The 71,876-nt window shown below is 48.0% G+C and overlaps 3 protein-coding genes, 1 long non-coding RNA gene and 1 pseudogene across 4 annotated transcripts; 4 read left to right on the top strand and 1 right to left on the bottom strand.

Moving 5' to 3' along the window:
- Positions 1-1,494: 1,494 nt before the first annotated feature.
- Positions 1,495-3,557, top strand: LOC117851241 (zealexin A1 synthase-like; annotated as a pseudogene).
- A 38,921-nt stretch (positions 3,558-42,478) lies between these two features.
- On the top strand, positions 42,479-43,850 carry LOC117851734 (3'-5' exonuclease). Its single transcript, XM_072292952.1, has one exon. The coding sequence runs from the start codon at positions 42,606-42,608 to the stop codon at positions 43,323-43,325; it is 720 nt and encodes a 239-aa protein (XP_072149053.1). The 5' UTR covers positions 42,479-42,605; the 3' UTR covers positions 43,326-43,850.
- A 268-nt stretch (positions 43,851-44,118) lies between these two features.
- Positions 44,119-45,917, top strand: LOC117851733 (zealexin A1 synthase). The gene is made up of 2 exons (XM_034733610.2): positions 44,119-45,115; positions 45,211-45,917. Exons 1-2 carry the CDS (start codon positions 44,195-44,197, stop codon positions 45,832-45,834), a joined length of 1,545 nt encoding a protein of 514 aa, XP_034589501.1. The 5' UTR covers positions 44,119-44,194; the 3' UTR covers positions 45,835-45,917.
- A 12,912-nt stretch (positions 45,918-58,829) lies between these two features.
- LOC117853317 (uncharacterized) lies at positions 58,830-60,375 on the top strand. Its single transcript, XR_004640078.2, has 3 exons — positions 58,830-59,511; positions 59,598-59,781; positions 59,856-60,375. It is a non-coding gene; the product is annotated as an uncharacterized lncRNA (long non-coding RNA).
- Positions 60,376-66,138: 5,763 nt separating this feature from the next.
- Positions 66,139-67,921, bottom strand: LOC117853925 (desmethyl-deoxy-podophyllotoxin synthase). Its single transcript, XM_034736206.1, has 2 exons — positions 67,004-67,921; positions 66,139-66,889 (listed from the first exon to the last, which is right to left on the bottom strand). The coding sequence occupies exons 1-2, from the start codon at positions 67,919-67,921 to the stop codon at positions 66,266-66,268; spliced, it is 1,542 nt and encodes a 513-aa protein (XP_034592097.1). The 3' UTR covers positions 66,139-66,265.
- Between the last annotated feature and the right edge of the window lie 3,955 nt (positions 67,922-71,876).

Here is a 71,876-nt window from a genome sequence, read left to right as displayed (position 1 = left end):
GAACACTAGATAATTCAGAACCGGAACAAAAATAATTGAACACCTAGATGGATCAATATAATATTAATCATCACTAATTAACATTTATTAACATATTAAAAATTAACTGAACCAGATTAGGTACCTGGACTCCTGAAGACTCGACGATCGATCCCAATTCACAAATTAATCGGCCGGCGGCGATGGCAAATTAATCGGCCGGCGGTGATGGCGTGACGCTGGAGCCCTGGCCAGCGGCAGCCTGGCCTGACGCCAGGCAGGAGTCCCTGCACGGCTGCTCCCTAGTCCCTAGCCTGGAGGATCACGCGGTGACGTCTGCTGGCTGCTGCCTACGCCTGGTCGGCGGACGCGATCGCCTGCGGCCCTGCGCCTGGCGGCAGGCCTAACGTGGACGGACGAGAAAACAAAAAAGCGATCGCGTGGATGGGAGACAAGACGCGGAGGCATGCGAGACGGCGGAGTTAGGGCCTTGCGGAGACGGACCGAGCTAAATTGACCTGTTTTGCTTCCGGGTGCCTGATGGGCTGCAGGCCAGCTAAATTGACCTGTTTTGCTTCCGGGTGCCTGATGGGCTGCAGGCCTGCGTGGCTGCGTAGAAAATATTTTGGGCCCCTGGAAATTGGGGGCCCTGTACCGGCGTACCGGCTGCACGCCCATGCGCTCGGGCCTGAGTGACAATAGTCACTAAATGTTAGATGAGGTTGTCTATTTTTTGAGAACCTAAAAACTTGCTCTAACTCCACCAATAGCTGTCAATTCTAACCCTCTATTTCGACAAGTGGGACCCGTTCATTAGTTACTCGGCATTTCATTTTTTTTCCTTCCATCCCTTTCTCTCAATTTTGCTTCCTCTTTCTCTCATGTTTGGTCTAGCGACACACTGAGATAGAGCGTCGGCCCGTGCCGTGAGAGGCGTCGCACCAGGAGTAGGTGGCGAATGGAGGCAAAATCAGCTGGCGCTCTAGGCAGGCTTGGACGGAGGAACTCTAGGCGGAGTAGAGTGGATGAATCCTGGTGACATACCTCGTAGTGGTGGCAAACCTTGATCTTACTTTGGAGCTTGAGGCAGCGGCCCATGGATGAGGCACGTGCGACACCGATGGCTGGAGGAGGGTGGAGTGGGCGACGATCTTAGCTCACTAGAGCATAGCGAAGGATCTCAGACTCCGCTGGTGGATCCAGTCATTGGCGTGGGGGCGATGGTTGGTAGTGGTGGCGGAGGTGGGCAGAGCCAAGCTGGAGAAGAGGTCGAAGGGTAGCAGGAGCAACGTCGAGTGGGTGGGACCCACGGATAAAGGATTTTCTAGAGACCGTATGAATGGAGAGTGGAGGGGGATTTTGTGGACTCTCAAAAATGGGGAGCCTAGTAAACTACATGATGAAGTGCATTTTTTTAAAAAAAACTTGACCTTTTAGGGTAGGAGGTTGTTTAAAGTGTTTGCTGGAGTAGCTCAAAGCGTAGAGGGCCAGAGGGTAGCTATCACATGGATGTGATATTATGTTGCAAATCTCATTAGATTCCTACGTGAGCATGTGTTACACAATTCATAGGATTGCCGATTGTCCAAACTTTGTGGTGGCCACTCAGTTCGGGAAGAAAAGATATTTTGCCATGCTAGTTGCTATCGGAAAGAACAAATTTTTTTCATGCCGTACAAGAGGCTAAGTTAAAAGCTTAAAAGCAGACCCAAACTCCTATGGGAATCACCAATGCCATGGAAATCATGTATTACCTCTACGTCGGATTAGCTCTCGTGTCGCTGCTTATCGTGCTCACGAAGCGCCAGCGCTGCGCCGCCCCAGCTCGCAGACATGGGCTTCGGCTGCCACCGGCACCGTGGCAACTGCCCCTCATCGGCAGCCTGCACCACATCGCGGGCCAGCTCCCGCACCGCGCCTTGCGGGACCTGGCGCGGCGCCACGGGCCGGTCATGCTGCTCAGGATCGGCGAGGTGCCCATGGTGGTGGTCTCGTCCCGTGAGGGGGCCCGCGAGGTGATGAAGGCGCACGACCTGGCGTTCGCGTCGCGGCCGCTCAGCGCCGCCCTGCGCGTGCTCGTCGACGGCGGCCGGGACATCATCTTCGCGCCCTACGGGGAGCACTGGCGCCAGCTCCGGAAGATCTGCGCCGTCGAGCTCCTCAGCGCGCGCCGCGTCCTCTCCTTCCGCGCCGTCCGGGAGGACGAGGTCGCCGCCGCGCTGCGCTCGTGCGCCGCCGACGCGGCCGCGGCGGCGGACGCGCGCTCCGCCGTGGTGGATATGCACGCGCGGCTGTCCGCACTCGTGGCGGACGCCACGGTGCGCGCCGTGGTGGGCGACCGGTTCGAGCGCCGCGACGTGTTCCTGCGGGCGCTCGACCGCGCCGTCGAGCTCGCCCCGGGGTTTAACCCGGCTGACCTGTGGCCGTCCTCCCGCCTCGTCGGGCGGCTCAGCGGCGTCATCCGCCCCGCCGAGGAGTGCCACGACGCGGTGTTCGGGATCATCGACGGCATCGTCGAGGAGCACCAGGAAAGAATGGTCGTAGGCGGCGGCGTTGGCAAGGACGAGGACGTTGTCGACGTGCTGCTCAGGTTACAGAAGGATGCCGGCCTCCAGTTTCCGCTCGATTTGGACATCATCAAAGCCGTCATCTTTGTAACTAACTACTCTTTACACTTTACTCGCCCGTTTGAATCGATCATGTTTTTCTAGAACCAACAAGTAATCCCTTGCGCACAGGACATGGTCAGTGCCGGCAGCGAGACGTCGGCGACGACGCTGGAGTGGGCCATGGCGGAGTTCGTCCGGAACCCCAAGGCCATGGCGCGGGCGACTGCCGAGGTGCGCGGCGCCTTTGCGGCGCACGGCGCCGTGCCCGAGCACGCGCTCGGCGAGCTCCGGTACCTGCACCTCGTCATCCGGGAGACGCTCCGGCTGCACCCGCCGGCGCCGCTGCTGCTCCCGCGCGAGTGCCGGGAGCCGTGCCGCGTGCTCGGCTATGACGTGCCCCGTGGTACCACGGTGATCGTGAACGTCTGGGCGCTGGGCCACGACGAGCGGTACTGGCCCGACGACCCCGAGGAGTTCCGGCCGGAGCGGTTCGAGGCTGAGGCCGGAGGGGTAGTTCAAGGGCGCCGACTTCGAGCTCCTGCCGTTCGGCGCCGGACGGAGGATGTGCCCCGGGATGGCGTTCGGGCTCGCCAACGTCGAGCTCGCGCTCGCCAGCCTGCTGTTCCACTTCGATTGGGAGGCGCCCGGCGAGGCCGACCCGGCCGAGCTCGACATGGCCGAGGCGTTCGGCATCACCGCGCGAAGGAAGGCCGACCTCCTCCTCCGCCCCATCCTCCGCGTGCCCGTGCCCGGTGTCTAGTCGCCGTCCCCGCCGCACCTACAGATTGTTCGTCACTGAGAAGCTGCTCCGGCTGAGGGCCCGTCTCCAGGAGCGGTTTCTGTTTCTATGTGTTCTCTTGCCGTGGCCCCTGTAACATATCAGGGTGCGTTTGGTGGATCATATAAACCCTGGATCCATATAAACTCAAAAGAGAAGAACATTGGTTGGCTGTTGAGCGGATGCAAAAATATGCTCTCATCCTATCTTGGTGGATACGCCCAAATTAGTCGCATCTGCCAATGCAGGCTCGATGGATGCGTTGAATCTACTTTTTTACTCCGTTTCAAATTGTAGGTCATTTTAGTTTTTCTATATCTAGATGTATAATAATATCTATGCACCTAGAAAAATCAAAACTACCTATAATTTGGAACAGAGGAAGTATTCTTTAGTCTCACATGCAGGGTCACTTACATGGCCTCTCATATAATCAATCAAACATCTTCACAAGGTTCACTGTATGCGCCCATGCAACCAACCAAATACCCTCTTTTTCGTGATCATTGCATACAACTATTTATAAACTAGACACTTTGATGATTGAAAACATGGCTACAATAAGCTGATCTCATTGGAACATCGTATCTAAACAAAGCAGCAGGTACATTGCATTTATTGGCTCTGAATAAGGTTATTAGAGATAACTATGAAATGAACACAGTCGTGGGTAAGGAGAATTTGGTGGCCACACGCACACAGCCAGAAAGATCAGTGCAGTCTGCAGATCGCGCGTGCTCATGAACAACGTAATTTGGTTCTCATTTTGCCGGACTGAACTTTGTCTCGTTTCGCGGCAGGAAAAAGAGATAAACAGAGGGAAAGTAGTAAACGAAAAAGAATAGAAATGACGGAGCAGCAAATTAAATGTTGGGCGGCAGCACTGCAAACTATATATATTGTTCAACCTTTTCATTAATTGGAGAGTTGAAATCAATGTTTACAAAATAATGTCACGATTTAACATTTTCAGCGAAGATTTTTCCTGAACAATCAAATCATGATCTAACATTTATTAGTCTCATGTTTGTTCATTTGAGGCGTGGGACCGTGGGAGTGTGGATTGACATCCAAATCAAGGTTGACGAATCTAATTCAAGTCCTACTTATGTAGGTTCTCTGTCTACCTGACCAAACACCGAATCTAATTCCCAATGCATACTCGCATCCCTTATCTTTTACGTGAATAACTCATTTAACAAAATACTACAAGTTCATCTCGATAATTGTTAACATCTTATTTACTACTCCCCCGTTCCGAATGTCATTTTAGTTTTTTAAAGTAAATTCACTGATTTCACTATGTACTTAGACATACACCATACCTAGATGAATAGCAAAAACCATGAACTTAGAAAAGTCAAACGACCAATAATCTGGGACGGTGAGAGTACATGATAAACGAAATTGTAAGCACTTTAACAAACTTCATCTGTTCACTTTTCCAAACTGAAATGACATCTGACCATTTTCACATATAGGATTGACATAGCAATAAAATATATTCTACTAGGTTACTGACAGATAAAAGAGTTCTGAAAAAGGCAGCTTCAGCAAGCTATTAGGCATAGGCAAGAAGGTTGCAAGACACATCCGCATATCACGGTACAAGCCACTTAGTTATGGACTATTATCATCATGTTCCCAAGAGTGAAACTGATCGCTTCTAATAACAGACAAAAGACATCATCGTTATCTTGTAGCAGCTCCATCTTCAAGCAGAGCCTCCCATTCCGCTGAACTGAAACCCTTTACAAACACAAGAAGCGCGATTAGTTCCAAGGGGCCCCAACAAGATATGAGAGAAAAACACAGAAAATAATTATACAGGAATAGGCTTGAGCACATAAGAACATGACCAAACTGCATCAAAGTCAATTGGTTTTAGAGGGCCAGATACTTTACTGTAATGGGGTTTAGAGGTTGAACTTTGGTTAATTTCATTTTTTATAAAGAAACTTTGGTTGATTAACTCCATTTGTTTCAACAGAAATGATGTTCTAGAGATCAGCAGTCGTCGACATGCAACATTGACCATCACATTCTAGACAATTGTGTTAGGAAATAACAGTAAAAGTAATGTGTCACAAATGTTTTAAGGCAATCCTAATGCCTTTGCCTCATGCCCTCATGATCAATATAAATACTTGCTTATGAAAGTCTTAATGATTGCAGATTAAAGTATGAGAAGAAAAAAATATATTCATTTGGCCATTCTCAGTGCAAGATTTTGTGGCGTGATTTTCAAGAATGCCATGAATCTAATAATTTTTGAGGAGATCTTTTACGGTACACAATATTACCTTATACTATTGTTCGAAAAGAACTCGTATGTAAGGATCCGAAATCTTAAGCGTAGTATGCATGAGTAGTATGGATAGTATAGGAGTATAATTGGAAATATGTAAAATGGCATTGTTGAAATATATCAAATCTTTCTTAATTATCCTATCTTCATTCCTTTTACTCCTCATCTCTTCATTTCTACTTCTCTCGCACTCGCACTGGGGTGGCGGTGGCGATTGCGTGGCGGGGGGCGACGGCAGCCTCGTCCACGCAAGCGCAAGATCCATCCGAACCGCTGGAGACTCCGCGCCCCGTCTTCATCCCGCATTAGCGTCGGCGGCAGCCACGACTCCCCGCATCGGCGCCAGCGATGGCCTCAACTCCCCACCCCGTCTTCATCCCGCATCAGCGCCGGCGGCGGCCAAGACTCCCCGCCCATCTTCACCCCGCATCGGTGCCGGCGGCGGCCCCGCCCTATCTCCCTACCACATCGGCGCCACCCACGATTCCCCGCCCTGTCTCCCTCTCGCATCGGTGTGGCCCCTGCGCGAGGAATAGCCACCGGCCGATTGGGTGTGTCTGCGCGCCGGGTAAGCGGCGGCGGACCGGCCGGTGCAGCCGGATTGGGGCAGGGCTTCCTCGTGCTGGTGGGTGTAGGGGCAGCCTCTCTCTATCTTGTCGCCACATCCAGCTGCAGCTCAACCGCCGCATCCTTCTCCAAGCGCGCCGGTGGCGGCTTCCGACAACATGGCCGCCGCCTTGTCCTCCTGAGGAGAGGAGGTGCCGGGGTGAGTGTTTCCCGCCTCCCCTTTTCATCTTGTCATTCACCAGTTGGTAGCTTGGATTGGAAGGTAGTCCATGCTTGGCATCTGTGGTCCATTGTGTATTGGTTAGTTCTTGTCAGTAATGGTTCATGTGTTCTTCTATGCAACAACATTTACTTTATTTTTGTGATGTTAACCAGTGCTATAACAAGTCATATGTTGGCCTCTTGTTGATTTCATATCCAATGTCAAGCAGTAGGTTAGCCACAGCATTTTGTGTCAGAAGACAACTACCGTCTTTCACTGCAGAACTAAGGACCTGCAGGCTGCAGCACTATCTTCATGTCAACTGTATCATTTTTGGGTCAAGGAGGCCTCCCCAACTACGTGTTTGATTTGATCTGATAATGTGATTGCTTTTCATCAGGGAGAGGGAACGAGGAGACGGAGTTCCCTGATATTTCATTGTGCCAATGAGGCGAATGTGGCGACTGAGGATGACACTTTGGATGCTGATGCTACTGATGATGAAACAGGCCTTAAGACTGACACTGATGGCACTATTGATGCTGATGGTGATACCGAAGATGAACTAGAGTCTTCGTTGCCTGAGGATGCTGATTGGACGGGGGCTATTTATTTATGTAGGGATTTGTACTGACGCAAGGCTCTTCAAACTCTATTAGGATCCTTAATAATCTACTGTATGGATATACCCTAACAAATTCATAGCCTGTTCGGCTGGACTTATATACCGGCTGAAAAGCTGAAATAGCTGGTTTATTGTGAGAGAAAAATATTGTTTGGTGGCTAATAAATCGACTGATATGCTGAAGCTGTTTGGTAGCTGTTATTGAACACGTGTGAATTCTCTGTTAGGATCAGGCGTGAATACTATTTGCTTGCATCTATGGATTTACATACGACGGATGGATGGCTTCCCCATACCTCTCGGACTGGGATGGCAGGTTGGAGTTTTGAAGGTGACGGATAGAGTTTTGGAGGCTCTTGGTAACTCTATTTAGGCCTGTTTGGATACAGGCTTGTAAAGTTTAAAGTTTAGTACTTGTCACATCGAATATTTGAATACTAATTAGAAGTATTAAATATAGTCTAATTACAAAACCAATTGTATAAGTGGAGGTTAATTCGCGAGACGAATCTATTAAGCCTAATTAGTCCATGATTTGACAATGTGGTGCTACAGTAACCATTTACTAATGATGGATTAATTAGGCTTACTAGATTCGTCTCGCGAATTAGTATAGAGGTTCTACAGTTAGTTTTATAATTAGCTCATGTTTAGTCCTCCTAATTAGCATCCGACCATCCGATGTGACCCCTCCTAAAGTTTAGTACCTCGCATCCAAACACCCCCTTACATGTGACGGGACGATAACATCAATCAGTTCTATTTACATACAACTGGACAGGATGCTTCGTTCCACGCAAACTTCACTAAATGTTTAAAACCCAGTACCAATGTATAACAAGGTAAATGTTTAAAACCCAGTACCAATGTATAACAAGGTAAACAAAAGCTTCGTATGCACGACTCTGTAAACCTCATCGTCTTCCATCGAGAACCATGGAACTGATCGACAACACTCACAGTCTCACACTCACATCGAGGCCAAGGAGACCAGCGGCGGCGGCGTCATCCTGGCCGCGTCCGTCGTCGCCTGCGCGTACAGCGAGTTGTGATGCAGGATCAGCTTCAGGCCCTTGGCGGTGGCCTCGGCGGGCCTTCTCTGCTGCTGCTGCTTCCGAGCGCCGTGCTGGTGGTGGTGGCTGTTGTAAGTCCGTCGTCGATGCGCTGCGCTGAAGGGGTGGCAGGCGGGATTGGCACGACCGGGAGCATTTCAGATGAGCTCTGGACATGGACCCACCAGCTCTCGGTCGCCATGCACTCCTCGATCCATTAGAGTACAGAGGTCACCTTTGTGACCGTCTGAACAGGCCCTCCTGCTGCCACTGCGGGAACACTAAATTTGCCGAGTGCCACAGGCACTCGGCGAAGATCCAAAAACACTCGGCAAAGGCTTTGACGGCATAGGGTAAACGGCAAATATTGTATCTCGTGCACTCGGCAAACATTTTGCCGACGGTCAAAACACACTCGGCGAAAAAAACACACTCGACGACAACGGCTTTGACGGCGTCGAGGCTAACGGCAACTTTGCCGAGTGCCAGACGGCAGACACTCGGCAAACTCGAAACTTTGCCGAGTGCCAGCACACAGCAACTATCGGCTGTTTGCCGAGTGCCAGCACTTGCACTTCATGGTCAACACATACAGCATGATAGAGTGCCACTCTTCATGGTTCAAGGTCTTGCGAGTTGCACCACTTGCACTTCCGAGTTGCCCTCGAAAAATGCTAAGGCTCAATTCATCTTCGCTGGCATTGTAGCGAGGAGGTAAATTATGCACGCTAGGAAGGTTGTCAGCGTAGTATTTTGATGTGAAGTTTGACACCTCCTCCAGAATGTATGCCTCTGCAATGGATGCTTCAATTTTGCACTTATTCTTACATTTAGTTCGAAGAACCTTTTGACATCTCTCAATTGAATAGCACCAACGACCTTGCACAGGCCCCCCCATTCGTGCTTCATACGGGAGGTGTAGAATCATATGCTGCATTGGATTGAAGAAGCCTGGTGGAAAGATCTTCTCCAACTTACAGAGCAACATAGGCGCCATTGTTTCCATTTCTGCAACCACGGTATGAGATAACTCCTTCGCACAAAGCTGGCGGAAGAAATTGCTCAACTCCACTAGCACCTGCCACACATGCTCAGGGACATAGCCTCGAACCATCATCGGAAGTAGGCGCTCAAGCCATATATGGTAATCATGACTCTTGAGCCCGTTGATTCGCATAGTTGCTAAATTCACTCCCCTCTTCAAATTCGTTGCATAGCCATCAGGGAACATTAACGTTTGGAACCATTCTAGTACCTCCCTCCTTTGGGCCCTCATCAGAACGAAATCGGCCTTAGGCTTCCTCCACGACTTGCCAGCTCTTGGAGGCGCCATGTTTAGCTTTGGTCTGTTGCACAACCTCGCTTGATCCACTCTAGCCTTAACGTTATCCTTTATCTTGTCAGGAATATCCATGATTGTACCAAAAATTGCCTTGGCGATATTCTTTTCTGTGTGCATTACATCAATGTTATGTGGAACAAGAAGGTCATCAAAATAGGGGAGTTCCACAAGCACGACTTCTGCGTCCAAGCATGTTGCTCGCCATATCCCAAAAAACCACCTTCTTCATTATTGACCTCGAGAGCGTCTAACTGAGCACGAACTGCGGCCCCTGTCATCATCGGCGATGCGGGGTCTGTAACTACGACACCTTTTGTAAAGTTCTTGATGTCTCGTTTGAATGGATGGTCAGGAGGGACAAATTGTCAATGTTTGTCGAACGAAGAATACTTGCCACCTTTCGACAACCAAATGAACTTCAAAGATGCTTTACATACTGGGCATGAGAACTTCCCGTGAACACACCATCCGCAGAAAATCCCATATGCCGGCAAGTCATGCAGGGAGTACCGGTACCAAACATGCATCTTGAAGTTTGTCTTTGTAGCTCGGTCATATGTCCATACCCCTTCCTCCCAAGCACGGAGCAAATCATCAATCAGAGGCTCCATGTACACACTCATATTATTCCCCGAGTGCTCTGGAATTATCAACGACAAGAATATATTATGTCGTTGAAAGAGGACGCCAGGGGGGAGATTCAGGGGGATAACGAAAATGAGCCAACAGGTGTATGGGGCGGCCGCCATTCCATAAGGATTGAACCTATCTATTGCCAACGCAACGCGTACATTACGGGCCTCTAGAGCTTTCGCAGGATAAATCGCATCAAAACTTTTTCAGGCTTCAGCATCGGATGGGTGTACCAGCTTCTCAGGATTATATCGACGTACGTTTTTGTGCCATATCATCTGTTTCGCGGATTCTTCAGTCATGTAAAGCCGTTGGATCCTCGATATGAAAGGAAGATACCGTAGAACCTTCATGGGAATTGCGAGCTGCTTCTTCTGACCATCACCAGAGTCTACCTCCAGAAACCTAGACGATTCGCACTTCACACAGTACTTTGCTTCCGCATACTCTTTCCTAAATAAGATGCATCCCTTCGGGCAAGCATGTATATGCTCGTATGGCATCTTAAGTGCACGAAGGAGTTTCTGTGCCTCATACATGCTCTTTGGCAAGATGTGACCAACCGGGAGCAGGCTTCCAAAAACTGTCAACATAATATCAAACGCGTCTCGACTCAAACTAAACTGAGACTTCACAGCCATTAGGCGTGCAATGGCATCTAGTTGAGAAACATTGGTATGGCCGTGAAGGGGTTGCTGTGCCGCAGACAACATTTCGTAATAAGCCTTTGCGGTAGCCTCTGGCTCCTCCTCCCTATGTGCTTCATCGAAGTGTGCTTCATGATAGTCATTTAACATGTCTCCCACCCCGGCATCATCATCATATTCCTCGATGTGTTGTCTCAAGATCTCCTCTCTCCCACGATCAGATTCACCATGGTAGATCCACCTGGTGTAGTCTGACGTAAATCCGTTCTTCACAAGATGTTTGCCCATGTCTAGCTTGGTTTGCCGACGCATGTTTCCACATTTGCTACACGGACACCAAGTCGATCTAGCTCCTTTGACACTTGAAAACGCCCGTTCCAAGAAAGCATCCGTCTTGTCAATCCATTCATTGGTCAACGTATTCTGACTAGTGCGGCCCAAATACATCCACTGACGATCCTCCATCCTCTAGCATATAAGCGAGTAATACAAATTTCACATTGCATCTACACGTTCCTATATTGTCTATTAGGTGAAGATAGGTCCTAATCCCACCCGAGGATGTGTAGGAGGATTTAGTATCCATGGTCTACTCCGACCCGAGATAGAATTTCGGCAGCACCTCCCCGCTGTTCTCCAAATACACGTCCTTGATGGGAGATTGTGTATCCGGAGAACAACAGGGAGGTGCTGCCGAAACTCTATCTTGGATCGGAATAGACCATGGATACTAAACCCACCTACACATCCTCGGGCTGTCCAAAAAACGTGGACAATTCGAAACAGATACGGTTATAGATATGCAAAGATCTGCATATTTCCAACCGTATCTCTTTCGAACGGGAGACGCCTAACTAGGTTACATGATATACGAACATCATACGGAAAGAGAGGTGTAGGATGCCTCACCTTGCTATACTGCAAAGTGATGACTCGAGGACGGTAGCATAGGCTCTCCTGAAAAAAAGAACATACTACTGTCAAGTTAAAATTTCGACAGCACATCCCTTGCACGGGGAGGTTTCCAGAACCTGCATCAAATAAAACGGCTCAATGGCCGACAATCACATCTACAACAACACAACGACATCATGGCTGACTCCACAACAAGCACTGATACTTAATGCAAACCTCCAAGTGACAACTCAGTTATAAGCTACCCTGGGATTTCATTTTCATGTATGCCACACAAAGATGGTGTATTAGAATAACTCCTTCAGACAATGCAGTTTAAGCATGATAATATTTCAAATACATCATTAGTTGCTGTTAGCACAAGTTAACAGCAAATTTCAGTTTAAGCAAGATAATATTTCAAGCATGATAATATTTCAAATATTCAGGTATTGCAGATAACAAATTTCAGAGCAGCAATCAACTCACCTTAGTGCCGGGGCCGGGGACGCGACGCCGGGGGCCGGGGCGCCACCGGTGGGGCGAGCGGAGCGCGCCGGCGGCCGGGGGCCGCCCGGGGGCGACGCGGGGCCGGCGTTGGGCGGCCGGGGGCGGCGCAAGTCCGGCGGGCGGCGCGTGTGGCGCGTGTGGTTGTGTGGGTGTGTGCGTGTGCGTGAGTTAGGGCGGGGGTGTGGGCCGGATTAATCTCCAGGCTTTGCCGAGTGCTAGATCGCGCGCACTCGGCAAAGGCCTTTTTTAATTTTTTTCGGAGTTTCCAGGCTTTGGCGAGTGCTAGATCGGGGGCACTCGGCAAAGGCCTTTTTATTTTTTTTCGGATTTTCGAACGGGACCGTCGCTGGGAAGTGGACCCGCGGACATGTTTGCCGAGTGTCACACTCGGCAAACCAAAGCTTTGTCGAGTGCCTCATTGCGACACTCGGCAAATAAGTGGTTATATTCCATGTGCAAACCACTGTTTTAGTAATTAAAAGTCTATAAACTTTGCAAAAACCTAGTCAAATTCACTAAGCATTGCATATTTCATTTTTTTAACTAATATTATTCCTTTATTTCATGGATTTATAGCTCATATTGAATTTATATCTATTAAATTCATATACTGGCAATTAATAAATAAAAATTATCAAACGGATCCAAAAAATTCCCAAAATTTGACATGAACCAATCTATGTTGTCTATGGCCTATAAAAAAAATTTGAACTCAATTACAAATTCAAGTATCGATTCGACTCAAAATCTTACCGGATCCTTCCAACTTCTATGAATCCTCTCCGGAGATGCTTCGAATTCTAAGCATCATATGTCAAAAATTGTGCGAAACCTTCTCAATTTTTTACCATAGCCTCCGCATATGAAATCATAGCATCGTGGCAAATCTTGTGATTTTCATACTTTGTTTGTATTTTTGAGAATTAAAAAATCATTCGGCCACACGTTCGTAATCGTGTTTCCTTAACAAAATGTTCGAAATTTCTTTTCATTTCCCCGATGAGACCTCAATTTGGACTCACTAACATGAATATGATTTTTCCACTCATATTATTCCATTATTCCAATCACCTGCAGTTCAAATTTGACTTAAATCAACAAATCACTCTAAATGAAATTAATTCATTAAATATAGCAAACAGGTCAATAAATAGTCCACCTTCTAACATGCAGTGCCAAATGTCATACTTGGGGAGTACAAAAAGTTTGGAGGGCGGAGGAGGGAAAAAATATTTTAGTTTTGCCGAGTGTCGCAAAAAACACTCGGCAAATCTTCATGTTTGCCGAGTGTCCCAAAAAACACTCGGCAAACATTAAGTATTTGCCGAGTGTCGCGTGTAACACTCGGTAACTCTTCGTCTTTGCCGAGTGTCGATGGGGGACACTCAGCAAACCACTAACGTCCGCCACACGCCCCTAACGGACGCCGCACGTGCTGGTCACGTGCTTAAAGGTTGCCGAGTGCCTGCTGTTTGCCGAGTGTCTTATGCGAGTTTGCCGAGTATTTTCTTTTTAACACTCGGCAAATAGTATTCTCGCCGAGTGTAAATTTTTTTCGCCGAGTGTAAATAATGCACTCGGCGAACATTTAGTGTTTCCCGTAGTGTGCTTCATGGAATCTAGCTCTTTGATGGGCAGAATAAAAGCTGTTCAGACTCAACTAATTCAGCGATTACAGGTGCACAAGTAAACAGGGGACACATTGCAGACAAGATGCAGGTTGAGCAGACTCAAATGGGAGAAACAGTGCACTCAGCACAAGCAAAATGGATCGAATCAATTATTGCAATGGAACAAAAAAACTAGCATTCAAAAGTCTAGAGGCATGAAGTACCAGTTAAAAGCTGAACACAAGCCTTCAGTCGACACCATTGTAGCACATGACGAATATTGCGACGGATTGTATTGAGTCAACGCAGGTACTATTTAGCGCTATATGGCACAGAAGTGCACAACATAACAGTATACGCAATAATCATGTCTGAATGCAGGTACTGGTCAGGGTTATATAGCACAAGTGCACAACATAATAGTATACACAAGAATCATGCATTCAGACACAAACAACAATTTGAGTATATTCTAATCATAGGGTTAACAAGCTTATAACAACATTTTAGGACCATGTAGTAATGATGTTTTCAAACATTTGGTGAGTGACAACATAATAGAATGACAGTTCAAACATATTATATTTGCTCCTAACTTACCAATCCTTGGTATGAACAGGTGAGTTCCTTTTATGCCTTTTAACAGCATAATAGACTTTATCCAGGATTTCATCCATTGTCCAGCCCTACTTGATTCTTGCTTATGGAGCTGTTCAGCATAAATATTTGCTCATGTCAGATGCCTCAGTAGAAGGAAAAGATATTAAAATGAAAATACTATTATAATATTTACAACAACTTACTGCAGGTGAAATTGCGTGGTGAAAACCTAGTACCGACTTTAGACCCACCCAAGTTCTTCATCATGGTAGTTACTACCAATATCGAATAGATACTCGTCATTCTGTGTTTTGTCAGCTCACCAGCATACTCACATATGAAATGCCTGAAGATATAGAACTGAGGGATCTTACGCCCCAACCTGTCCTACAAATCTTGAATATTTCTAGTGAAATTTTGTCACCATGCTGACAATCTGTGATCTGCATCAGGCATGACAATCTCAATAGCTCTCGCCATCACCACATCCCTATTAGTGGTTAAGGGTTTTGGATGCTTCTGGTGCATCGCCTCTAGTAAAGCCTCAAGTAGCCAGACATATGACAAGATAGTTTCATCCGATAATATACCGCAGCAAAGACAATTGTACTTCGATGATGGTTGACTCCTATAAAAGGGACAAACGGAAGATTGTACTAGTTCACGCGATAAGTGCTGTTGAATACAATTACATCTCCAAAAACACCATAGTCTATTTGCGACTGTGCATCCGACCAAAATAGGTTCTTCAACCTGCCTTGTGCATCCACACTATATGTGAAAAAGAGCTCTGGATCTTTCTCTTGCATATGACGCATATGATTCAACACAAATTTTGGGTCGCTTTCTTCAACCTTTCCCTTCTTGTACCTTGAAAAGAAATTGTACAAGTCCTGCGAAAAAAATCTAGTCTCTCCTGGACCACCGTGGCTCATCTCCATTACATCCATGATCTGAAATGGACGCAGCCCACCTAGCCCCAGATCGATTGCCTCCGCTTTCTGAGGATCATTAAGCCCTCGATGAGACTGCAAAACAAAAACATGCTCTGGTTTTGCAAGGGCATGTGTATGGACATCCACAAAGTACTTCACATACCAGATGCCATTACTTTCACTCCACTCCACATCAAGCCTAGCCGTGCATCCACAATGGGTGAGGGCACGCAGCTGTCTTTTTTGATCCATCCTTTCAAAGTACTTAACCGATCTATATCCTTCATAGGAGCACATGAATCTTCTCCATATCACCTCTTTGGTGCCTGTCTTATACCTAACTCTGTCCTTACTGATACCGAACCCTTTATGGTATGCATAATCATTATAAAACTCATAGAAATCTTCCTTCCTCATAAAAGTATGATCTACAACACTCTTATATTCCTTAATTTCCTCCAGGCTAATGTACCCTTCTACCTCCATTACGGTAACCTGCAAGAAAAAAAATAAATATATCACAACCATTTCAAAGAATACCTTTGTATCAACATAGGATGGTACTAAATTTCTTCATCCCAACCTAACTAACAAAGCTTACCACATCTGTAATTGCCTAACTTCTATTAGCACAGTAATCACACTTGGCAAATGTTTCTTTTTGGTCCAATCTACATCACTAGTAGGACACTAATCACCCAATAATTGTAGATTGTCATGTAAACAGGGCAAGGGTGTTATGCTCCTATCCTAAATTCATGTTGCCATGTTTACGGCGAATAAAATCACTACGAAAAGAATAGAAATAATCCAAAAGCCTTCTCGAGAAGTTACAAATTCAAGACCTACAATTAAATTTCACTTCGTTATGTTTTTTTCCTAACTCGGATCAAAATATAATTTACAAACCATTCTACAAGACACAAAATATGTGCATCTAATTCACTTATGATCAACAGAAGTATCCGGTAACTGGTAAATTCTGATAATATAGGAGCTCTGCTGATTAGAGGAACTAGATCAAAAATCTTGGTATTATTTATTAATACTAATATATTATCACACCATCCATTAAAAGAAACTTCTAGAAATGGATCACCTTGGAAAACTCCTCGACGGAGACTTGAAGTTTACTCTTTATGCGCTTCTTGACTTTTGCTAAAGTCTCACCTTCACGAACAAATAGAAAAAAAGGGCCACAACGGGGATGAGGAGGCGGCGACGGCGGCCTGCAAATGGGAGGTGGCGGATGGTAACGGCGACAGCGTGGATGACGCGGCGCGGATGCGACATAGGGAGTGGCGGCCGACCACGGCCACAACGGGGATGAGGAGGCGGCGGTGGCAGCCTGTAAAAGGAGAAGGAGGCGGCAGTGGCATCCTGGAAATGGAGGAGGAGGCTGCGGCGGCAAACTGGAAACAAAGGATGATGAGGCGGTGGTGGCATCCTGGAAAGGGAGGAGGAGGCGGTGGCGGACTAGGAAGGGAGGAGGAGGAGGAGGCGGTGGCGGACTAGGAAGGGAGGAGGAGGAGAAGGTGGCAGCGCCGGTGGTCTGGAAAGGGAGGAGGAGCCGGCGGTGGCATCCTGGAGAAGCTAGAGGTGGCGGACTAGAAAGGGAGGAGGAGTCGGCGGCGGTGGCCTGGAAAAGCTGGAGGTGGCGGTGGCGGCAGCCGAGCGCTGGGAGATCAACGAGCGCCACGGTGTGCGGGCGGTGGCAGTGGCCGAGCGTTGCCAGATCGACGGGTGCCACGTGTGGGCGGTGGTGGCAGCCGAGCGGGAAAATGTCGTGCGGAAAAAAAATCACCGAATAATATATGTTGTGCTAATTATAATTTTACCCATACCAAAAAACAATCTATACTCTATACTACCATCTGGTAGTATTGTGCACCGTAAAAGAGCTCTTTTTTAGTTGATAATGAATCTAACAATTTAAATATTTCATCTAAGTGACCAGTGGGAGTTGATAAATGGATGGGGATGGAAACCCAAACCCTCTCAGTGGAGTTTCATTTTGGATTCAAAGACCTTAGTAACTCTATAAACCAAGTTTCATCATGATGAAGCCTAACTTTTGTCTTTCCTAAAAAATGTCATGCCATTTCATCATTTTTGCCTACATGGCATGCCATTTAATGAAAATGAAACACATATGGAACTTGCATTGAGAATGTTATTGCAAAGATTAGATCCCGTTAATAAAAGTTCTACCAGATGTTGACATATACATAAGCCACCAAAGCGATGAGCAAAGTCAAATAAAAATATATTCTGATGACATTAAACATTTTTGACATTTTTGACTAGGATAGGGGCGTTGATACATATAGGCTTGTTCTTTAGGCTTCAAACCAAACTGACTCCTCATCACTTCGGCAATCTTTGCAGCCTAATCTTCACTGCTCTGCCCATTCCCATGCTGTGAGTATGGAGAAGCTGGAGGCACAAAACCATCTATAGGTTGTGGTTGGCAAGCATCAAATACTCTGTGTCCATTGGACGTCAAATCTGGCTGTCTTGGCGGCATCGGTTGCGGGTTGGCAGTTCTTATAGGGATTGAACCTGACACCTACCTCGGTTGGCCATCAAATGGGCCGATCGTCGGCTATCCGAAAGATGAGTCACCTCCGTAACCAGACGTGTTAGCCGTATACCTTCTTCAGGAATACTTGCTGATATAATGATCCACAACCTACTGAATCGTCTTCTGAATCTCATTTGCCAACACCCCAGTTGGGCTGACCAAAGCATTGTTGACCATTGAGGTGATCTTAGACTGGAGCTCATTGTCATCTTGTTCAATCTCCACATTCTCCTCTCCAGGTGGTGGCATTGGCACTGGGAGAGGATGCTTCTTGTGAGCCTTGTTGCGGTTCAAACTGAACAATTGCAAACATGCTGCCACATACAGATCCCTGGCGTCTTCGACTTCTTTCCTTTGTTGCTCATCAAGCTTGTCCAGGGTGATGTCAGCAGCAATGAATTCCTTAGTAGCCTTGGGATCACCTTGATTGTCACCAGGTTCGCGGGCCATCTGGTCGAAGTTGAGGCAACGACAAGTACTAATGACATTTGTTGATTTTTGTTCCCACCAGGCGTGCCAAGAGCGTGTTGACGCAAAATCTAGGCTTCAGGCTTCTGCGTTGAACAACATGGAGGACCTAGGAGATCTGCTTAACTCCAATGCAAGCTCCAAATCAGCTCGCAAGTGGTGCAAGGTGTGCCAGTCAATTTGACCTGAAAATTGACAAGGTAAACATTAAATTCCTGAGTCAATCGGCGGAGAAGCCTTTTCGAACTCATGGGCAGGCGTTCTTGAAATAAATACCACAACAAATAAGTATTCAATGTAATCATGCAGTGTAAATAAATAAAGCATTAATGGCATGTGCCATCGGCTATATGAACTGATGGTCTAAGATGAAGCATTGTAGAACAACAACCACAAAAGGAGCTCCTGCTAACCATGCGTGCATCAGATAGACTAACAGATCTAGTCAATGTCTTGATAAGTGTAATTGAACTTAGACAAGGTAACACAAATGAGAGGGTATTGACATCAATCTACTAATATAAGAGATTAGAACACAGCAAACAAGGACCTCTTGCATACCTCTTACAAGCTGATTAAGCTAACGGATCTAATCAATGTCATGACAAGTGTATTGAACTTAGACAAGGTAACATGAATGAGAGGACATTAACTTCGGCCCATTAACTTAACAGATAGGCTTGCAACAACAAGGCCTCGTATGCGTGCCTATCAGCTCAATGACATCATTGTGCTTCTGTGAGATATGGATGATACCCAGTCGATGCATCGGCTCTCAATAGTAGTGTTCTGACGTTAAGGATCCGACGGCTAGCAATACAAGGGGCAGGAGTAAAGATCTATTGGACCTAGCATACGTAAAACAATAAAAGCATGCGAGATCCAGCCAGCCGATACGATCAGATAATTGGTTGTAACGCCCGTAAAAATCTACCAATTAAATCACTCGTTAAAAATGCATTCCAAAATTTTTCCGACCGCTGAGCTCCGTCAAATCTTTTCCCTTCCGTCGGACCCGCCGTCCCGGCCCCAGCTCGTCAACCCTCTTTTTCCGTCCCCATAAATTTCGCCGCGTGCCCGTCCAATCCATCACGCACGCCGGTCAAGTCCCGAATCTTTCGCCACCTTTTTTCCCTTTTTCTTCTTCTTTCTTCCTCCCTTTCTCTTTCTCCTTTTACTTCATTTTTTTTCCTTCTTCCTCTTCTTCTCCCTCCACCTTCCTTCTTTCTCTCTCTCTCCTCCTTTTTCCCTCTCAGGCGCTGGCCCTCTTTTCCTGGCGCCGCCCGGGCGCTGCCCCTCCTCTGCGCGCGCACAGCACCCGCACGCGCGTGGGGCCCGCGCCACGCCGCCCACGCCGTACCGCCCACGCCGCGCTCGCCCGCGCCGTGCCGCCTACCCCGCCCGTGCTCGCCTGCGCCGCGCCGCGCCCCTCTGCCCGCTAGGCCGCGCGTGCCGCGCTGAGCGCCGCCGGCCGCGCCGGGTCGCCCGCCGGCCGCCGCACTCCACCCTCCGGCGCGCCTCCCCGCGCAAGTCGCCGCCCTGTGCACCCTCGGCCACCGCACCCCCCACCACACCAACCACGCGCACATGCACTCCGGCACGCCACCAGGACGAGTTCGGCCACCGTCCCATCGCCGGCCCCGCCGCCTCGGGCGCCGACGCCCTCCCCGCCGCCTATAAAAGGGGAGGCCGAGCCTTGCCACCTCCCCCACGCCACCAACGCAATCCCCAAGCCGCCGGCCTCCTCCTTCCGCCTCCTCGGCACCGACCGCCGCCGCCACCCGAGTTCCCGCCGCCGCCACCCGAATCTCCGCCGCCGCCCCTTGGGTACAGCCCCTCCAATCGCCCAAGGTAAGGGGTCAAATGGACACCCTTACCCCCCCCTCTACCTCTCCCCGCTCGGCCTTGCCACCGGTAGGCCAAGCCGGCCGGGCTGCCACCGACCGTGCGCCCCCCCCCCCCCCTCCTCTGTTCTGGAACAGAGGGAAGAAGAAGGAGGGAGAAGGGTGGATTTCCGATCTACCCCTCTGTTTCCCTATAATTGCGATCTAGCCCCTCCACCTCTCTTCAAGGACTTTCACAACTCAGCCCTTCCACCTTTTAAAGTAATTGCAATTAGGCCCTCGGTTCTTGCAATCCAGTCCTAGGCCTTGTTTAAAAGCCCTTAATCTCCCTTTAAACCGTCATTTCATGCGCCAAATTTCCTCCAATCAATCCCAAATTTGACCACGGCCTCCTCTCATATATTCCCGCCGAGGCATATCAAAATTTCATGAAAATACCCCTCCTACCTATTTTCCGTTCATACTTCCTGTTCGGAGCTCAACGGGTAAAATCTTTTTTCCTTTTTATTTATTGTGTGCTCGTTTGTGTGTGTCGTAGATCGCGGAGTACCCGAGGAGGAGCGCGAGGAGGAGTTCGACCGCGAGCCCGAGCCCGAGGACCAGTACCGCGAGCAGGAGCTCCCGGAAGGCTTTGAGAACGGCAAGTCCAATCTCACCCTTTGATACATATTTAATACCCAGTTTTTCAGACACAACCTATTGGCCTGTTTTATAAAATGCATATTGTTTTATAGCAAGACATGGTTGGATAGCCACCCCTTGATTGTTATGATTATTCCTTGTTGTCCCGTATTTATCTCTAAATATGAGTTGCTCTGTTTAGATGATAAATACTGCTAGAATGCTTAGAAACTCATTATCCAAATTCAATCATGACTCCACCTGTTCATTCGGAAAATAAATGTGTGAGTATGTTCAACTGAGGAGTTGGGTTTTCGGGTGTAAAGAGAGGTGGTGGATGAGATGGATGGGCGTTTCTTGTGTGGAATGCCGGATTGTTAAGCTCGTACCTTAGTGGTTGAGCAGAGTTGGGAGATATCCATCTTGTCATGGCTAAGGACCGAGTTGATGTGTCATCCTGCCTAATTCCATTATCGTGCAACCACTCAACCGTTGTATGGGCAACGGCTTAGCATAAACCCCACTAGCTAAACTGCTAGGCTTCAGGTGTGCTGGTGAGCAACGGGAGCCCTTGGAAAAGGACTAAGCTCTTGGTGACTTAGGTCCCGGTTTCGGCCCCGTGGATGGGTTGCTAACCCCTTGGGTGCTTCCGTGTTGACTAGTCAGTGTTGGCTAAGGTGGGTAATGGCTTTGTTAGGATCCGTACCATCACTAAGGTGATCGTGATACGGTACCCTACTTGTGGGAAAAGTGTACAACCTCTGCAGAGTTAAAACCTATCCAGGTAGCCGTGTCCACGGCATTGGACGAGTTAGGGCTCAGTCACACAACTAGCTTTTGGGGGATGACTGGTATTTACGGTGTGTGTGTGTGTATGGGATTTTGGAAGTGTCCGGCAGTTGTGCCGTGCGCTATGGCGGACGGGGAGTCCGGTAGCGATAAAACTTGGATCCTTTGTGTAGGATCAACCCCACTTGATATATCGTTTATTACGAAACCGTTTTATGAAAATTCTTTAAAATGAAACCCTGCATGTGTCAAAAATCTAGCTTTATTGCAAATAAACCTTAACTCTATCCTTGTTGAATCATATGCATATGCTTGTTGTATTTCCCCTCCGTGGATGGGGTTGGACTTGCTGAGTACTTTTGTACTCACCCTTGTGTTGTTGCTTCAGAGGAGGATCCGGACTTCGTCGCCGAGGACTTCGAGTAGGAGGTTGCGTCTGCACCCAACGCTGCCTGCGGTGTTGGCCCTTTTGCAGGATGCTTCCGCTGACGCATAGTTCCGATTGCAGCCCGGAGTCCGACTGGACTGCAACTTGGATTTGTATTGTTATCGCTTTAGTCTTGCTTTGGGTGTGGCTTGCCCGCCCGCTCCTTCGGGAGTTGTACGGTTTCTGAACTATCTGTTGAATAAATGTGTTATCAGCCTCCTGGGACTGATAATTGGATCACATTTAGTCTCTACTTATGTGGGGACGCTTCAGGTGGTATCAGAGGCGTTGTTGGCCGTAGGACGTAACCATTAGGACTGGAAAAGCCTTTTTGACCAAATTAAATGATTTACAAAAAAAATTCTTGCTACCTCTGCTCATTTGCAAAATTGATTTACACCCCGATTCTTTCCAGATGGCCGAAGAAGGTTGGATCAACAGCCATTGCCTGGAGGAGCCTGGTTTTCCCAGGTTGCTATTCGCCTGCATGGACCGCCTCGGGATTTACGAGCGTCCGGAGTACTCTAGCCGGGAGTATGAAGACCGTGGGACTCTCCGGTGCGAGATGACCATCTTTGTGGGTAGGAGCAGCCGCTTCCCCGACATTCAGCCTTGGAATGTGTCTGCCACTGGTTTCCGGCAGAAAGACACTTACCAGGCGGCAGCTCGGAAAGCCCTGCGCTACCTGTGCCAAATTTATGAGAGGCACATCGGACGCACACTGATGAGGTTCTACCCGCCTGTCAAGAAGAATCGCCCGGTTTGGCTGGCCCGGGTGAGGACTTTGGAAGGACGTGGACAGCGCGAGGATGACCCCACCGTGCTCCATATGGCTGCCTATCTCCTCACTTTGGATGAACTCTGCGATGAGCAGGCCGCCCATCTGAAGCAGCAGATCCGCAGAGCCGAGGACGCCGAGGTCATGGTGAGGAGGCTCCAGGTGAGATTGGCAGCAGCTGAAGCCCGAGCCGCGGCCGCCCAAAGCAATGAGGCCCTCGCCATCGAGGCCCTCAAAGAGGCCGAGGACCGGCACGCGCGGGCAATGAAGGAAGTCCACCACTCGAACCGCACGAGAAGGAAAATGCGGGTCGTGGAGGACGACGAGGCCCCAGTATTGGATGGGGTCCCTGTTGCCCAGGGGTCCGAAAAGCGGAAGAGCCCCGATGCCCCACCAGCACCACCGCCTTCGGAAAGGGACTCTGAGGTGGCCAATGGAGAAGCCTCGGAACCCCCTCCCGCAGGTGGGACCCTAAGAGACGAGGTGCTGGCCCTCCTTATTCCGCCAGAAGACCACTCCGCGCAGTGTGCAGATTCGTCCCGCGAGTAGAGTGCCCCACCTAGAGTTGTACTCCAGAAGCTGTCCCGAGTCTGGATTTGTACCCCCAGTTGTGTTGTTGTACCGGTCGTGTAGCGCGTGTTTTGGCCCTACTCCAAGTGTTGTAACCGCCCCGGCAAAATAATAAAATCATTTGTGCTTGTTGTTTGTTAGTCTGTGTGCTTGTCGACAGGAGGTGGATTCTGTCTCTTCGAAAATTCGAATTAATTAACTAAACATCACCTTAATATCCAAATCCAAGTCTCATGAAAGTTCACTCAATCTGCAGATGCCTCTCAAGCGTGCCACCAGGACCTCCCCGAGTCAAGCACGTGCCACTCCTAGTGCAGAAAGACAGCTGGAAAGGCAGGGACCCCCACCAGTAGTGCACCATGAGGAGCAAGAGGTGAATCAGCCCGAGGGCGGGGGGAGAGTCAAGTGGGAGCACAGGAGCCACCGCCCCCACCGGTAATTGATTTGGTACAAGTCATGAACAACCAGACCCTTCTGCTGGAAGCTTTGGCCAATGCCATCACTTGCCAAAGGCCCCGCGGACAGGGCATGAATGAGAAACTGACGGACTTCCTCCGGACCAAGCCACCCACTTTTGGCGGGTCCATCAACCCCCTGGATGCAGATGACTGGCTGCGGGTCATCCAGAGGAAGCTGGAGCCATTCGGCTGTGAGAGCAGGGACAAGGTTCTCCTGCTCATCAGCTTACTGGGACTGCTTTAGCTTGGTGGGAGAACTACTGCACTGCCGCCCAGGATGACTCCACTATCACCTGGGATGAGTTCGTGACAGAGTTCCGCCGCTATCACATCCCTGCGGCTACCATGAAGCGCAAGGCGGATGAATTCCGTGAACTGCGCCAAGGCAACAAGTCCGTGGAAGAGTACACCTATCAGTTCATGGAGTTGGCCCGCTATGCTCCAGAAGAAGTAGACAAGGATGAGAAGAAGCAAGACATGTTCAAGAAGGGTTTGAGCGCAGAACTGAGGATCCTACTTACTCCTCAGATCTACCCTGACTTCAACACTCTGATGAACATGGCCATCCTGACTGAGAGGGCCAAGGCAGATGAAAGGAGGGACAACAAGCGCCGGTTCCTGGACAACAAGGCCCACCAGCAGGACAGGTTCTAGAAACCAAGGAGCTTTGGTCACCCCATGCCCAGGTCCCAAGCTCCCATGCAGTACCGGACCTAGTCTCAAGCCTCCGGTTCCCATCAGACTAATGCCCCATTCAGAAGCCAGAACCCTATCAAGGCCCCACAGAACAGCGCCAGTCAAGTCACCAACAACGGCAGGGCATGCTTCAACTGCCGTGAGCCAGGGCATTTCATTGCCAACTGCCCCTATGCCAACAAGCCAGCTGCATCAGCCTTCTCCAACGCAGTGACTGGGCCAAGGGCAGCAGTGTCAGGAGCCAACCGTGTTCCCGTCCGCAGCAACAACCCCGGCAACAACAACAACAGCCAGCAGATGAGGCAGCCCCAGCAGTCGTTTGGACGAGCCCGCGTCAACCACATCAGCGCGCAGGAGGCTCAGGAAGCTCAGGGCGTTGTACTCGGTGAGTTTCTAGTCAGCTCAGTTTTGGCAACAATACTCTTCGATTCTGGAGCATCACATTCATTTATATCATCAAGCTTTGTGGATAAGCACCACATACCTACAGTACTACTAAAGGTACCCCTAATAACCCGGATGCCTGGAGCCGACATCCAGTGTCGACTAGGTTGTTCCCGGGTGAGGATCAATTTAAGTGGGGTAGAATTCCTAGCAGATTTGGTAGTACTTGAGTCTAAGGGGATATATGTGATCCTTGGAATGGATTGGCTAAGCCTACATGATGGACACATAGGATGTGCTGATAAGGTAGTGCGCCTAATTAACCTGGATGGTGTGCAAGTGACCTGTCACACCCGGGGAAGTGGGCCCGACCCAATGGTTTTTAGCATGGAAGCCAAGGCCATAGAAGGAGTCCCGGTAGTGAGTGAATACCCAGATGTCTTTCCTGAGGAACTACCTGGAATGCCCCCGGACAGGGATATAGAGTTTGTGATCGACCTTATCCCTGGAACCTCCCCTATAGCCAAGAGGCCCTATAGAATGGCAGCATCTGAGTTAGCAGAGCTGAAGAAACAGTTAGGTGAACTGCAACAGAGTGGCTTTATCAGACCTAGCTCATCCTCGTGGGGAGCCCCAGTACTCTTTGTCAAGAAGAAAGACGGAAGCATGAGGATGTGCGTGGATTATCGCGCACTAAATGAGGTCACCATCAAGAATAAATACCCTCTTCCCAGAATAGATGACCTATTTGACCAGTTGAAAGGAGCCAAGTATTTCTCCAAAATAGATTTGAGATCAGGGTACCACCAGCTCAAGATCAAGGAAAGTGATATCCCGAAGACAGCTTTTGTTACCCGATATGGCCAATTTGAATTCACAGTGATGTCCTTTGGACTGACCAATGCTCCTGCTTATTTCATGAATCTCATGAACAAGGTGTTTATGGAGGAGTTAGACAAGTTTGTCGTGGTCTTTATTGACGACATACTTATTTACTCCAAGAGTGTCCAAGAGCATGAGCAACATCTACGAGTAGTGCTGGAGAAATTGAGAGCCCACCGACTTTATGCTAAGTTCAGTAAATGTGAATTTTGGCTAGAGAAGGTGGCATTTCTTGGTCACATTTTGACCGCAGAAGGAGTAGCAGTCGACCCCGAGAAAGTTGAAGCCGTCTCCAACTGGCAGCAACCCACCAATGTTAGTGAAATCAGGAGTTTTCTTGGTTTAGCTGGGTATTATCGGAGGTTTATTGAAGGATTCTCCAAGATAGCCCGACCCATGACAGAGCTGCTTAGGAAGGACAAGAAATTTAATTGGACTGAGTCATGTGAGAGGAGTTTTCAGGAACTGAAAAGAAGATTGACGACCGCCCCAGTGTTAACCCTACCGGATATCCAGCGGGACTTCATCATTTATTGTGATGCCTCCTGACAAGGGTTAGGGTGTGTCCTAATGCAGGATGGGAAGGTAGTAGCATATGCCTCCCGCCAACTTAAGCCCCATGAACAAAATTAACCCACGATTTGGAATTTGCAGCCGTAGTGCATGCTCTCAAGATCTGGAGGCACTACTTAATCGGGAACAAGTGTGAGATCTACACGGACCACAAGAGCCTAAAATATATCTTCACCCAACCAGATCTGAATTTAAGGCAAAGAAGATGGTTAGAGTTGGTCGAGGATTATAATCTGGAAATTCACTACCACCCCGGTAAGGCCAATGTGGTAGCGGATGCGCTAAGCAGGAAATCCTATGGGCAGATCGGACCTAAGGACCCCCACCTACAAGAAGAAATGGCCCGATTAAATGTACATATCATTCCTCAGAATACCAGCCGCAAGCTAAGTGTTCAGCCCACCCTGGAAGAAAGGATCCGAGAGGCCCAAGGCTTGGACCCGGACCTGGTGAGGATTCGTAGGCAGACCGGAGAAAATAAAGCCCCAGACTTCAGAGTGGATGAAAAGGGAACCTTGTGGTACAAGGATAGGATTTGTGTGCCCAAGGAAGGTGAATTCCGGCAAACCATCATGGATGAGGCCCATAACTCAGCATATTTCATCCACCCGGGATCCACCAAGATGTACATGGACTTAAAGCAAAAATACTGGTGGAGTGGGATGAAAGCGGACATAGCCCAGTTCGTCGCTCATTGCGATATTTGCCAAAGAGTTAAGGTCGAGCATCAGAAGCCAGCCGGTTTACTGCAACCACTACCCATTCCAGTTTGGAAATGGGACGAGATTGGTATGGATTTTGTAGTGGGATTGCCCAAGACTCAAAAAGGGAATGACTCCATATGGGTGATAGTGGACCGACTCACTAAAGTTGCCCACTACTTACCCGTACGGACCACCTATGGTGGAGAAAAGCTAGCTCGACTCTATGTGGACAACATAGTGAAGCTGCATGGGGTGCCTAGCAGAATTGTTTCGGACAGAGGGACCCAATTTACCTCTAGATTCTGGAAGAGTCTGCATAAGGCTATGGGCACCAAACTGGATTTTAGCTCAGCTTATCACCCCGAGACCGATGGCCAAACAGAGAGAGTAAATCAGATCATGGAAGACATGTTGAGGGCGTGTGTCCTTACTTATGGCAAGGACTGGGAACAGAGTCTACCATATGCAGAGTTCTCATATAACAACAGTTACCAAGCCAGCTTAGGCATGTCACCGTTTGAGGCTCTCTATGGGAGAAAGTGCAGGACCCCGCTGATGTGGTCAGAAGTAGGAGAGCGCACCCTAGTGGGACCCACCTTTATTAAAGAAGCAGAAGAACGAGTGGCTGAAATACGAGAGAAGTTGAAAGCAGCACAGTCTAGACAGAAAAGCTACTCAGATAAAAGAAGACGAGAGTTGATTTTCAGTGAGGGGGACTTCGTGTACCTTAAGGTCTCTCCGATTCGAGGTACCCGAAGGTTCCAAGTGCAAGGAAAGTTAGCCCCTCGGTATATTGGACTATACCAGGTGTTAAAAAGAGTGGGAGCTGTAGCCTACCGTATTCAGCTACCCGAAGAAATGTCGGATATCCACCCGGTATTTCATGTGTCCCAGCTAAGAAAATGCCTGAGAGTGCCAGAGGAGCAAATACCGGTGGAAACCATAGATTTGCAGAAGGATCTGCGATATCAGGAGGTACCCGTCAAGATTCTGGACACCGTCACCAGAAAGACAAGGAATTCAATAGTGCGGATTTGCAGAGTCCAATGGAGTAGGAATGGTGAAGAAGAAGCCACTTGGGAACGCGAGGATGGGTTAAAGAAGGAGTTTCCCCATCTGTTCAGGACTCAGCCGAATCTCGAGGACGAGATTCAATTTAAGTGGGGTAGGTTTGTAACGCCCGTAAAAATCTACCAATTAAATCACTCGTTAAAAATGCATTCCAAAATTTTTCCAACCGCTGAGCTCCGTCAAATCTTTTCCCTTCCGTCGGACCCGTCGTCCCGGCCCCGACTCGTCAACCCTCTTTTTCCGTCCCCGTAAATTTCGCCGCGTGCCCGTCCAATCCATCACGCACGCCGGTCAAGTCCCGAATCTTTCGCCACCTTTTTCCCCTTTTTCTTCTTCTTTCTTCCTCCCTTTCTCTTTCTCCTTTTACTTCATTTTTTTTCCTTCTTCCTCTTATTCTCCCTCCACCTTCCTTCTTTCTCTCTCTCTCCTCCTTTTTCCCTCTCAGGCGCCGGCCCTCTTTTCCTGGCACCGCCCGGGCGCTGCCCCTCCTCTGCGCGCGCACAGCACCCGCACGCGCGCGGGGCCCGCGCCATGCTGCCCGCGCCGCGCTCGCCCGCGCCGTGCCGCCTACCCCGCCCGTGCTCGCCCGCGCCGCGCTGCGCCCCTCTGCCCGCCGGGCCGCGCATGCCGCGCTGAGCGCCGCCGGCCGCGCCGGGTCGCCCGCCAGCCGCCGCACTCCACCCTCCGGCGCGCCTTCCCGCGCAAGTCGCCGCCCTGTGCACCCTCGGCCACCGCACCCCCCACCATGCCAACCACGCGCACATCCACTCCGGCACGCCACCAGGACGAGTTCGGCCGCCGTCCCATCGCCGGCCCCGCCGCCTCGGGCGCCGACGCCCTCTCCGCCGCCTATAAAAGGGGAGGCCGAGCCTTGCCACCTCCCCCACGCCACCAACGCAATCCCCAAGCCGCCGGCCTCCTCCTTCCGCCTCCTCGGCACCGACCGCCGCCGCCACCCGAGTTCCCGCCGCCGCCACCCGAATCTCCGCCGCCGCCCCTTGGGTACAGCCCCTCCAATCGCCCAAGGTAAGGGGTCAAATGGACACCCTTACCCCCCCTCTACCTCTCCCCGCTCGGCCTTGCCACCGGTAGGCCAAGCCGGCCGGGCTGCCACCGACCGTGCGCCCCCCCCTCCTCTGTTCTGGAACAGAGGGAAGAAGAAGGAGGGAGAAGGGTGGATTTCCGATCTACCCCTCTGTTTCCCTATAATTGCGATCTAGCCCCTCCACCTCTCTTCAAGGACTTTCACAACTCAGCCCTTCCACCTTTTAAAGTAATTGCAATTAGGCCCTCGGTTCTTGCAATCCAGTCCTAGGCCTTGTTTAAAAGCCCTTAATCTCCCTTTAAACCGTCATTTCATGCGCCAAATTTCCTCCAATCAATCCCAAATTTGACCACGGCCTCCTCTCATATATTCCCGCCGAGGCATATCAAAATTTCATGAAAATACCCCTCCTACCTATTTTCCGTTCATACTTCCTGTTCGGAGCTCAACGAGTAAAATCTTTTTTCCTTTTTATTTATTGTGTGCTCGTTTGTGTGTGTCGTAGATCGCGGAGTACCCGAGGAGGAGCGCGAGGAGGAGTTCGACCGCGAGCCCGAGCCCGAGGACCAGTACCGCGAGCAGGAGCTCCCGGAAGGCTTTGAGAACGGCAAGTCCAATCTCACCCTTTGATACATATTTAATACCCAGTTTTTCAGACACAACCTATTGGCCTGTTTTATAAAATGCATATTGTTTTATAGCAAGACATGGTTGGATAGCCACCCCTTGATTGTTATGATTATTCCTTGTTGTCCCGTATTTATCTCTAAATATGAGTTGCTCTGTTTAGATGATAAATACTGCTAGAATGCTTAGGAACTCATTATCCAAATTCAATCATGACTCCACCTGTTCATTCGGAAAATAAATGTGTGAGTATGTTCAACTGAGGAGTTGGGTTTTCGGGTGTAAAGAGAGGTGGTGGATGAGATGGATGGGCGTTTCTTGTGTGGAATGCCGGATTGTTAAGCTCGTACCTTAGTGGTTGAGCAGAGTTGGGAGATATCCATCTTGTCATGGCTAAGGACCGAGTTGATGTGTCATCCTGCCTAATTCCATTATCGTGCAACCACTCGATCGTTGTATGGGCAACGGCTTAGCATAAACTCCACTAGCTAAACTGCTAGGCTTCAGGTGTGCTGGTGAGCATCGGGAGCCCTTGGAAAAGGACTAAGCTCTTGGTGACTTAGGTCCCGGTTTCGGCCCCGTGGATGGGTTGCTAACCCCTTGGGTGCTTCCGTGTTGACTAGTCAGTGTTGGCTAAGGTGGGTAATGGCTTTGTTAGGATCCGTACCATCACTAAGGTGATCGTGATACGGTACCCTACTTGTGGGAAAAGTGTACAACCTCTGCAGAGTTAAAACCTATCCGGGTAGCCGTGTCCACGGCATTGGACGAGTTAGGGCTCGGTCACACAACTAGCTTTTGGGGGATGACTGGTATTTACGGTGTGTGTGTGTGTGTATGGGATTTTGGAAGTGTCCGGCAGTTGTGCCGTGCGCTACGGCGGACGGGGAGTCCGGTAGCGATAAAACTTGGATCCTTTGTGTAGGATCAACCCCACTTGATATATCGTTTATTACGAAACCGTTTTATGAAAATTCTTTAAAACGAAACCCTGCATGTGTCAAAAATCTAGCTTTATTGCAAATAAACCTTAACTCTATCCTTGTTGAATCATATGCATATGCTTGTTGTATTTCCCCTCCGTGGATGGGGTTGGACTTGCTGAGTACTTTTGTACTCACCCTTGTGTTGTTGCTTCAGAGGAGGATCCGGACTTCGTCGCCGAGGACTTCGAGTAGGAGGTTGCGTCTGCACCCAACGCTGCCTGCGGTGTTGGCCCTTTTGCAGGATGCTTCCGCTGACGCATAGTTCCGATTGCAGCCCGGAGTCCGACTGGACTGCAACTTGGATTTGTATTGTTATCGCTTTAGTCTTGCTTTGGGTGTGGCTTGCTCGCCCGCTCCTTCGGGAGTTGTACGGTTTCTGAACTATCTGTTGAATAAATGTGTTATCAGCCTCCTGGGACTGATAATTGGATCACATTTAGTCTCTACTTATGTGGGGACGCTTCATTGGTGAACGCCTAAACAAGGTCAAGAAGCCGATGAAGACAACCTAACCAGGTCTAAGCCATTCGATAACTGTGAGCACTTAATAAAACTAAGAGATTGATACGATGCAACTTAATAGAACCAAACAACTTGATAACTGGGAGCAACATCGAAGACAAGTAGAATATTGGACAAAGCCTAGAAAGTTCTACTTGCAATCTAAGATAACTCAATAACAAGACACACAACCGAATATCAGAATATAAGACTTAACTTAGAAAGTTCTGATAGATGCCATGATGATCGGATGACGGTACTTACAAGCTTGCCTAAGATCGAAGCCGATGCAGCCGTGCGCGTAGGAAAGAACTCGTCAAAAATACTCTACTCTACCTCGAGGGTTTTGGCGGCATGATGCCAAAAGGTTGTATTGATTCATTGATTGATGATTATTCGTTACAAGGCTCACAGGTTTATTTATACCCTAGAGCAAGCTAAAATCCTAGTCGATCACGACATGAACTATTACAAACTAATTAAAAAATACTAAAGATACACCTCCATGCTTTCCCTTATTTAGCGGAGTTGATTTCGCTTTGGATCGTACATCCTCTGGTCTTCTATCGGGTTCTGGAACCCTGGTCATTCCCAGTGGGCCTTGGTCAATGCGGAGTCATCAACGGCCCTTTCCTCTCTCCTTCATCGGCTACCAGAACCTTATCTGTAGCGGTTGACTCTGGTCAAAAACCGGTGTCAACACCTAGTTCTCAGTCCAGATAACTATGCAATGAAATTGTGCATTGAGACTAACCTAAAAATAAAAAATTTAGACAATTAAATGTGCTAGCTACAAACGCATTCGCAACAAATTTTAAATGCTAAAAATGCAATACTCTTTAGGCCAGTCTTAATGCATGATTTCATCGCAAAGTTACCAAGACTGTCATGTTAGTTTTTCAATGAAATGAAACTACCACCCTCAGGACCTTCTGGTGCTTGCAGCATTTAATTCTTGCATGATGTTATGATCAAATGTGTCATGAAATTAATGAAACCATAACATCATCAATGCAAGTTTCAATGCGTTTCATGAAACTTGGTGCCAGCTTGATTTCATGGGATGAAAACTCTCCTCTTCTCTATCCTCATAATACATCAGTTTTTTCATGGATCAAACATCTCTAACTTTGATAGTGTTTATACGAAAATATATAAATTTTCACGATACCAAATAAATAAATTATTAATTAATATTTCGTGGTGGATGTGATAAACTAAGTTAATATTATAATGTTGAATTTTTTTAATCCAACCAAAACCATATAAGTTTGACTTCAAATAAAGTTAAAGGAATAAGTAATTTTGGAACAGTGGAGTAGTAATTTCATGCGAGGGAAGCTCAGCTGCCTAGGCACTGAACGTTAGGAGGTGTCGTGTGCCTGCTGTAAGCTGTAACTGATGTTTTACGACCGCCGGCCCAAGCATAGTGTTGGACTTGGATCATGTAGGATCGAAGCCCTCTAATCTAGCTTTTAGGGGGTGAATGATAGCACAAACCACAGTGGAAAACTTTTCACCTTAAAAATAGATTCTAGATGCTCCACTAAGTCGTTTGTTGTTCTTAGTCAGTAACTCGATTAACTCCTATCGACGTGAAACTTTACCAGAAAATAAATGATGAAATTACGAAGCTAACCTTTACTGGAATCACGTCAATAGGAGGTCTACAACTTAAGATATTAACAAAACAAGCAGACCCTGTCAGAAATTTTCTATCAAGCAAAATCTATGAAGGGATAACCAATCAAAATTCTCAGATCAGTAACTCAAAGCCCTAGCACAGTTTTGGATGAATCTAAACAAGTCTAATCACGTTGATTAACAAATCAATCTTAAACCAAAACTGAGCATACAAGATGAAAACCGGAGAGAGCGAGGACAAGATTACCAATACATCAACTTACAAAAGCTTGATCTTTATTGCATAGATGTGCTTAAAAAATGCATACACAAGCATCCATGTAAAGATCTCCATGAGATCCCAAAACCCTAGATGAATATCTCCCTCTATGAAAAACAGAAGCAGTCACTGACCCTCTGTCGTCGCCTCGTCCCTCGGCCAAAACACTAAAAATTAGCGATGAAAACGGACGGGAATGGGTGGGAAAACCCCCTAACCATGGCCCGTACCATATTTTTTCACCGGAAACGGGAGCGGGAACGGGACAACCGGGAGCGGGACGGGAACCGGGATACACGGTTATATGAAAACGATCAAATACGGGTGGAAATATAACGAAAACGACCGGGAATCAGGATCATACACTGGGACAACAAGTTCCAAAACATGACTCAAGTCTATTGTACACACTACTGCTACTACACCTAGCACTCTAGCAGTCCTACTCCTGCATTGTACTGGGCACTTCCTGACTTAAGTCCTGCATTGTGCTGCTCCTGCATTGTGCAGTCTTGCAGCACGGTGGCACCAGCCACCAGGTGGCCAGGAGGGTCAGGCGCCAACCACAGCAAGCAGCTAGCACTAGCAGCAACAGCAAGCCCGGCGGTTAGCAACAGGCCAACAACAAGCTAATAGAGGACGGAGGCGTGGGCCTTTGTCCTCTTGCTCCACTGCGCGACATCCTCAGCCGCTCAGAGTATGTGGGCCTCTTGCCCAGGGCACCGGCGAGTCAAGGATAGCAGCGTGGGTCTCATGCCCGGCAGAGGCACAGCAGGGCAGGGCCGGAGGGGTAGGCGAGGTGCGACGAGGCCTCCTGGGCTTGTTGGGCTGACCATTTGCTGAGGCTTGAGGGTTCGAATTTGTGATATTGGGCCTATCCCGTATAAACTGAAAACGGGATGAATACAGTTGTGGTTGAAAAACGGGATCCCGCAAATACGGGCAGGATACCCCTCACCCGTATCCCGTTCGGCTTCTGGTTATCCCCGTCCCATTTCTCATCCCGTTTTCAGACTTTACCATCTTATTTTCATATAGAGTAAAATATAAAATAAATATTAAAAAATGTACGGACGGTAACGGGATTTTGTCCGTCCATTTTCATCCCTACTAAAAACCCTCAGCCGTCCCGCGAGCCAACCGATCTCCTCTTCCTTTTATTTCCAGACCGATCCTGAACCTAATCCGAGCGCTGGTCGAACCAACCAGCAGAACCATGCACAAGCCTCCGTGTGCATGCAGGCCAACAATGCCTTTTCCTTCTCCTATTCGGCTTCACAGTAGCCCAATAGCATCCTGTGTCCAACATGGACACGCAGCTGACCTGGCCAACACAATGAGCTGTTAATCAACTAGCTAACATGCAAGCTAATTAATTAGCCAAAATACATGTGCATGCATGCAGCACCAAACACCGCGCACATGTCCAGCATCACTAACCCAACCATGCACCTCTAAGACCAAAGACTAGTTTCAGTGCATAGTTTTATTGCACAGTTACTTAGACTGAAAATTAGGTAACTATGTTAGACGAGTATTATGGGGATGAAACTCCTCTCTCATCTGATAAAACTCCCTCTATTAATTGCTTTCCAAGTCACCAATTTTGCTGATGTGGCATTGAATTTAATACCATAAAACTTCCCATTGAGACTGGCCTAATCCACAGCAACGCTATCCACGCCACATCTCTCTGTGACGTCATCTTCCATCGCTCACGCTTTCACGCACTCCTTGCATACTCAGGTGCAACGACCATCAACCACGCAGCATCTCCAATGTCGCACTACCTTCATATGCACCGTTCTCTAGCCCGACCGTCCCGCATGACATCCTTGACCAATAGGACCTCAGTTCCTCCCTGAACTTAGTCCCGAAACCTCAGTTCCTCCTGAACCTAGTTCTAAAGTGTGTTTGGTTGGGCTGTGACTTTTGGAAAAGCTGTTGTGAGCTGTGGGCTGTAGAAAAGCAGCTGTGGGAAAGCAGCTGTGGGAAAAGCAGAAGGCCGTTTGGTTAGAGCAGCTGTGGCTTTTGAATAAGCTGTCGAGTGGACCCTACATGTCATCCACAGTCCACCCCACTCAACTCTCTCCCTCTCTCACTGATGAGCGGGTCCCACTCGTCAGCCCCTTCTTCCTCGCGCTGGCCAGTCCACCCCACCGAGGCGAAGGGATCAGCGGCCTCCCCGACATCCTCGTCCGTCGCATCCTCGCCCGCCTCCCAGCCAAGGACGGCGCCCGCACCGCCGCCCTCTCGGCGTGGCCTCTGGCGCTTGACGCCGCTCCTCCTCGGCGACACCCACTTCCTCCCCCGCGGTGGCGCTGATGGAGCTGAGGGAGTGAAGCAAGCAAAAGAATGGGGCGGCGGAAGGAGGCGGACGGGGGCGGCGGGAGGAGCCGGGGGCGGGGGGCGGCGGGCCTATGCGGGAGAAGAAAGAACGAAGGAGGAAACGAATTGGTATATTCATAACCAGTGGCAGGTGGGTAATTTTTTGCCCTAAAAGTAGCTGAAAGCAGGGGGAAGGTGCTTTTGGTTTTGTGCTAGAGCAAAAGCAGCTTTTGACCTAAACCACCTGTGGCTTTTAGGCCCTTTGGTTGGCTTTTGGCTTTTGCAAAAGCAAAAGTAGGTTGAAAAGCCCAACCAAAGGCACCCCTAGTCTGTCACCGACCACGTTCCGCCTCAAGCAACACTGCACATGAACAAACACACGACACAATGTATGAGCACAAGTCCACTACTTCACTCGAGATCAGTCCATACAACACCACTCACGTGAGTGTGTCACATCCATCTCAAAACTACCTACTAGTAGAGAACTCATCTTCCCTCCAACGTTTTTTTGTCTCGGTTGAGTTTTGACCCGGGACTAAAGGGCCTGTAGTCCCGAGCTTTAGTCTCAATTGGAAAAACCAATCGGCCTTTAGTCCCGATTGTAACGGCTAAAAATCTAGCCACCGACGGTGGGAGCTTTTGTCCCGGTTGGAAACACCATCCTTCTTCAATATTATGACACACCTCCTGGTTCACCTAGTTAAAAAGATTACTATTCTCAGTCCAGTATTCCTGCAAAATATGTGGCATTTCGAGATGTTCATGTCAGTCTAAAAAACTATATTTTTAATCATGCCCGTCCAGAAGGAAGCATTGCTAAGGGATATGAAACAGAGGAGGTCATTGAGTTTGTGTTGATTTTATTGACTCAATTAATTCGATTGGGGTTCCAACATCACGCCACGAGGGGAGGCTACGAGGAACGGGCACCCTTGGAAGAAAACCAAGTTTGAGCAATGATAGTGATTTGTTCCATAAAGCACACTTCACGGTTCTGCAACAATCATCCTTTGTGGCTCCGTATATCGAGGAATACAAGCAGATTCTATTTTCTCAATACCTGATGAAATCCGATGCCTGAATTATACGTCATCACATGGATACTTTTCCCTCTTGGTTGCGTCAACACCTTATGGGTAACTCCGCGATTGACCAACAACTCGCTTGGTTAGCCAGGGGACCTTCTAGCACAATCATGAAATTACAAGGTTACGAGATAAATGGTTATACAATTTACACGAGAGCCCAAGATCAAAAAGCAGCAACCAAAATAGTGGTGTCCGTATAGATGCCATAGACAGAAACAGGAGCAAGGGCTCGTATTATGGTTTCATAGAGAATATTTGGGAACTCAAATATGGACCATTGAAAATCCCTCTATTTCATTGCCAATGGGTGAAGATAACTGAAGGTGGTGTAATGAAAGATCAGTATGGAATGATAATAGTGGACCTGACCAAGACAGGATACAATGATGAACCATTTGTCCTTGCCAATGATGTGCATCAGGTTTTCTATGTGAAGGACATGTCTAGCAAACCTAAGAAAAATTCAGAAGATAAGGAAAAACCATGGGAGCCAAAGTGCCACATAGTTATTCCAGGTAAAAGAAAAATCGTGGGAGTCGAGGACAAAACAGACTAGTCAGATGATTATGATCAATTTGATGGCATGCCTCCATTCGCTATGGAACTTGACCTAAGCATCATGCTATCCAAAGAAGAGGCTCCGTACTTACGCTGCAATCATGACCAAGGAACTTTCGTCAGGAAGAAAATTTTTAATGGTACATCATAATGCACTACATATTGTGCACCTTTATGTAATACTCTATGGCCATCAGAACCTTTGAATTATATTGTAGTGCTCTATGGTGAACCTTTATTCGAACAATATAAACAATGTTAACTTAACCACATACATCAATTGCATTTTTGTGCATTGAAATTATTTAATTGAAGAGTTTGTTGATGGTAGTGATGCATTAAAATAATTATTTAAGAAACTTAATCAACTAGTATAGAATTAATGACTGATTCAAACTTATTTTAAATATACTCGCTAATTTAATATATTTTTGCATGTTCAAAATATGTAAAGTTTTTATTTTTCTTTAACAAAACTAGTGCAAAATAACTTAAAACATATATAAATTAAAACTACAAAAGCAGCGGGAAATGAAGGGGGGGCCTTTAGTCCCGGTTGCAAATTTCAACCAGGACTAAAGGGTACTTTTTCATCTCCCGGGCGAAAAGCACCCTTTAATCCCGGTTGGAATTTGCAACCAGGAATAACCCCCCCACCAGGCTCGGGTTGAATTTGCAATCGGGACTAAAGGACCTTTAGTCCTGATTACAAATTCAACCCGAGACCTTTAGATGGCAACCCAATTCCAGACCTTCAAGAAAAATCTGGATGCCAACTTTATCAAGAAGGGCCAAACTCCAGATTTTAGTGACTGGCCAAAGTTAAGGGACCACTAGAACTTATTTTTGGAATACAAGATGAGTGAAGGTAGTGCGAACAAGGTTCGTGTCAACTCAACCAATACCCAGAAGGAGTACCATCATCGTTTAGGGCGAGGTGGTTACATTCGTGCAATTCTCAAATGGAAAAAGATGAAATAAGACCTATTCGATCAAGGTATCATACCAGCGACTATTGACTGGTCTGATCGATCGAAGAATTGGTATTACGCTCACGGAGGCAACATGAGCCAAGAGGATGGGACACTTATATTCAACGAAACAATACATTAGAAGGCTCTCAGGCTTATCCAAAACATTGAAGATGCTAAAATGGGAAAATTGAAGGTTGATAGAGAGAACGATGAGCTCACTTTGGTGCTCAGAAATCCCGAACACCCAAGATGTTACCAAGGCTTCGGGGTTATTCTGTGGAAGTTTGCTTTCCGTAGGGACATCGACACGTACAGAAGTCGGAATAGAAGAAAAGAGGCGCAAGAGGAGAGCTGGTGGCGCGTGCTTGCGCCTACAGACAACCCCTTTTGTTCCAAATAGATAGTCCTGGTTGGATTTTTGAGATCTATAACTCTATCCAATCAGGACTAAAGGTAAGTTTTTCACCGATGACCACAATTGTATTCGAACGACATGCTATCACAAGCACATCCAAACACGCTAGCACAAGCGTATCACTAAACACATATAAGCACACATGCACATCATTCTATGCCATGATGCTAATTCAATTTCAATATAAACCTATTTTTCATCCCACATGACGGATTGCTTGAATTAGGGTCTTGTTTAGTTCCCAATTTGGGAGTGGCAAAATTGGCATTTTACCATAAATGCGCAACTGTAGCATTTCGTTTGTATTTGTTAATTATTGTCCAAACATTGACTAATTAGGCTCAAAAGATTCGTCTCGCAAAGTACAACAAAACTGTGCAATTAATTTTTAATTTCGTCTACATTTAATATTCCATGCATGTACTTGATGTGATGGGAATCTTCTTTTTGCGTAGTGTTAAAGTTGGAATTTTAGGAGTAGCTAAACAAGACCTAGAGAAGCTTCTTTTCCTTCGATTTTTCTATAGCCTTGCAAAGTTGCAAGGACCGAGAGAAGCTGCGCAATCTGCAGAGCATAAGTGCCCTGTGCTCGTCAACCTTCGCAGACGACGTGACAGAGCATAAGCACAAGCATTCATGAATCGTGACGTGTCACGTCGTCTGCTCGCTCTTCTCTCTCTCAAGTGGATGATCGACGCGACAGGGGAGAGGGTACGGTAAAGCCTCTGCCACTCTAGCAGCTGCAAGTTTTGTGCTACTCCACTCTCTGCCGAGCAAATCACGTCAGTAGCGTAGTACTGCATCCTGACTCTACAGCACGTCTGCGTAGAGCCCTAGAGAAGAGAAGGATTTGATTTGATCCTGCACGGCAGACGAAACGCAACTCGTGCGAATGACCACTGACCACTGTCCTCGCTCCGTCGTCGTCTTCCTCCCGAGAGGGGTCGACGGCCGAGATCGACCATGGCCATCCACGCCACGGTGGTGAAAACTGAAACGCCCGCCGGTGCGTCGTCGTACGTAAGAAGGCAATAGCAGAAGCTGGCCCAGAAGGGTCCCAAGTCCCGAGACGAGAAGACATCAATCTTATCGGTCCTGTCTGAGATTTTCTCTCCCTATCAGCCGGAATGCACGATAGCTCCGCACAGCGTGGAAGAGTGGAAGCAGAACCATAGAAATAAGGTCTGGTTTGGTTCACTAACTTAAATTTAAAATTTAAGCGTCACATCGAATGTTTAGATATTAATTAGGAGTATTAAACGTAGACTATTTACAAAACCGATTACATAAGTGGAGGCTAAACGGCAAGACGAATCTATTAAGCCTAATTAGTCCATGATTTGACAATGTGTTGCTACAGTAAACATTTGCTAATGATGGATTAATTAGATTTAATAGATTCGTCTCGCCGTTTAGTCTCCACTTATGTAATGGGTTTTGTAAATAGTCTACGTTTAATACCCCTAATTAGTATCTGAACATTCGATGTGATACTTGCTAAAAATAAGCAAAGGAACCAAACACCACCTAAGCCTTTTTTACTTCACCCCCAACTCCCAACTTTGACATTATGCAAAAATAAGATTCCCCATCATATCAAACTTGCGGTACATGCATGGAGTACTAAATGTAGATGAAATTAAAAACTAATTGCACAGTTTTGTTGTACTTTGCGAGACGAATCTTTTAAGCCTAATTAGTCAATGTTTGGACAATAATTCACAAATACAAATGAAACGCTACAGTGTGCTACAGTGCCGGCACAGTAACTTTGGCACTCCCAATTTTGGCAACTAAACAAGGCCTAATTGACCACCTAAGCAGATGTTTGATACTAGACGCTAAACTTTAGCAGTGTCACATTAGAGGATGTTTGGTTTCCTTTGCTTATTTTTAGCACGTGTCACATCGAATGTTTAGATACTAATTAGGAGTATTAAACGTAGACTATTTACAAAACCCATTATATAAGTGGAGGCTAAATGGCGAGATGAATCTATTAAGCCTAATTAATCCATCGTTAGCAAATGTTTACTGTAGCAACACATTGTCAAATCATGGGCTAATTAGGCTTAATAGATTCGTCTCGCCGTTTAGCCTCCACTTATGTAATGGGTTTTGTAAATAGTCTATGTTTAATACTCCTAATTAGTATCTAAACATTCGATGTGACGGGTGCTAAAAATAAGTCATAGTAACCAAACACCCCCTAGATGTTTGATGCTAATTAGAAGGATTAAATATGAACTAATTATAAAACTAATCGTAGAACCCCTATGTTAATTCGCGAGATGAATCTATTAAACCTAATTAATCCATCATTAACAAATGGTTACTGTAGCACCACATTGTCAAATTATGAACTAATGAGGCTTAATAGATTTGTCTTGCGAATTAGACTCCATCTGTGCAATTAGTTTTGTAATTAGCCTATATTTAATACTCCTAATTAGCATCCAAACATCCAATGTGACCGGTGCTAAACGTTAATAGGAAGATGGTGTTTGGATTTTCGGATTAGAATTCATGTCACATTGCATATTCGGAGACTAATTAGGAACATTAAATATGAGCTAATTGTAAAACTAATTACATAGATGGAGGCTAATTCGCGAGACGAATCTATTAAACCTAATTAGTCCATCATTAACACATGTTTACTGTAACAATATATTATCAAATCATGGATTAATTAGGCTTAATAGATTTGTCTCGCAAATTAGCCTCCATCTGTACAATTGGTTTTGTAAGTAGTCTACATTTAATATTTCTAATTAGTATCTAAACATTCGATGTGACAAGAATTTTAGAAGCTCCTAAAGAACCAAACACCCCGAGAATTCAATTTCAATATTTTTCTCTAATTAAAGATTCGTATTCAACAAAAATGTAAAATATCAAATACTATACGTATCTGTCCGTATCCGCGAAGAGCAAAGTACCACATGAAATCATATAAAACTTATTTCTACGACTAATTACTAATGATAAATGATGTTAACTTCAATATTACTAATAAAGTAATTGTGCACATCATTTCAAGTATTAAAAAGTTATATATTTGACAAATGACTAATTATGTTAGTCTAATATTACTAGTGATATATATAGCGAATAATGATAATATTTAATTAATTTTAATGTGGCTAATCATATTAATTTTAAATACATTATCCTATTTGATTTAATGAATAAATTATATTGATATGTATTAATGTACTTGTTATCTTATTAAATAATTAATATATTTATGGAATTATTTATTTAAATGATATTCATTTGATACATATTTAATTATTGAAATATTTATTAATAAATATATTATTTTCAACAATGTATCTACTGCGTGCTATCCTCGTAATTTACTTGTTAGCATGATTTTTTATCTACTATAAAACCATCAAACCATCGATAAAGCAAATTGATACGACGCTATGTTCCAAGTTGAGCAAGTATCCGAATGAGAATCTGAATTCAAACTATTCGTTTTGTATTCGTATCCAATATGGTTTGTATTTGTATCTAAGTTCAAATGTGGTAAGTAGTGTTATCTGAATTTGATTCCACGCGTATTCAGCGCCGAGGAGAGGAGGCAAAATTTTACAGCAATGGTTCAGGAAGAAAAGACGATACGGTGTTATGGACTCATGGCGAGGACAGAGGACGACACCATGATCGGTCCTTACCTGGAGTACTCTTCTATCATCGAGTATATTTTTGCATTCAGGAAACAGGACAGCTAAAAACGCGAGCTCCTCAATGCATGCTGCATGCTTTGTGACTGTTGCTGTCCTAAACGAGAACACTTACTGTACAGTCTGTACTATTAGATCAGTAGTGGATGCAGTACGAGCTGTGTTATGCAAGCGAAGCCAACAGGACTCGCCTTGCCTATAAGTACGTGGCCAGCCTTGGTAGAGCATCCAGAGCTCTCTCGTCGGCGATTCTCCTATCTCATTCCATTGCCTCCTTGACTCCTTCCAGCTGCTGCCGATTCCGTCGACTCAAGGCTGCTGTGCAACAGCTCGCCAGCCGCAATGGTCGGGCGTAACCCCGCGGTGCCGAGGCGCACCGTTCGCGTCGCCGGCCGCGCCGTGCAGACGACGGTGACCGCGCGCCCGGCCGTCGCGCGGCGGTGGCTCCACTCCACCTTGTGGCGCGAGGGCCGCGCGCTCCGCTCCGCCGCCGGCCTCACCGTGGGCCTGGGCGTGCAGTGGACGCCGCCGTTCCGCAAGCTTCCCGTCGGCGCCGAGCCGCGTCCGGGCACGTTACAGCTCTGCGCCGGGAACAGATGCTTAGTGTTCCAGCTCGTGCGGGCCGGGGCGGTACCCCGGATCCTCCTCCGGTTCCTGGCGGACCCCCGCGTCACGTTCGCGGCCTACAACGCGGGGTCCGACCGCCGGAAGCTGCGAGCGCACCACGGGCTGGAGGTGGGGTCGGCGCTCGAGCTCCGCGGCTCCGCCGGCATGGGCAACACGTCCTTGACGGACATGGCGCAGAGGCTGCTGGGGATCCGCGGGGTGGAGAAGTCGACGAAGGTTGCCACCAGCGACTGGGACGGGGAGAGGCTGTCCCGGAAGCAGGTGTGGTACGCATCCGTCGACGCCTACCTCTCGTGCCGCCTCGGTGTCTACCTCCGCCGCCGCGTCATGGCAAGGCAGGAGTCGGAGCCCGGGTACTCCGATGACGACGCCGAGTCCATGTCGAGTGAAGCGTCGTCGGAGCCTGAGTATGGCCGCGGCGATTGGGCGCGATGAGTTCGATTCCATGCAAGGTGGCCGAAGACCAAATTGGGGAGGCAGTCGACGATCATCGTCAGTGACAGAGAAAGCGATTCCTTGCTGTCCTCCATGGACGCAAGCAGATGGAACCTGTTACTTTTGCTTCAGGTACAAGTTGTTAAATTCCTATTGCATTCGACTTCTGTAATCTTCTCATTGGATTCACACTCGATTTCTTTTCGGGGCCGGAGGTGAACAGAAATCTTTTGGAGCCGAGCTGGGAAGCAAGGAAGGATCGATGGCACAAGACCCGCTAGCTTTGGAATCTTTTGTTTCGTTCAAACCTGGAGCTGTTCATGTCCAGAAATGTTTGGGGTCCTTGTTTAATTTGTTCTGATGCACGCTGTTTAATACTAGTGTAAGCATGTTGCTTTACTAATTTTCTACTATATGCTAGTTCAGGGGCTGAGGACCGCCCCGTGATGCGATCCACTACCATATTGCAACAATTTGTAGCTTATTTTACGCTCTAATCAATCGAATACTTGGTCAAACAGACAGAATTCCTACAACTTGAAGGCAGATTCAAGCATTCCAACATAAGATGATCTAAAGAAATGGGGCCACTCTAAATGAAAGCAGCCAAAATACCAAGAAACTTTTACATGGAATATGACAAAAAGAAACCAATGAACTATCACTAGTATTTGTGAGTATAAATAAGATCAACATCATGACCTGTTCTTTGAGTAAAAAGTCACTGTACATAAGACTAGGAATCCACATGGATTTGCTGCCTCACAAAGCCGGGGCAGCACTTTCTGTCTTTTGGGATAATTGTCAAAGCAACACTTGACTTGTGCTCTGCTTCTTCCATCCACTCAATCATTCGAGCACCAGCCACCATGGCTGCGGCCATGGCGTCGCTCCCGCTGCACCTGCTGCTCCTCCTCCCACTCCTTGCCGTCGTCTCATTCCTGTGGCTCCACCGTGCGGTGTCGCGCCGGCGAGGGCGAGGCGGCGGCGCGCGGCTGCCCCCGTCGCCGTGGGCGCTCCCGGTGATCGGCCACCTGCACCACCTCGCGGGCGCGCTTCCGCACCGCGCCATGCGCAACCTCGCGGCGCGCCACGGCGAGCTCATGCTGCTCCGCCTCAGCGGTCTCCCCGTCGTCGTCGCCTCCTCCGCGGACGCCGCCCGGGAGGTGATGCGGGCGCGCGACCTCGACTTCGCGACGCGCCCCGTGACGCGGATGGTGCGGCTGGTCATCCCCGACGGCGCCGAGGGCATCATCTTCGCGCCCTACGGCGGCGGGTGGAGGCAGACCCGCAGGATCTGCACCGTCGAGCTGCTCAGCGCCCGCCGCGTCCAGTCCTTCAGGCCCGTCCGCGAGGAGGAGGCCGGCCGGCTCCTCCGCGCCGTGGCGTCGGCGGCGCCGCCGGCGTGGGCGGTGAACCTGAGCGAGCTGCTGTCCGTGTACGCGGCCGACTCCTCGGTGCGCGCCATCATCGGGAGCCGGTTCAAGGACCGGGACACGTTCCTGGCCATGCTAGAGCGCGGGCTCAAGCTGTTCGCCAAGTTGAGCTTGCCGGACCTCTTCCCGTCGTCACGCCTCGCCATGCTCGTCAGCCGAATGCCCGGCCGGATGAAGCAGCACCGGCAGGAGACGGTTGTGTTCATGGACGCCTTGGTCCGGGACCACGAGGAGAGCAGAGCAGCTGACGACGGCGACGGCAAGGAGGACCTGCTCGACGTGCTCCTGAGGATCCAGACGGAAGGCGATCTGCCGGTGCCACTCACCACTGACAACATCAAGTCAGTGGTCGGAGTAAGCACTCACACAGTCACACTCTTGAATCTTAAACAAACAAAGGTTTTCTCACTGATGCAGAATAAGAAATTTGGCTACGTGTGGTCGTGCAGGACATGTTCGCCGGAGGCAGCGAGACGGCGGCGACGGCGCTGCAATGGATCATGGCCGAGCTCATGAGGAACCCGAGAGTGATGCAGAAGGCGCAAGACGAGGTCCGACGAGCACTTGCCGGACGGCAAACAGTAACAGAGGATGACCTTGGCGATCTCCATTACATGCGCCTAGTGATCAAGGAGGCTCTTCGGCTGCATCCACCCCTGCCACTTCTACTTCCACGAGAGTGCCGGAACTCATGCCAGGTGCTAGGATTCGACGTGCCAGCAGGCACCATAGTGTTCGTGAACGCGTGGGCCATCGCCAGGGACCCCAAATACTGGGACAAGCCGGAGGAATTTGTGCCCGAAAGATTTGAGGATGGAAAGATTGATTTCAAGGGGACGGACTTCGAGTTCATACCGTTCGGGGCGGGACGGAGGATGTGCCCGGGAATGGCGTTTGGGCTCGTGCATCTGGAGCTTGCACTCGCTGGCCTCCTTTACCATTTTGATTGGGAGCTCCCGCTTGGGATGGAGGCTGCAGATCTGGACATGACGGAGGAAATGGGAGTCACGGCCCGGCGGCTTCAAGACCTCCGGCTTGTTCCAGTAGTTCGAGTGCCTGTGCCGGTGGAATAGATGTAGGAGTGTTTTATTTGTGTTCTTTGGTGCAGCCGTAGTGTTGGGAACGTGAGCTTCTAATATACTACCTCGTTCATAAATATATAATGCTTAGATAAAGCTAGTTAATTAAAAAATGGAGGGCTAAACTTACTAATAAGGTACCGTTGTAAAGAAAAAACTTAATAATATAATGTTATTGTTAACTGAATCCTGTTTGGACCCTTCTTGTCTAAGACGGCCAAAATCCAGTTCGACACATGGGTGATTTGGGTCTCATCGGCTGTTAATGAACAGGCTAAGACCAAGAAGCCTAAGGATACGTTTGGTTGAGCTGTAAGCTGTGGAAAAGCTGCTGTGAGCTGTGAGTTATGAAAAAACTGCTGTGAGCTATAAAAAGGTTGAAAATTGTTTGGTTGAAATAACTGTGAAATTACTAGTTCGATAAGAAATATATGTAACGACCTAAAGGCAGGAGAGCATATTGATATACAAACGGGTCTGTCTTTACGTAACTCGAGCATTTTGTGGGGTACCAGCACTCGAGTAATTTTGTTGACTAAAACACTCGGTTTTGAGGGAAAAAAAATCATGTGCTGGGAGGTGATCTGTCACACGATTTTCTAAACCATCATATTATAATCAAACGGTCCATAATATCAATAGCATAAAAAGACATATTATAACATTTGAATGGTAATAACAAAAGTAGACACGATTATAGTGAACCAAAAAATTCAGTGCTATTAGAGGACTTGATATATCACACAACCATAAATAAAAAATGTTAACTAGAAGGCTCAAAACACCATTGAAGATTAGCTAAATTCCAACAATAACATTACAATATATAGAGTTGTTCATAGATAATTAGAGTATCCATAATTAGCATAGTTCATAGACAAAGTACATCTGGATGCTTCATCTAGAATTTTGCATAAATCATAGAAAAGCAGATATGTTGATAATGCAGCTACAGATTTGCATATTACACAAACAAAGAGGCATTTGACTGCTGCATATATATAGTTGCACATTTCAGTACCAAAAGACATCCGAAGGGTTTCTCATTTCACTTCTTAACATCTGAAAATCAGATTACTTTGAAACCCTTGGGTGCTGGCAGATATCATGGTGCTGCAAAAGGCATTACTTGTTGCACACTGCTCACCAGATCAATGAAGACCTTGTCCAGTCCAACTGTACCATAGTGTCCACGAAGTGACTGCGCCTTCTCATCATCAAGACAAAGGATGAATCCAAACTTGCGCACTGGATCCGGAACAAAGCAACAATAGCAGAATCAGCTATCCTCTCCAAAGCACGAACTATGGTCATGAACCGGTTGTTATTTTCATTAGTAACGGACCAAGCTACAACTAGACAGTCCTGATCACCTTCTTGGATACCAAGATAGGTCATATTGTCCCTGGTCATCAGAACATCATCTCTAACAAAAGCCTTTCCACAAAGGTGACGAAGTTGCATTTCAAAATAAAATATTTATAAGCAAAGATTAAGTAAAGAATATAAAAAATGAACCTATTGAATAACCTATATCTTGATTCAGATAAGACAAGCAAATGAACAAGCAAATCACAATTTTGTAACCCTGAGGAACCCCTAAAATGCAAATACAACCTTCCAGATTTCAAAATCGAAACTTTATCTGATTTACATTTCACACTTAAACAGATAACAGTGACTGAAGCACTGTAAATTAGAGAAAATTGTGATGTAAATGCTAGAGCACACTAAATTAGACTCAATATATATATTTATTGATATATACCTGATTAAAAAGAATGAAAGAAGGCCAAAATACCAACAGATGAACTTTTTTTCTATAGTCAATCAGATAACAAATTTATTTTCCAAGTGAGTAACCCCTCAGATGCAAACACAACCTTCAAAAGAATGAAATTAGGCCAAAATAAAAATAGCTGAACAAATTTTTCTATAGTCAGTCAGATAACAGATTTATTTCCTAAGTGAGTAACCCCTCGTATGCAAACACAACCTTCAAAAGAATGAAATCGAGCCAAAATAAAAATAGTTGAACAAATTTTTCTATAGTCAATCAGATAACAAATTTATTTTTCTAACTGAATAACCCCTCAGATGCAAACACAACCTTCAAAATTTAAAATTCATTTACATGACAATATAATACAATTTACAGGAAATGGACAACTGTAAATAAAATTAGCTTGTATTGTTAAATACTTGAGCGGGCCAAATAGACAGTTAAACAGTTAATTGGCATATGTTGTTAACATAATTTGACTGGCATTGACTTGTTAACATATCCCATAGGGGGTCCTAGGGTCACTCACAAAAATACTACTAGGCAGCTATACAAATGAGATAAATTATTTGGACTCTTACATGAACATTTATATTCCTTCAAAAAATAAGTTATTTAGGAAAATATGTATTTAACCAGCACATGACAATAATGGATAGAGAAATTTTGATGCAATACGGAAATAAAACACAATCTAACAGTTGGGGGAAAGTAGCACCAACTTGCATAAAGATCAATCCAAGTGCTATCCAAAAAGCATACAGATAGGACTGAGAGCTTACAACACTGCTAATGATCTATTGAACTGAAATTAACAGCCTTACTTGAAATCTCGTAACTGGTACTAGATGACAACATCCAAGACACTAAATATGTACCCAACTGATGTTGTTTTACCTTCCAACAGAACTAGTTTGAAGAAGTAAACATGGAAATAAAAACCACTAGACAAACAATGATGATGCTCACTGTGGCATGAAAATAACACTTCACAGGAAGCGAATTGTCACTGAACTGAAAGTTCTGAATCGAACTGCACAAGGCAAATTGCAATTGTACCAGGGACCAAGGAAAAGAACAGAGCATGAATTAATTAACAAAGTACTTGAAATTAATGAACTTGCCAGGAATAAACTAAACCTACCATGCTGCTGTTTTTTTTTGGGAGGAAAGAAACCTACCATGCTACTGTTGTGGCAGACTAGAAACACAAGAACTACAAACTGAGATTTTGAGGTACTGTAACATGAAAGCCACATGTTACCTATCAAACAAATCTATTGATGCACCAAGTAGCTGGACCAGATGATAAGAGGAACAAAGACAATACAGCGTTGTAGATGGACTTGCTACCAAGATAAGAGGACCAAAGACTATAAAAGCGAAGAAACTTACATCAGATTGAACTGGAATTAAAGTTTCAGAATCTTGGAGAATACTATCATTTGTATAGCCATGTAATTGATTTAAGTCTTCAAAATTAGAAACATTGGTAGAATACTACGCTTGGGCATGTTTTGTGAATCACCCTCTCTTCTAACAGCAAAGATAGCTCCGTAGTGGCAAACCAACCAATCAGCTTGAAGGATTTAACTAAAAATGGGTTCTAACTATGAACGGGTTCTGATTGACTAAAAAACATCAGGTAGACATAAAAAAATTAGAGCTATTGACAACTAAAATGGACCAAGTTAAAATATTTTATAGAGGATCAGAGCAAGAATTACTTCGCTATTTTCCAAAATAAAGAAATGAAGAAAAATCTGTCAACGCAAACCTGAAAACTAAGCAAAGCTTCTACTAAATTGAAATTGACATGTCAAGTGTGGTTATTCATACTAGCAGAGTCAGTTCAAGAATAATATGGATGAAAAAAAATATATAGGTAACAAAAAGAGATTCTAAACAGGTGTCAATCAATGAAATGGAGGTAAATTAACCTAGCATAGTGTGGCGGAACCACCTCGGATTAGCTTGATCAAAGCACGGTTAAGTCACCTGACACGCGACACTCATGCCTTAATCAAGTTAACTCGAAGTGCCGTCGGATTTCGTCCGATTTAACCACTTAACAGGATCGAGTTAGCAAAACTCACACGAAGGTGAGTGGTTTCCAGAGAATACAACAGGTCCAACAGAAGATTTACAAGTTGCTACACACTTGGTTGAAAATCAGAGTTTAACCAGTTCTGAAGAAAACAACAGAAGATAAAAACAAGCGGAAGCTACTCGTCGGGGTCGGACGTCCCTAGTGAGGCCAGCCAGGACATCAGTGATCCCATTTCCCGCCGTCCGAGGAGGGATCCCACTCGACCGTCCAACCCGGAGGGAGTTGGGGCGGCCAAGAGCCAACAACGAACTCGGAAGCTGCGACTTTACCTGAAAAGAGAAGCCACAAACAAGGCTGAGCTTCTAAGCTCAACGAGACTTAACCGACCGGTGGGAAAAACTACTCCACCAATTCTAGACATGCAAGGCTCTTTGGCTGAGGGGTTTCTTTGCCGAAAGCACTATGTAGATCCTTATTTTCAAAGTTTTAGCTCAGATTCTAAGTTCATTAACCGGTCTAAGTTGGCAACTTACTCTAAGCAAACATAGATCCAACCTTGGGTATATAAAACATCATCAAGACCATGTCATCATCAGATTCCTTTATTACTCAGTGTAGCATAGCGATCAAGCAGTCTCAAACTGTGAGAGGCAGACGAATCGATTCGAGTTCTTTAACCATGCATGGTGAACCTAACCTCACGACATCCGCGCACCACCGAGGGTCGCTTCCTGTGTCGGCCTTCCCCATCAATTTCCTAACCCGTGTCGGGCCCATTTCCTTTGGTGCAAGGTTCCACAGACCCAGCCTCTGCCGTTCTGTGACCACACTTGCCACCACGTGCGGCCGCAGGGGAACTCCGTTCCAAGGACAATGGGGCGACCGCTCACGTCTAGGTTCAATCAGGTACTAGGCTTCCCCATCCCATACTGAGTATGAGGTTAGTACTTTCAAACACTTGATCACGAACACCACCACTGTCGGGCCTTAACAGATTCCATAGACAGACGGGGTGATCAGCCGACCACCAAATGAGTTAACCAAAACCCTGCCCCGTCCATCGTCCTTATAGTTGTAACAGAAGGAGAAACAACCAACTCCTATAACTCACGAGTAACAGGAAATCACTCGACTTTTACCGATTCCTATTTAAGCATAGCAACTACTCGGTCCAACAAACTAGTGTTCAGATCAAAGGAACTACGTCATGCATCTATGGTTGCAAACAACTCCTATACGTAAATGCACAAACATGATGAAGAAGGCATGTGCAAGTTTAGGAATTTGGGGTTCATGCTCTGGGGCTTGCCTTCAAGCGAGGAGGAAGGGAACTGGTCTTCTGCTGGGGCGGCTTCGGCTTCTAGGAGCGGTAGCTCGGCTACAGCTCCGTCTTCGGGCGCCGGGTACAGCTCGTAGACGCCGTCAGCGAGATACAACTCTACACGAATGCAATGCAGGAGTTAGTGTTTTAGATGGTTAATTCAACAACACTTGCAGTTAAAGCTCGGACACTAGTAGCAAGGCTACAGAAAAGGTGGGGAGAGATTACTTTAGTTGGTGGAGAGCAAGATCAAAGGGTCGGATGGGGTAAACTTATGATCTGACCCCTAAACTTTAGGAGATAACTGTGTTCGAGGTCCTCAGACTTAGCGCAGAGAAGTCCCCGATTTTTTTACACATATACCCTCGGGTCAAGGAAAAGGATACAGCCGAGTCCTCGGGCGAGGCGGAAAAGGATCGGCGAAACAGACAGGGTCGGGCGAGACGGAGAAGGGGTCGGGCGAAACAGACAGGGTCGGGCGAGACGGAAAAAGGGGTCGGGCGAAACAGACAGGGTCGGGCGAGACGAGAAGGGGGTCGGCAGCTTACCTTCAGTTTATAGGTGAAGTTTTGGGATTGGGAAGGAGCAAACTTGGGCGGAAGGACTGAAGCACTAAGACTTGGGTAGCGGCGATGTCCGGCGGTGCTCCGGCGGCGGCGGAGCTTCTTGTGAGTAGCAAGGAAGCTCTAGCACTGCGCGGAGGAGCAGGCAGCTGGGTGGATTGGGAGGTGCGGGTGTTGAGCGGGGATGGGAGTTCCCCAAGAACTTAGGTGGCAGCGCTGAAGCACGAAACAGAGGAAAAGGCGGCAAGGCAACGACGGCGAAGGGAATCTCCGGTAGGACTCGGGCATTCCCTTTCATAGCTGCGCGGGAGAGAGAGGGTTGGAGCAGCACGAAGACCGGGAAGAAAAAGATGGAGTGCGCTGCCATGGCGGCGATTGAGCGGCGATGGGCGGCGGAACAGGACTTCGGAGATGACGCCTTCGGCCATTGGGCACTGGAGACAGGGCGGCGCAGGCGCGGTTTTGTCGGTGGTTGAGGTTTGGCGGAGGCGGGCGTCGCCGTGTGGCAGATCTGATGGGTGTGACAGGGGGAACGGCGCTATAAGCGAGGTTGCACAGGTGATAAGACAGGCGGGCTACGGCTGCGCGGGCGAGCGCGAAGCAGCGGTTTGCCGGGCACAGTTCTGGCAAGGCGGAAAAGAACTGTCATGGCCAAAGTCGGGGTTGGCGATGGAGGAATCGTCGCGTAGTGAGTCCGGAGTGGCGCGACTGTGGAGAGGCGCCGGAAAAGCCAGAAGGCATCGGGCCTTGCAGCAGGAGATCCGGTGAGGTGATGATGGGCGCGAGCAGTGAGGCAGTTTGGACGCAGCAGGCGGCAAGCTCTGCCACAGCGGCGTCGGAGCACCAAGGCGCGGCCGGCGAGGGCGCGAGCGAGACGAGACGCTGCAGAAAGGGTTGCAGAGGGGCTTCCACTGCGATTGGGGAGGAGGGCGCGGGAATCCATCCGGTCGCGACCGGCGACTGGGCGGAGCGGCGGGGGTCGGAGGAGTTGAGCCACGCGGCGGAGGAGCTCTGAAGCAGGCATGCTACTCGAGTGCGTCTGCATCGGGAGATCCGGGGAAAAGATTTGCGGGTCCACGGTTAGTCTCCGTTGTTACCCAGCTCCAAGATTGAAAAGGGGCACTGCCTTGGGGAACTCAGAAGGGACCGACGGGATGGGTCGAGTTCTCAGGGGTCGGGACCGGAACTGGAGGTTGAGCACTTAAGCTCAGGGGAGCTGAGTCAGTGGGATTAGGGACTCGGATCAAGATCAACTCGGATGATTTGACCACGGTCGTCACACATAGCATTAATATATAGCCTACAACAAACTAATCTCTAAAATGTCAAGTGAGAATAGTGGAAAAAATGGTTTCAGGTAGCCTGTTTTAGAGATTCAAAAATTTCAGTGCTATATAGAACTTTCAACAAATGCAAAAACAAAGAATGTCAGATATAAAACGGGGCAGCAGGCTACATTTGCAATCAACATCTAGTTGTAAAAATTGCATTTCCATTCCCCACAATATGGATTACAATAGGCGTCCAATAAAAAAAACCAAACCACCTTGCAAAACAGATATGAATGAACAACAAAACAAAAATCTCGAACTCCTACAAAATCACCACGCATCACTCCACATGAACCATACCATTCGAAAATGGATGATGTAGATTTTTAAAATAAAAGAGGAAAATGAAACCCTAGTCGAACAATCCAACTACTAAACAAGGGAATAAAGATATGTATAAGACCTGACAAATTGAAAGGTAAGGATCCCAATAGAACAGACCAGATTAAGACAGATTCCGTACCAACTTATTCACCACCAAAGCGCAACAAACGGGCAGAGAAATCACCCATTGGAAGAGAGAACAGCCCACAAATCCTTATCTCATCAACGGAACTCAAATCAAAAGGAGGAACATAGCTAAAAACGAGACATGGAACAATCAAATCAAGCGAAGAACTAAGCATTTCGAGATGGGGATCGAAATCATCAACCACAACAACCCCACAAATGATTCACCAACACCTACAAACCTTATCTCACTACTGGATTCAAATCGCAAAGAATCTGAGGAGGAAAATCAAAGAAGATCGAAATCGCCCAACCCTAGCAATCGCCTACCTGGAGAACTCAACCAGGAAGATGAAGAGATGGAGGTACAGACTCCCGTGGTGTGAATTATTAGAGAATGAATAAGGCTAGTCCCAGTGCAAGGTTTCATTGTACTGTTTCCAAGGATGCCACATCATCCCATGAGGTGTATTCTCATGAATGAAACAGGAAGTCCCAGTGCACAGTTTCATTTCACGATTTCATAGGATGCCCATGACATTTAATTGTGAGGCATGTGATTGGATATGGTTAGATGAAATGAAACTCTATAGCCCCCAATGCAAGTTTCAATAGGTTTCATAGTCTTGGAAACAGTGTATACACAGTTTCATCCTGATGAAACTCCTTCCCTCTCTCACTCCATAACTATCATGCCATGTCATCACATATGCTGATGTGTCACCGTATTTAATGTGCATGAAACCTCTATGAAACTTCCACTGGGATTAGCCTAACAGGCCTCAGATTCAGATATAAAAGAAAAAGAAAACAAAAAAGAAAAATAAAAACACCGCAATCCGCATCATATATTCAGATCGAAGCGCTGACGCATCACAGAGGTTAAAGGAATGTACGACCTAAAAATCAAGTGATGGCATCCTGAGAAATACTCGAGCGACGTCTAGCTTTTCTCGATACAAACTTATTGTAAAACACAGTGTTAGTTCACTAATTTGTATGTAATGTCCCACGCCCCGCTCGCAACACCATCAACAATAAGCCTTCAGTATCACTAGTCAGGGGGTGTTTAGATGTGAGGTGCTAAACTTTAGCAGGGTCACATCGGATGTTTGGATGTTAATTAGAAGGACTAAACATGAGCTAATTATAAAACTAATTGCAAAATCCCTAGGCTAATTTGCGAGACGAATCTATTAAGCCTAATTAATCCACCATTAGCAAATGGTTACTGTAGCACCACATTATCAACTCATGGAATAATTAGGCTTAATAGATTCGTCTCACAAATTAGACTCTATCTGTGTAATTAGTTTTATAATTAGACTATGTTTAATACTCCTAATTAGTATCCAAATATCCGATGTGATGGGTGCTAAAGTTTAGCATGTGGCAGCCAAACACCCCCTTAATGGACTTTGCTCGTCCATCGAACCATGCACGAACATGAACCATGCACGAACATGAAAATTGGCAACCGTAATAATTGCACCTCAAAACCAAGAAACACCCCCTACCTGTCACATCGGATGTTTGGATACTAATTAGGAGTATTAAATACGGTCTAATTACAAAACTAATTGCACGGATGTAGTCTAATTCACGAGACGAATCTCTTAAGCCTAATTAGTCCATGTTTTGACAATGTGGTGCTACAGTAACCATTTGCTAATGATGGATTAATTAGGCTTAATAGATTCATCTCGCGAATTAGTATAGGGGTTTGCAGTTAGTTTTATAATTAGCTCATATTTAGTCTTCCTAATTAGCGTATGAACATCTAATGTGACCCTCCTAAAGTTTAGCAACTCGTATCCAAACACCCCCTTAATCAGTCCGTATATCGAAATCGCAAAGGTTGAATCCTTGAACACAAGGAGGTCGAGCGTGGATAGTGGGAGGCTCCTACACCGCCGGGCCATCCCTGTCCAAACCCTGGTCGAGCCGCCGCCCAGCCCTGTGCCGCGTCCATGCGACGCCGGCCATGGTCGCTCCGCACCGAACCGCCGCCTGGCCAAGCTGCCTCCGCTTCGCACCCAACTCCTACCTGGCCGAGCCCCCTCCGTGGCCAACCGGCCTCCTCCCCTTCTCCCTCTCTCTTCCTTTCTTCTTCCCCGCCCAAAACAGAGCAGATAGAGCAGCTCCCGCACCCCGGCAAAATTCACAGGCCACACCCCACCTCCGGCCGATTCCTCTCACCCACGGCACCACAACTTTCCCATCTCCATCCAAGACCAAGCCCTAGGCACAGCCGAGCTCAACCTCGATGGGAATCACGGATCTCGCGACCTCCATTGCCGCCAGTCGTCCGAACTCCTACCTCCGGCTGTCTCCTACTCCATCTAGGTATAAAAATCGAACCTCCAAGACCCACAAATGCTCATCTCTCCTTCAGTTTCATGCGTGCATCGAGTTTCCACGGCCGTTTTTAGCCTCGTCGCCGGGAGAGAGGAGGAGGGGACCGGGGAGGGGCGCCGCCAAGAATAGAGGAGGGGGCCGGAGTGGGGAGGGGTGCCGTAGGGAGAGGAGGAGACCGGGGAGGGGCGCCGCCGGTCATGGAAGAGTTCACGAGGTCCTGCACGACGGGAAGATTAGGAAAGAAAGAAAAAAAACTAACCGGTACACATTTTAACCAATGCCTGGCGGATAATTTTTGTGAAAAGTTGAAAATCACCGCAGGTGAAAGCACAAGTGAGAGTGAGGGTGCTGAGATTAGCCAAAATCTACTTTTAACTGTGGTGTAGCTTTTGGAGAAGCCACGGTACCAAAGTGACCCTAAAGAGAGAAGACTGACCTGGCTGGGTGTTAGTGGAAATTTTGAATTCTGATTTTTGGAACGGAGGCTATGAATCTAGAAAAGTCAAAACGATCTACAATTTGGAACGAAGAGAGTAACTTGCAACAAGAAGGTCAAGCAAAGTGCTAATCAATAAGCATATGGATATATACCCGCAATAAAATAAAGCATATGGATAGGATTGAGAGCTTACTTGAACTACTGATCAGCTAGCTAGTGAACTAAAGTTAGGGGGTGTTTGGATCCTTAAGCTAAAGTCGAGTTCATGTCATATCGAATCTTCGAAAGCTAATAGGAGGATTAAATATGAGTTAATTATAAAACTAATTACACAGATGGAGGCTAATTCGCGAGATGAATTATTAAGCCTAATTAATTCATGATTAGCACATGTTTACTGTAGCATCACATTATCAAATCATGGACTAATTAGGCTTAATAGATTCGTCTCGCAAATTAGCCTCCACCTATGCAATTGGTTTTATAATTAGTCTATGTTTAATACTCTTAATTAGTATCTAAACATTCGATGTGACAGGAATCCTACACAACCAAACCCCAGCCTTATATTTAAAAAAATCCCATACCTAGCACTAGATAACAGTACACAAAACACTATTGCAACTAATTAAATAGGGACCAAACTGATGCTGTTTTACCTTCCGACCGGGCTAGATGCTGTTTTACCTTCCGACCGGGCTAGCTTGAAAGAGTAAACAAAAGAACAGGAGCCACCAGACAAGCAATGATGATTGCCCACTGTGGTAAGGAAATGACCCTTCACAGGAAGTGAATTCTCACTGAGCTAGAACTCTGAATTGAATTGAACTGCACAATTTAAACTGCAATTGCCATACTAATACGAAAATGACTATTCGTAGAAGTGTATTCTCACTGATCTGCAACTCTGAATTAAACCGCACGAGGCAAACTGCAATTGCTATGCTACTACAGGGAACAAGAAAAAAACAGTGCATGAATCAATTAACTAAGTAGTTGAAATGAATTTGCCAGGAATAAATTAAACCTACCAAGCTACTGCTGCTGCATGCCGAGCAAAAAACATAAGAAATACAGACAGATAGATTGTGATGTACTGTAACATGGGAACAACATGTTTTACCAAACCTGCTGCTGCACCAGTTAGCTGAACCTTGTGGTTATGTGGGTATGATTTGTCTTTTGAAAAAAAAATAATCTCCTTCTCATTTGCAAGTTATCTACTCAGGTATACGCTGCTCGTGTACTTGGGCTATCCCCTTTATACGCCAGCGCCTTAGGATTTGGTTGTAGTAGCATCTCGATATTTGGCACGAGCGGTGTTGACGTTTAGTAACGCCAACCAGTGAAGATTTGCCCTATAAATCCTCGGATGGGTTAGCTAACGAGACACGGGAGGTTTATACTGGTGCACGCAACTTGCCCTACATCTAGTTCAAGATGCAGAGTCTTTATTCCTAGGCTCAGGAGCTCAAGTCTGTACTAGAGGGTTACAAACAGTATGTATGTGTGTGTTCTACTTAGAGTCGAATCCCCTCTCTCGTCCCCTCCCCCCCACGTCCTTATATACACGGCTCATGGGGAGGCACTGTCGTGTTTTCTCATTCAGTCGGGCGTCCCCCTCCGGCTAGTTGTTGTGAGTCCCACCCCTCAATCGGATTCCTTTCCACTCGATTCCCGTTGAAACCTTCATTCGGGGCCTATCCGTTCGGTTGCCTCGGTCACCGAACCCGGCCCCTATGCATATCCGAAGGCAGCGCCTGCCTCCGGTCACATCACCTGGAACCGTTATGATGGCGGGCGGAGACCGGGCAGGCACGACCGAGTATGGTACGGAACAACATTGTAGCGCTGCTCCTGACTGGAGACCTTTGTCCTGAAGTGGTTGTCCCATCCTTTTGGGCATGGAAAATGGCGCTCCCGACTGGTCAGGCTGCGCTTCCTTGCCTCGGCTCGAAAGCACGAGCTGGGGATCGTGATTGACTATGACGCCTCTAAGCGTGCGCGTGTGGAGGGTCCGTCGGCGGGTGTTGCTTTTAGCACTGCTCCTCCTCCTGAAGGTCCTGATTCTGCTCCGACTGGAGCTCTCGGAGTCCCACGTGTATTCTGGCCCAAGTTTGTTCCTGTTCTCATTTTCTTGGTTGTTATTGGGATTTTGAGCTTTGCGCCACAGGTTCTTGTTTTGCGTATGAAAGGGGTCCCGCCCAGCCACTATCCAAGAGGGGTGCGGCCGACACCCCGACTGTGCCTCCTGCTTCCTCGCAAGCTCCGTCCATGTCCGTCGCGCCTTCGGGTGCGGCAGTTTCTGGTGTAGTCACGGCTCCGTCCCACAAGGTGACCCTGCCATGGTTCAGTCGGTGCAGGTGGTGATGCCGTCGGGTCCTTAGCCTGAGGTCACGGCGAGTGAGGACTCCTTGGACGTTGCTATCGTTGGCGTTGCCTCCTTGAGCCGTCGGATCCCGTTGCTCGAGGGGGGTCTGGCTACTCCTCCCATGGAGGGCTCGGCGACCGTAGAGACGCCGCTGTCTCCTCCATTGGTGATCGAAGCTATTGACTTCCCACTTTCTCCGTTGCTTCGTGTCGCAGACGGGACGTCTTCCTCCCTGGCCGCAACCATCCCGCTGGCAGTTGCCTTCTCTCCTGTCATTGCTTGTTAGGAGGCGCCATCCATGAGATGGGCCGCGATGGAAGTTGGTTCGAGGGATGCTCAGCCATCTTTGGTGGCGTCGTGGTTGGGCCCTATTGTGACGGCAGTCGGCAATGGCTCATCGTCGGCCCGTCCGACTGCGATGCCGCTCGTGTGGGCTGACCGCCAATTCCCAGACAGGGAAGTGTTCCGGCTAGACGATGAGGCAGAGCACCAGGAGTGGGAGCAATCGAGACACGTCGCGTCTCGGGTAGATCTGGGGTTGGAGAACATCCTTTGCCTTTTGTGGAGCGATCTACTTCCACGCGAGGAGGTAACCTCTTTCTTGTGTTGTTCGGCAGCTTCTTGTTGGCGTTGCTCTCTTAGCTTTGTTTTCTTTTCAGTGGATATTCTCCCATTCTCAAGACAAGTCCGACTTCCTCCACTGCATGGTCCTTCCTTCGGGGGCTGCGGGGGACGAGCGTCGCCGTCGCGAGTAGGTCGAAACCCAGCTTGCCACGGCGTGGGAGGAGCTCGAGCGCTTGTCCGTCTAGAACCGGCAACTCTGGGAGGACATGTCTAGCACGGAGTCGCGGATGTCCGACCTGGTGGAGACCACAAAGAAGGTTGCCGTGGATTGGTAGGCGTCACTACTCCAGGCGCAGTCGGCTCATGATGAGGTGTTGTCGGAGGCCCAGAACCTTCAATCGGCGAGGGACGCCACCTTAGCTGAGGCTGAGCACACCCAAGGTTAGTTATCCTTTTTACTTACGGTTGGTCGGTCTTGTCACGCTCAGCCTTCTCCTCATTATCCTTGTTTTTCTCCTTCTACGCAGAGCTAGTTGTTGCGGCGGGGGAGAGGGCTCACATGGCGGAGGACCGGTGCAGTCACCTGGAGCAACACGTGAAGGTGTTGGAGGAGGCGCGTGACGACGAGCGGGCCAACCGAGTGTCGGTGGAAAGGGCTAAGGAGCACTTGGACCAGGATCTTCAACATAGGATTGCCGCAGATTATCATGGGTAGCTTGTACTTTGCTGCTCCACGGTGGGTCCCCTATTGATCCTTGTCCTGAGTGTTTTGTTTTCTCCTACAGATTCTCAGATGGTGGTGGCAACGTTACAGGCGGATAGAGATCGGGCGCGTGAGGATCTTACGGTAGTGACCGGGGAGTTGGAGCAGTTCCACAACATTGCCATGGTAGCGTGCGAGGCACTTCAGCCCCCGAGCAGAAGTAGCAACACTCTGGGCCACCTCTCAAGTCTTCCCGACCGTGTTCAATCGGCGATCCACTCCGCGTACTTCCTTGGGGCTCATACAACCCTCTCTATGGCTGCTTCCTATTACGGCAAGCTAGACCTGGCTGCCCTGGTGGGTGGGTTTGCTCCTATTCTGGAAGTCGAGCTGCTGAGTATTGAGTCGGAGGTGACCCCCTGCACCCAGGCCTTGACTGAGAGGATCCCGCCAGAGCTCGAGCTCGGGAAGGAGGTGAAAAAGAATTAGTTGTGCCGCTACTATTGTTTGGTTATTTCCTGCGTGTGGGCTGTATGAACAATTTATGTGTGTTCTTCTTTCGTGAACTTCGTATGGTGAACCCATTTTGTAGTTTTTGTTTATCTGTCGTACTTCCGGTTTCTACCCTTTTCGAGTTGGTAAGACTTTTTTTGCTGCAGCCCTTGAAAACCTGGGTCGTCCCATTTGTGGTTTTTGGCTGTTTGGCTGTTTAGTCTTATCGATCTTGAGAACGAGTCCAGGTTTAGTGATAAGCTTCAAACGGGTTGAGTTATTACAAGTTGGTTAGCCCCCGAGCGACCCGTGCGGATCGACTTGTGGATGGGCACGGGTTGCTCAGTCGAGACATGACATGTGCTTTTATTCATATCATACGACTTGCTTTAAGTCAGGTACACTTTTACGGGGAAAACGACATAGCTTCTCTATGTTCCATGAGTTGATGATGATGTTGCCTGCGGCATCTTTGAGACGATACGCACTTGGCCATAGCACCTCCGCGATGACGAACGGCCCTTCCCAAGGCGGCGATAGTTTGTGCTTGTTCTTAGAGGATTACACCCTTCAGAGGATGAGGTCGCCGACGTTGAAGGAGCGTGCTTTGATGCATCTGTTGTGGTATCGTCGCAGGTTTTATTGGTATTTTGCTGACCAGATTAGGGCGACGTCTTGGGCTTCGTCTAGCATGTCGATGTCATCTTGCCATGCTTGCTCCGATTGCATGGACCCTTGGCAAGCCGTAATCTAGCTTAGTCAAGAGCACTGCCTCGGCACCATAGGTCATGAAGAAGGGAGTGAAGCCCGTCGACCTATTGGGCATCGTTCTCAAACTTCAGAGCACAGAGGGGAGCTCGGCCACCCATCACCCAACGAATTTCTTGAGTTTGTCGTAGATATGAGGCTTGAGGCCTTGTAGGATCATGCCATTGGACCGCTCTACTTGGCCATTGGTTCGCGGGTGGGCTACGGACACCCAGTCGATTCGAATGCCATAACTATCACAAAACTCCAGGAACATTTTCCTGGTGAAGTTGCTGCCGTTGTTGGTGATGATGCAGTTGGGTACCTCGAAATGATGGACGATATCCAACATGAACTCGACTGCTTGCTCCAACTTGAGTGACGTTATTGGCTTAGCTTCTACCCATTTGGTGAATTTGTCGACCGCGACCAAAAGGTGGTCGTAGCCCCTAGGCGCTTTCTTGAGGGGTCCTATCATGTCAAGCCCCTAGACCGCGAAGGGACACGTGATGGGGATCGTCTGTAGCTCTTGTGCTGGGAGATGTGTTTGTCTTGCATAGAACTGGCATCCCTAGCACGTATGCACTAGGTGTTTGGCGTCGGCCACAGCGGTCGGCCAGTAGAAGCCTTGTCGAAAGGCTTTGCCCATGAGTGTTCTTGGGGTTGCGTGGTGTCCGCAAACCCCGGTGTGGGTGTCATGAAGGATCTACCTGCCCTGTGCGCGGGGGATGCAAAGCATGCGGATCCGCTCAGGCTTCACTTGTAGAGTTCGTCCCCGATTACCACGAAGGTCTTTGCTCGTTGGGAGAGGCGTCTCGCTTCCGTTTTGTTGGAAGGGAGTAAATCCTATAATAGGTAGTCGAGAAAAGGGGTTCTACAGTCGGGCTCCCCAGGCTTAGCTTCTCCTGCTATGAGCATGGCTTCGGTCATGGTGGGTCAGCTATCATTGTTAGCTGAGGGTGTGGCGAGCTCTCGCATCTTGTCCTCCAGGGCCTCGGCAAGCTTCATCCACTGGTTTGAGTCGGAAGGATGGTTCGTGGAGGTCGTTGACAAAAATGCCATCAGGGGCGAGTCCTCTGCTTGACGTGAATTTAGCCAGGTCATCCGCTTCCTGATTATCTTTTTGGAGGATGTGGTGGAGCTCGAGCCCCTCAAATTTGTCCTCCAATTTTCTGACCTCCTGGCAGTAGGCCTCCATCTTTGGGTTCTGGCAGGCAGGTCTTTCATGACTTGATCAACGACTAACTTGGAATCGCCTAGTATGTAGAGTTGTTGCACACTTAGCCCGGAGGCGATTCGTAGTCCGTTGACTAGCCCCTCGTATTTCGTGATGTTCTTTGAGGCTTTGAAATGTAGTCTGACCGTGTATCAGAGCATGTTTCTGTGCAGTGAGATTAGAACCACTCCCGCCCCCACACCCTCCTTCAAGACCGACCCATTGAAGTACATGGTCTAGCACTTGTGCACCCGGGGATCAGTCGGGATCTGAACCTCGATCCATTCGGTGACAAAGTCGGCCAGGACTTGTGACTTGATTGCGGTTCGAGAAATGTACGAGATTTCGCATCCCATGAGTTTGATCACCCATTTCGCAATTCACCTAGTCACATCCTAATTGTGCACGAACTCGCTGAGGGGCATGCTGGACACTACCGATATCGGGTGGGATTTGAAGTAGTGTCACAATTTCCATTTCGCTATGAGCACGGCATACAAGAGCTTCTGGATCTGTGGATATTAGGTTTTGGAGTCGGAGAAGACATCACTGACGAAATAGACCAGGCACTGCACGGCTAGCGTGTGGTCGGGCTCCTCCTGTTCCACTACCAACTCGACGCTTACGACTTGCATCATCACGGTGATGTACAACAGGATGGGTTCACCTGCCATCGGGGAGACCAGCACCAGCGGCATGGTTAGGAAGGCCTTTATCTTGTCAGGGGCTGCCTGGGCTTCTTTGGTCCAACAGAGCTGGTTGGACTTCTTGAGCAACTTGTATAGCGGCATGCTACGTTCTCCTAGCCGTGAGATGAACCTGCTTAGGTAGGCAAGGCAACCTGTGAGCCTCTGCACTCCTTTAATGCTAGTGATCGGACCCATGTTCTGGATCGTGGAGATCTTTTCCATGTTGACCTCTATGCCGCGTTTGGAAACCATGAAACCAAGGAGCTTCCCCTTTGGGACTTCGAGCACACATTTTTCGAGGTTCAGCTTAATGCTATTCTTTCATAGATTAGCAAAGGTGGCTTCAAGGTCGCATGCCCTTTTTGATTTTACCATGATGTCATCGACGTATGCCTCCAGATTTTTCCCTATCTGATCTCGAAAGCATTGTTACATGCATCGCTGGTAGGTTGCGACCACATTTTTAAGTCCGATTAGCATTGTTACATAGCAGTATGAGCCGAATGGTGTGATGAACGATGTGGTGAGCTGGTCGGGCTCATACATTGATATTTGGTGGTAGCCGGAGTAGGCGTCGAGAAAACACAAGAATACGCATCCTGCGGTTGAATCGATCACTTGGTCGATTCGTGGTAACAGGAAGGGATCTTTGGGACAAGCCTTCTTCAGGCTAGTATAGTCAACACACATCCTCCATTTCCTATTCTTCTTTATTACAAGCACAGGATTGGCGAGCCAATCCAGATAGTACACTTTCATGATGAAGCCTGCCGCCCACAGCTTCACGATCTCCTCACCGATTGCCTTTCGCCTTTCCTCGTTGAAGCGCCGCAGGCGCTGCTTGGTCGGCTTCGTGTTCGACTTTATGCGGAGGTGGTGCTCGGCGACTTCCATCAGAATTCCTGGCATGTCGGATGGTTGTCACGCGAAGACATCCCGATTGCAGCATAGGAAGTCGACGAGCGCATCTTCCTATTTGCCGGAGAGGGTCAACCCGATGTGTGCCTTCTTGGTTGGGTTGTTGCTGTCGATCTCAACTTTCTTGGTCTCCTTGGCCTATTGGAAAGCCAACACAGTCGGGATGAGGTTTTTCTTGATCTCCGCTAGTTCTGCTTTCGCGACGATCTTGGAGGCGAGTTGGAAGCTATCTTGGTCGCACTGTTGTGCGTGTGCGAAGCTTGGCCCGACGGTGATGACGCCCTTCAACCCGGACATCTTCAACTTGAGGTAAACGTAGTTGGGGATGGCCATGAATTTGCGTAGCACAGCCTCCCAAGGATGGCATGGTAGAAGCCCCTGAAGTCTACCCCCTCGAACGTGAGAGTTTCGGTTTGGAAGTTCATCCGGTCTCCAAACATCATAGGCAAGTCAATCTGCCCGAGTGGGACGGCGTGCCTCTCGGGGATCACACCATGGAAGGGCGCCCCAGTCGGCCGGATGCTCTCACGACTGATCTTCATCAAATCAAGGGTGTCGACATAGAGGATGTTGAGGCCGTTTCCACCATCCATTAGTACATTGGAGAGACTCTTGGGCTCGATGATTGGGTTTACCACCAGTGGGAACCTTCCTGGGCATCATACGAGATCGGGATGGTCCGACCTATCAAAGGTGATTGCGGACTCTGAGCACTTCAGGTACGTTGGGACCACTGATTCGACGGTGTTCACCTCCCGATGGGACATCTTCTGCCGCCACTTCGACTCATAGGTGTCTGGGCCTCCGAATATCATGAGGCACCTGTCCGGCTCAGGGAAGTCATCCCCCTCCCCCCCGTCTGTCAGGGTGGGGGCCTCAGCTTTCTTCTTCTTCGAGTCTGCCAGCTTGAGGTTTCCCTGCAGGTACTTCTTCATGAGGGAGCAGTCCTTGTAGAGGTGTTTGGCTGGGAACACGTGGTTGGGGCATGGTCACTCGAGCATCTTCTCAAAGTAGTCGGTTGGGGGCTTCCTACCCTTCTTCTCCGATCGTTCTGCCACCGCGACAAGCTCGCTTTCCCATTGTGGCTTGTTCTTCATTTTCTTCATGCGCCCATGGGAGGTTGTGGCCTCATCTTCCTCCCTCTTTGCCTTCCCTTTGCTGCACTCGAACACCACGTGCACAGCTTCCTCCCCTGAGGCATGGTTGGTGGCGATATCCAGCAGCTCCTTGGTGGTTCATGGCTTCGAGCATCCGAGCTTGTGCACCAGGGATTGGCAAGTCGTGCCGGAGATGAAAGCCTCGACTACGTCTGCGTCGGCTATGTTGGGGAGCTTGTTACATTGCCTTGAGAATCGTCGGATGTAATCCCGGAGGGTTTTGCCCGACTTCTGCTTGCAACTCTTCAGATCCCAGGAGTTCCCAAGTCGGGTGTATGTGCCCTAGAAGTAGCCTTTCTCCCTTTCTTCCTTATCTTCTCTCCTCCTCCTCCTTTCTTCCAAGCAGAGCAGTAGGGCATGGCCGGCCTGCTAGGGGTGGCAGGAGCGACGCGCGGCTTCCTGTGGGGCCCAGCGACCGGCGCGGCCCGGCCTCCAGTGAGGGCGTAGCCCCCCGCGGTGTGCGGTCCGACCAGCGTGGGCGCGGCTCCCCGCAGCGCGTCACCTAGTGGCAGGAGCGCAACGGCCTCCTGTGGGGGCCTGTCAGCCGACGTGGCTGGCGCGGCCCGACCTCCAGTGGGTGCGCGGCTCCCCGCGGCGTGCGGTCCGACCAGCAGGGGCACAGCTCCCTGCGGCACTCGACCGAGCAGCAGGAGAGCGGCGACCCTGCGGCGGGGCACAGCAGCCCAGCGGGGGAAGCCAGTTTCGGCCCTAGCGACGGGAGCGGCCAGGGCAGCTCGGGGGTATCTTTAAACTCGGCAGTGAGGGCGGCCGGCATGCCCGGCACAGCGCAGGCGACCCAGCATGTTTGTTCATGAGTGATCAGTAGTGCATGATTTGTTGGTGAAGGATTCGTTTGTGATTGTGCTGATGAATCCTCTGCGTGTTGTGAATCAATTCGAACTCATGTATTGTGTGGATCCTTAAGTCAAATCAAACTCATGTGTTGTGAATCAGGTCTTCTAAGAACTGATTGGTTCTGTGTTCTTCCTTGTGTGATGGTCATATGTGAATTTGATTTTCTCCGTGGAGTTGGAGCTCGATGTGGTGGTGGTCGAGGCGGAGCTATAGGAGCGGCGGCGCGAGTAGGCATGACAAGGCATGACAAAAGGTAGGCTTTAGTTTCGGGTGAATGACCTGGGACTAAAGATGTGACCTTTAGTCCCGAATAATTAGTCTCGGTTGGATTTTTGATATCTTTGCGTCTCTCCAACCGGAACTAAAGCCCAATTTTCCACCAGTGAAGATAGAAATGCAAAGCATTGTACTACTGCTACTACTCCACTGGTAAGGGCGCCCGGACAACAGGAACAAGCTGGAGGTCCTGGAGCCGTCGAACCGTGACTCCCAATTCCTCCGTCATATCCAGATCTGCTGCCTCCATTCCACACGGCAGCTCCCAATCAAAATGGTATAAGAGGCTAGCCAGTATGAGCTCCATGTTCACAAACGCGAACGCTATGCCCGGGCACATCCGACGCCCTGCCCCAAACGGCGTGTACTCAAAATCCGTTCCCTTAAAATCAATCTTGGAATCTTCAAATCTCTCCGGAACGAATTCCTCGGGCATGTCCCAGTATTTGGGGTCTCTACTAATAGCCCACGCGTTCACGAGAACCATGGCGTCTTTCGGCACACTGAACCCTAATACTTGGCATGAACTCCTACAATCGCGTGGAAATAGTAGGGGTGCCGGTGGATGTAGCCGAAGGGTCTCCTTGATGACTAGGTTCATATAGTGCAGATTGCGTAGGTTGTCCTCGGTTACTTGGTGGCGCCCGGCGAGTATACACCGGACCTCATCTTGTACCTTTTGCATCACTCTCGGATTCCTCATAAGCTCAGCCATGATCCATTGAAGGACTGTCGCGACCGTATCGCTGCCCGTGCCGAGCATGTCCTTTGCAACAAATAATCAGATTATCATCATCAGTACAGTAAAGTACATAATGGAAAACACATTGGTGATAGTAGCTACTCTTTTTGATTCAGGCGTGTATATAGTACTGCTTACTCCGACCACTGATTTGATGTTGTCAGTCGTGATGGGGACCTGGAGATCACCCTCCCTCTGAATCCTCAGGAGCACGTCGAGCAAGTCTTCCTTGTCGCCGTCGTTGTCAGCGGCTTTGTTCTCCTCGTGCTCCCGGACGATGTTGTCGATGAACGACACCAGTTCCTGCCGCTGACGCTTCATCTGGCCCGGCATTCGGCTGACAAGCATGGCGAGGCGAGACGACGGGTAGAGGTCCGGCAAGCTCATCTTGGCGACCATCTTCACCATGCGCTCCAGCAACTTCAGGAACGCATCCCTGTCCTTGAACGAGCTCCCTATGATGGTGCGGACCGCCGAGTCGGCGGCGTACACCGTTATCAGCTCGCTCAGGTTCACCGCCCGCGCCGGCGTCGGCGGCGCCGCCGCCGCCGCCACGGCGCGGAGGAGGCGGGCGGCCTCCTCCTCGCGGACCGACCTGAAGGACTGGACGCGGCGGGCGCTGAGCAGTTCGACGGTGCACAGCTTGCGGATCTGCCGCCAGCCGTGGCCGTAGGGGGCGAAGATGATGCCCTCGGTGCCCCTGGGGAACGCTAGCCGGACCGTCCGGCTCATCGAGCGCGTCGCGAAGTCGAGGTCGCGCGTCCTCATCACCTCGCGCGCCGCGTCGGCGGAGGAGGCGACGACGACGCGGACCTCGCCGAGGCGGAGCAGCATGAGCGGCCCGTGGCGCGCGGCGAGGTCGCGCATGGTGCGGTGCGGGAGCGCGCCCGCGAGGTGGTGCAGGTGGCCAATCACCGGGAGCGCCCACGGCGACGGAGGCAGCCGGGCACTGCCGCCGGCGCCGCCTCGCCGGCGCGACACAGCGCGGCTGAGGAAGACGAGTGGAACGATGGCCAGGAGAGGGAGGAGTAAGAGATATACCACCGGAAGCGCCATGTCTTTGGCATGGGTCGATCCAGTGGCGAGTGACTGGAAGTACTTATAGGGCACGTGTGTCAGTCTGTGTAAGTGTGTTTGCGTGCTTCTTTGCACGCTTTGCGCATTGCTGTCGGAAAGTCAGTTATACGAGGAAGAGACTTATATGTATCTCTATATATCTATATGATATATATTTGAGAAATGATATACAACTGTCAATAGATTTTTTTTTGGCAAAAATCTGTAAGATTCGCAAAGTTCCAACCTAAAAAATCCAGCAGTGAAATAAATGTTATAGGTAGAGAAATAAAATGTTCATAAAAATCAAAGGGGTTATAGATTTTCTAGCAGAAATCTGTCATATTTGCGATGTTCTAGTCTAATTAAGAACGTTCCCACGGTGAAATAAAATGTTCCAAGTAGACAAATAAAATGTTCCAACTTTATTATTTCACGTTTCTACTATTGAGGGGAATCCAAACTGTTAGATTTTTAAAAGAGATATATTTCACTTCATGAAATATGCAATAGATAAACAGATAGTTCCATATTTTTAAATGGAAATTAGCTTGTGCTGCTGCAGACCAAAAAGAACTACGAGTATAGCATGTTATAGACACGTACTCTATCTGTTCATATCTATATCTATATCTACATCTACATCTACATCTACATCTACATCTACATCTATATCTATACCTTATATCTATTAGTGTATATTTCTCATAATCTAAAATATTCATTTTGTGTGTCACAATTAATGGAGGAATATCTTTTCAATACATACACAACATCATTGCATTACAGGGTCTAATCCACAACAAGATTATTGTGTCCATTGGCTTGTAATAGCAATGCAAATCAAATCAAACTGAGGAAATTAGTGAGAAACAGTAATGGACAAATACATTTTGAACAGAATCTAATGCAAGACAATTTGGTTCCCCAGTGGCAAGAGGAGGAAAACCAATAGTCATGATGCGTGTCTAATCTGGGAAATGCAGAAAGTTGCACTAAACGAGATCCTATTACGCACTTCCTAGCAATTTTTTTAAAGAGACAAGGAAATGACTCCTTATTCCTTCGTCCTTTCCCCATTCCTCTTCCACCATTCATTTTAAAAAATGATTGAAGAAAATCTACTAAAAATCTAACTCAAGATGGAAATTTCTAATGAGAAGGAAAATTTGAACAAATTAAAGGTTGAAGTTAACCTTCTTCTCTAACAGCGTTGCTTGATGTGGCTTGTGCACAACCACTCTTTTGTAGTCTTCTCTAACAGTGTTGCTTGATGTGGCTTGTGCACAACCACTCTTTTGTAGTCTAGAGCAACAAGTAAAGGATCCTCCTCAATATGGGTCGGTGTTGCACTGTCGACTTCCTTCAAGCAGTCATGGCCCCGCCCATCCTCTTCGACATGGCAAGCGCTTCCATGTTCTAGTAGAGAGAGGTGAGTGATCTGAGCTATTGAAACAGTGGGACGATATGTTTTGGCAATGTTGTGCATCATGGCAGATAGGCAAGAAAGAAGTGGTGTGTGTGTAGGAAATGTAAGGAGCGAGGGCAACCGGTTTCCTTTTAGTCCCTTTCTTTAGGCCACAATGCGCCGTGGTATTAGCTTTTCGAGCATGGGTTTAAAGCATACGATCCGCTATCCCACTTACTTTCCTTTTTTCGTGTGGGTGGGACCTACGTGAAAAGGTTATTTGAAGAAATTTTTGCAAAACTTATTTTGAAAAAACTACCCTGACAACTTATTTGAAGATTTTTTTCTAAAAGCATTCCTAAAATAGTTTACTAATTGGGAAATTCTCCCCCCTAGAAAGCTTCCTTAAAGTTCTTAGTCGGGCTTGCTAGTGCCCGGACGTCCGGCGGGAGCAACTCCCGTCGGACGCATACATCACCATCCGTTTTAAATCCGACGGCTACAGTAGTACCATAATAAATACCACTAATTATCCGACATTCCGTTGCAACATCAAAACAAAATAGCTGCAACATCGAAAATCTATGGTTGCAACATAAAAAAGATGCGAAAAAAATAGCTCAATGTAAACATAATATTCGTGAGGGAAAATTCCCACCGCAACATCGAACACATATTTCATGCAACATTTCCAAACAAATCATCATATGTTGAGTTGGGGTTGAGCTCGTACAGGAAGAAATATTGCAACATAAAAAATCGACAGATGAAACATCAAAAGCCAACTATTGCAACATCAAAATATCTCAGAAGAATCAATCATGCAACATCAGATGATACGGAGCAACTCCCGTCGGACGCATGCATCACCATCCGTTTTAAATCTAACGGCTATAGTAGTACCATAATAAATACCACTAATTATCCGACATTCCGTTGCAACATCAAAACAAAATAGCTGCAACATCGAAAATCTATAGTTGCAACATGAAAAAGATGCGAAAAAAATAGCTCAATGTAAACATAATATTCGTGAGGGAAAATTCCCACCGCAACATCGAACACATATTTCATGCAACATTTCCAAACAAATCATCATATGTTGAGTTGGGGTTGAGCTCATACGGGAAGAAATATTGCAACATGAAAAATCGACAGATGAAACATCAAAGTCAACTATTGCAACATCAAAATATCTTTGAAGAATCAATCATGCAACATCAGATGATACATTCATTCGCAACACCCGTGCACATCTACGGTGCTTGCAACATCCAAGAATCCCTACTACAACATCATGAGATACCTATTGCAACATTGTGGCGGAACCACCTCGGATTAACTCAACTAAAGCATGGTTAAGTCGCTTAAGATGCGATAATCATGCCTTAGTCGTGCTAACTCGAGGTGCCATCGGATTTCATCCGATTTAACCACTTGACAGGACCGAGTTTAGCATAACCCACACGAAGGTGAGTGGTTCCAGAGAATACAACAGGTCCAACAGTAGATTACAAGTTGTTACGCACTTGGTTGAAAATCAGAGTTTTACAAGTTCTGAAGAAAACAGACGGAAGATAAAACAAGCGGAAGCTACTCGTCAGGGTCGGACGTCCTTGGTGAGGCCAGCCAAGACGTCAGTGATCCCATTCCCCGCCGTCCGAGGAGGGATCCCACTCAACCGTCCAACCTGGAGGGAGTTGGGGCGGCCAAGTGCCAACAGGAGCAGACTCAGGAGCTGCGACTTCACCTGAAAAGAAAGCCACAAACAAGGCTGAGCTGCTAAGCTCAACAAGACTTAACCGACCGGTGGTAAAACTACTCCACCCTTCTAGACATGCAAGGCTCTTTGGCTGAGGGTTTTGTTTGCCAGAAGCACTATATAGATCCTTATTTTCAAAGTTTTAGCTCAGATTCTAAGTTCATTAACCGGTCTAAGTTGGCAACTTACTCTAAGCAAACATAGATCCAACCAAAGGGTATATAAAACATCATCAAGACCATGTCATCATCAGATTCCTTTCTTACTCGGTGTAGCATAGCGATCAAGCAGTCTCAAACTGTGAGAGGCAGACGAATCGATTCGAGTTCTTTAACCATGCATGGTGAACCTAACCTCACGACATCCGCGCACCCCCAAGGGTTGCTTCCTGTGTCGGCCTTCCCCATCAATTCCCTAACCCGTGTCGGGCCCATTTCCTTTGGTGCAAGGTTCCACAGACCCGGCCTCTACCGTTCTGTGACCACACTTGCCACCACGTGCGGCCGCAGGGGAACTCCGTTCCAAGGACAATGGGGCGACCGCTCACGTCTAGGTTCAATCAGGTACTAGGCTTCCCCATCCCATACTGAGTATGAGGTTAGTACTTTCAAACACTTGATCACGAACACCACCACTGTCGGGCCTTAACAGATTTCATAGACAGACGGGGCGATCAGCCGACCACCAAATGAGTTAACCAAAACCCTACCCCGTCCATCGTCCTTATAGTTGTAGTAGAAGGAGAAACAACCAACTCCTATAACTCGCGAGTGACAGGAAATCAC

This window comes from Setaria viridis, chromosome 4, assembly GCF_005286985.2.
Source record: "Setaria viridis chromosome 4, Setaria_viridis_v4.0, whole genome shotgun sequence".
Classification (NCBI taxonomy): Eukaryota; Viridiplantae; Streptophyta; class Magnoliopsida; order Poales; family Poaceae; genus Setaria; species Setaria viridis.
This window is presented reverse-complemented; position numbering and strand designations above follow the sequence as displayed.

Coding starts and splice junctions, on each gene's coding strand:
- LOC117851734 (XM_072292952.1), top strand. CDS start 42,606: ATGGTCGGGCGTAACCCCGCGGTGCCGAGGCGCACCGTTCGCGTCGCC.
- LOC117853925 (XM_034736206.1), bottom strand. CDS start 67,921: ATGGCGCTTCCGGTGGTATATCTCTTACTCCTCCCTCTCCTGGCCATC. Junction 66,890..67,003: donor ACATCAAATCAGTGGTCGGA/GTAAGCAGTACT, acceptor TTTGTTGCAAAG/GACATGCTCGGCACGGGCAG.
- LOC117851733 (XM_034733610.2), top strand. CDS start 44,195: ATGGCTGCGGCCATGGCGTCGCTCCCGCTGCACCTGCTGCTCCTCCTC. Junction 45,116..45,210: donor ACATCAAGTCAGTGGTCGGA/GTAAGCACTCAC, acceptor GTGGTCGTGCAG/GACATGTTCGCCGGAGGCAG.